The sequence below is a fragment of the Sphaerodactylus townsendi genome, linkage group LG05 (assembly GCF_021028975.2).
Source record: "Sphaerodactylus townsendi isolate TG3544 linkage group LG05, MPM_Stown_v2.3, whole genome shotgun sequence".
Lineage (NCBI taxonomy): Eukaryota > Metazoa > Chordata > Lepidosauria > Squamata > Sphaerodactylidae > Sphaerodactylus > Sphaerodactylus townsendi.
The window spans coordinates 12,342,776-12,409,372 of record NC_059429.1 but is presented as its reverse complement, the minus strand read 5'-3'; the positions used below and the strand labels follow the sequence as shown (position 1 = coordinate 12,409,372).

At 47.3% G+C, this 66,597-nt stretch overlaps 1 protein-coding gene and 1 pseudogene across 1 annotated transcript; one reads left to right on the top strand and one right to left on the bottom strand.

The window, feature by feature from the left end:
- Positions 1 to 6,654: 6,654 nt before the first annotated feature.
- Positions 6,655 to 36,420, bottom strand: TMEM59L (transmembrane protein 59 like). The gene is made up of 8 exons (XM_048497777.1): positions 36,289 to 36,420; positions 35,578 to 35,683; positions 32,605 to 32,699; positions 25,386 to 25,532; positions 23,683 to 23,791; positions 20,021 to 20,138; positions 15,820 to 15,937; positions 6,655 to 7,884 (listed from the first exon to the last, which is right to left on the bottom strand). The coding sequence occupies exons 1-8, from the start codon at positions 36,418 to 36,420 to the stop codon at positions 7,852 to 7,854; spliced, it is 858 nt and encodes a 285-aa protein (XP_048353734.1). The 3' UTR covers positions 6,655 to 7,851.
- Positions 20,648 to 20,766, top strand: LOC125434095 (annotated as a pseudogene).
- Positions 36,421 to 66,597: the final 30,177 nt, after the last annotated feature.

The following is a 66,597-nucleotide window of genomic DNA, read 5'->3' as shown; positions in this document are numbered from 1 at the left end:
CTTTCAGGTACTGCAATTCATTGATTCTCAGCCTTTCGTACCTTTTATCTCACCAGTCTCTATCCAAGAACCTGTGTGTTCCACCATTGCTGTGTTCAGATTTGTGAGTTGGGGCATTTTCTATAATGTGATGATGATGTAGAAATGACCGGGTGCAAAATTTTTTTGGGGGGGGGTCATGGTGGGGGGGCTGCCCATGGGGGGGGCATCCAACTCAGGTTTTGCCCAGGGCTCAGGTTTGCCTAGGTACGCCTCTGCCCCCTTTGCTGAGGGGGGGCTGGCGAGGGAACCTGTTACTAAAATTTTTGGATCCCACCACTGAGAAAAATCATGTCTAAATGAAGCAAAATAAAATAAGCTGGGATCTATTTGAGATCAAATGCATCTTATTCACAAAACTGCTTGGCCCCTTCCGAACATGCAGAATAATGCACTTTCAATCCACTTTCACAATTGTTTGCAAGCGGATCTTGCTGTTTGGCGCAGTAAAACCCAGCTGCAAAGTGCATTGAAAGTGGATTGAAAGTGCAATATTCTGTATGTGGGGAGGGGGGCCTCTGTTTTTCCCCAGTCTTCAAGTAGTTGTGCCTTTTGCGAGTGCAACAGAGTTCAAGGAATTCTTCTCATCCCTGGGGAACATTCTGTCAAGCGCTAGACAGTTGGAGACAGGCCAGTAGCCACAGTGGTGCAAAAAGGTGCTAGGCCCTATCAGGGGCGTAATGCCCATTGGGCAAGGTGGGCAGCTGCCCAGGGCACCACCTTGTGGGGGGCATCAAAATGCAGGGTTCGTTTTTGGGTATTTTAGTGGTTTTCCATTTTTGGCCTGCAAGGGGCGCAGTTTTTAGGCTAGCGGCACCAAAATTTCAGCGTATCATCAGGAGACTGTCCTTATGCTACCCCCCAAGTTTGGTGAGGTTTGGTGTGAAACCCATCACGAGTCTTTCAAGCGTCAATTCTCTAGGATAAAAAGGAAGGAGGTAGAAAGGTGTGAATCCTCTCGTAAATCTTCCAAATATGAATTCTCTTATGTAACTGTCTAGAACAGAATCAGCAGTTTGCAGGGCTGAAGGGCGTGTGACTCAGGATGTGTGAGCTATTTTTGCACTTTTCTCATTTTTGTAATCCTAGCTCTATTGCATTGCTTATTAGATCCTTCGAGCTGATCAGTTACATTGCTGATCAGTTACATTGCTTCGTGCGATCTATAAACCTTGAGTCTCATATGTCCCACGTCGGTCTCTGCGTTCGGCAGAGGCCAATTTACTGGAGATCCCTGCCCCCTCTATGATGCGGCTGGCCTCCACCAGGGCCAGGGCTTTTACGGCCCTGGCCCCTGCCTGGTGGAATGCTCTCCCTCAAACTGTCCGGGCCCTGCGGGACCTACATGAGTTCCGCAGGGCCTGTAAGACTGAGTTATTCCGCCGGGCTTTTGGGGAGGCCGGCTGCTGATAGGTGCCCATTAACAACTAAGATCCGCTGTTCCCCTCTTAAGGGAGCTGAGGAGTTAATGGCTGAACGCCATCTGTTTTAACTGAGTATGAATTAGGAACGCTGCTTTTAACTGTTATGAATTTTTAGTATTTTATCCTGTTATCCGCTTTTATTGTGATGTAAACCGCCCTGAGCCCTTTGGGGGAGGGCGGTATAAAAGTGGAACCAATAAATAAATAAATAAATAAATAAGTGCAAATAAATAAATAAGACAATCAATAATGATGGGCTGACCACCACTGTACTCATTTGCACCCCCCCTTTCCTGGAAATATTTTGGCTAAGGGCCAGGTTGGAGGCGGACAGCATGAGGTCAGATGCTGTGTTCCTCATTGGCTCGGCATTGTTCAAGTTATTTCACTGATTTTGTTTAAAAACCCTTCCCATTGGAAGCGTTGGGACTGAAAAGAGTTTTGTCCTGCGTTGACCTGGCAATACTTGGCAACTCAAGGCAGCTGGAAAGAGACTTCTTGCCTCTGTGGAGAGAAGAGCAGCTGCAGTCGCGAGCCCGCCTTCACGTGGAGGAACGGCTCAGGGGAAAATGACACAGGCCTCGACTGAAGTCTGCAGCTGTACTTTCTTACCGTGTCCAGAGAGGTCAGATCTTATCACCAAAACTCGCAGAGTGACCTGTTTGCAAGGCCAAGATTCAGTAACACAGAAGGCAAAAAGCTGGCCATCTTTTTCCTCAGGACCAGTCCAAACCTGAGGCAAAACTCGGTTTTCACCTAGGGTAGCTGATTTTGTGGCAGGGGTGTACTGCTATCGGGGACATGGGGTATCCCATATCCCCGGGCGCACGCCCCCCAAGTGATGAAACGGCATGTGCCTGAGCTACCCGCTCAGGGGTAAAAGGGGGGGGGTGTAAAAGCCACAGCCTGCCTCTCCCCTCCAGGGATGGGGGCGTGGTCACGAACAGGTCCTATTTCTCCCTTCCCTTCAGACCAGAAGACAGGGGCTTTTTCCAGGACTGTTTTTTGATTCCCACTTCACATTTTCACTTTAGGCACCTGGAGACTGAGGTTTAGGGGGACACGGGTTCGAATGTCTTGCATAGCCATGAACTCGGGCGATTTGTAAAATTTGTGACTCGTTTGCTTATAAAAACCATTGGTGGCATTTTCGAAACAGAGATTTCTCCCATTCAGGATTGAACAGTTCTTCAGACACGAGATATTGCAGTTCAATCAGTTAATTCAAATGCACACGCATCCCCCCCCCCCCGGATCTTGTGTAAGCTATTCAACACCTTTGTGCGCGGTGGTCTTATTTTGGCTTTGAAAAGTTAGCCTAATCTTGACTGGAAACCCTTCTCTTAAAAAGAATCTACCCAGGGTTGATGGTGGTGTGGTTTAATGCCCACCGCAGGACAGAAATTCATAAGAACATAAGAACTAGCCTGCAGGATCAGACCAGAGTCCATCTAGTCCAGCACTCTGCTACTCGCAGTGGCCCACCAGGTGCCTTCGGGAGCTCACCTGCAGGAGGTGAAAGCAATGGCCTTCTGCTGCTGCTGCTCCTGAGCACCTGGTCTGTTAAGGCATTTGCAATCTGAGATCAAGGAGGATCAAGATTGGTAGCAGCACAGATCGAGCTTCTCCCTCCATGCAAGCAATCTTGTCCAAAGCCCTTTTTAAAGAAGCCTATCCAGGAGTTGAGTGGCCAAGTCCACCACCTCCTGTGGCAGCATATTCCAAACACCAATCACACGTCACGTGAAGAAGTGTTTCCTTTTATTAGTCCTAATTCTTCCCCCCAGCATTTTCAATGGATGCCCCCTGGTTCTAGTATTGTGAGAAAGAGAGAAAAGCAGTTTCCTTTTGTATCTTGGATTTTATTCCATTTACAATTAATAAACCAACACTCCATTCTCTCTCTGACAGGTCCAGGCAGACAGAAAAGTTTTCATTAGAACAAGAGATACAGATAGATAAGATAGTTAGGCCTCTTAACTGTACAGCCCTCCGCCCCAGAAAGGCCGGGGGGGTGGGGGCGGTTAACGGAATTCCAAAGAACAAAGAATGCACAGCGTAGATTAGCTTTACTCACAGGCAATCCGCTGCCAAAGCTTTGATGGGAAGATTGACACATGAATTCCCCCCCCCACAGATACACAAAATATACTCCCCCCTCCCCCCAATCTGCCTCCCCCCGACTCTTTCCACAACAGATATGTCAGAATAATACACTTAAAAGAGAAAAGCTCGTGTAAAAAGTCACCCGAAGCAAAGCAAAGCGTCTCCCAACTCTCTTGGCCCGATATCCTTGCAAGAACATCAGCTGGAGGTCAGAGAGATCTCCCCCGTCCATTTTTTTTTTTTTGAAACACGCCTCTCCTTAACTAATGGCGGGAGGGTTGTCAGTCAAAAGAGAAAAGTTAATAAGTTAAATATATGTACAGAGGAAAAAGAGAACGAGGCAGAATGTACAAGCGATCAGAGCCGACGGGTTAGGTGTCCCGCCGGCCGAGGAGTGTCACTTGAACACAGCGCTGGCTGTGTGGAGCGGTCCGACGTGAGGATGGAAAAATCCACCAGTGCAACAATTTAAAAAGAACAAATGAGGACAAGAAAGAAGGGAACACAGGGTCAGGTGCCACAATATCAAGAGACCCCCCCTCCCCCAGAGTTGCATGTCCGCTACTTGTCAGACCTCCCTTCTCCGGACATGCACTTTGCCACAATATCCGCCTTCACAAGCTTCGCCTGGGTTCTTTTCCCAGGAAGCAGGATTATTTAACCCAGGGATGTCCAACTCTGGCGCTTCAGATGCTCATGGACTACAGTTCCCATCAGCCCCTGCTGGCAAGGCATCGGCAGGGGCTGATGGGAATTGTAGTCCATGAACATCTGAAGCGCCAGAGCTGGACACCTCGATTGAACCACAGACACCACAGCGGCAGCATCCTGTGTAGCAGAAGAGACCCAAGGCAACAATGCCTATATTTCAGGCCCTTTCTGCACGTGTCGTTTACCTCGCATTTTAGACGGCTCAGTTCCATCGTTTTCCACGTTTGTCCGCATGTCTCTTCTCCAAACAGTATTCTCCTGATAAGTTAAAATGTTTCTGTTTGTGCCGCAGAAAACAATTTGTTCACTGGGACAGCTCAGTGCCCCCCCCCCCATTTTTAATGCATGCAATGTGTTGCTGATTCGCTGATTTGATGGTACGTTTCAACGAACAATCGATCATACAATTTTTTTTTTACAAAGCAGCAAATGCCGAAGGGGAAAACGGAGCGAGGTGGGGGATGGGGGGAAATGGTGGACAGCCAAGGGGAGATAGGGCAGTCACTCAGGGAGGGTGGATAAAGGCTGGGCTTTTCGGAATGGCGGGAAAGGTTGAATGGATATGTCTGCGCTGTTGAGGGAAGGCATTCCCTGTTAAGGGAAGGAAACGTTCCAGGGGAAAACACTGACATAAAAAAGGGTTTTGAAAAAAAAAACTGAAATAAAACTTGTTTGGAAACGTTTCCATCATCAAAGGGTAGGGGGGATAAAAGTGTGGAACTCCATGGAAAAACGGTCCTATTAGCAGGCAGGATACAAGATAAAACACTTGTGTAAATAGGGCCTCAGACAGCACAGAAAGTGGCAGCGGGTTGAGGATAACCAGTTTTTAATTACTGCATGGCGCAAGCTGGATCAGAAACAAGGAGCGAGCCCGTCATAAACAAACTCCGGTTTGTTACGTCTGAGTGCAGCAGACATATCTGCAAGAGGTATCCCTGGAGTGGGATACAATACCAAATGGGACAAATCGATGTTTACAAGAGCCCATACTGGCAGGGGTTGCAGTGGGTGCCTTGGAAATATATATTTATAGCCTGTGGCTCTAAAGCTGACTGAATCGGGGCAAACTGGTTTGGTTTGTGGAGGGAGAACGCCCGCCAGAATATTTTCCGTGTGTCAGTGCCTTTGGGGGGAACTGCAACAGAATCTCTGCTCTTCTGCCTTTGAATGCTGTCCTTAGTGTTCTCCAACAACGCTGAATACACAGAACTCCACAGGTAATGGAGCACTGAGGCTCAGGTGTTAAAGTCAGGGCTGGTTCCTACAAGTATCAGAATGAAATGATGGCAATCCGAGGACAGCTCTTTGGAAGGGCCCTCCCAACGTTAAAAACTCTCTGCAAGCAAACAGAAGAGCCCCACAAGCAAAGAGAGAAGGACAACCTTTCCCCCTCCTGTGCCGGCTTTCTGCCTGCGGGGAGTCTTCACATCCGAAGCTGGAACTGACCCCATCCTTTCGGTCCCTCCAGATTCAACCTCCGAACATGGGCAAAACAGACCTTCGGCTCGACCGTCCCGAGTTCAGGTCCCTACACCGGAAACATCACAGCCTGCCACATGGAGAGGTTTGGGTCATAGCACTTTGATAGCGTTGCATTACCTTTCCAATGTTAAGGGGGGAAAAGTGGAAACGATCGATCTACCATGAAAGAGGCAAACCTGGCCATTTAACTGAGATGGTAAAACTGGTTTAAAGGTCTGTGGTATGGGTGTGTTGAAGTGCCATGAGCTCACTCAAGGAATCTTGGCAGGCTGCGATGGGCAGTGAACCCACCCAAATCCTGGCCAGAAGGGCCTATTCTCCAACTGAAAGAACCTGCAAATCAGCATCTCAGCCCGCAAGCTTTCTATTACTGCTTTGCTGACTGGATAAAGTCAGAAAGTGAGACTTCTGGATTTTAACTCAAACCCAGTAAATCCAGAGGCTCCATACTGTTAGCCAATCACAGCGCTGACAGTGAACATCTAGATCAGTGGTGGCGAACCTATGACACGGGTGCCAGAGGTGGCACTCAGAGCCCTTTCTGTGGGCGCATGCAAACAGAGTGTCCCCTCCCTCCCAAACATACACACACATCTAGGCTGGCCTGAGCCGCTGGGCTCGATTATTAGCATTAAACCTCAGACCTAGTTTTGGGGAAGCACTGTAGGTAACCCTGTTAAGCGCTGTTAAACCCCACTGATTTTCATGCGAAGAACTAAAGTGCAGTCCTTTACCTGGGAGTAAGCTTGGTTGCTGGCAATGGGGCTTGCTTCTGAGTAAACCCCTCCTAGGGTCGTGATTCACCCATTGGAAGAGTTGCACAGTTGCTTCAAAGCAAAGCCACCGACTACCGCCAAGCTTTCTCCTGAGTAATGCATCCCTCGGAGCCAACCGTTTTTTTCTAAACTAAAACCTCAGTATTCAGGTTAAATTGCCGTGCTGGCACTTTGCGATAAATAAGTGGGTTTTGGGTTGCAATTTGGGCACTCGGTCTCGAAAAGGTTCGCCATCATTGATCTAGATTCCTACCGAGGGCAGACATCCAATTGGCCCACTCTGCGCCTGAATCAACCCCAGAGTCGCCAAGAGACACAGAATTCGGTCAGAGTTCTAGAATCCCCCGAGGCCTGAGGCTATGGCCAACCAAACCAAACCAGACTCTCCCCTCTTCTGTTTTAACGTCCAGAGCTGCCTTTATGCCATCCACTGCATGTTAAATCAAGTCCACCGGTGGATCTCTAAGATCTCAGGGCCGAGAAAGGTCTTGACCCCTGGCGCTCGAGATCCTAACTGAAGATGCCAAAATGAGCTTGTGCATAAAGCAGGCCCTCCTCCATCGGGCTAGTGGGTCTGCCTCTAAACATCTGAAGCTGCCTCATACAGAGTGAGACCCGTAGTCCATCTAGGTTACTAATTCTCTAGTTGGCAGTGGCTCATCCAGGCAGAGACACACCTTTCCTAATAAGTAAGGTCTTGTCAACCAGAGAACAAACCCCTGATTGGGTATGAAGCACAAGCTTTGTCAATAAGTGGGCAGTGGTGACAGGAAAAGGGACACTTACTTCCCACCCCTCCCTCTAAAAATGAAAATATCTGGAGTCCACCTCCAGAACGGTACATCGGAGAGGGCCACAGCTAGTTCACGCAGAATGCAACTCGTGATGTTATTGTGAGAGTAAACGGCTTATGACCTCAGTCCCCCCCCCCGCCCCCAAAGGCTTGAGATGTCATTGCTGGCAAAAACGGGGGGGAGGGGGCTTTTGTGAGCGGCTTCCAAACAGATGTTCTTGCGTTCCTACCTGGGCACAAGAGCAGGTGATGGGAGCCAGGCAACCCAGGGGGAAGGAAGGGGAGAGGTGGGAACGGAGGTTCACAGGAAACAGAGGGGAGGGCAGAGCAGGGATGGGTGGAATCGGGGTGATCAGGTTGCTCCTAGAGAGCAGTCTTGTCCAGATCCACTTTGACCGGCAGCAGGCGAAGCTTCCCTGTCGCTTAATAAAGATCTACTGGAGCGAAGATGGCGTGACGGCAATGACCGAGCATGAGAGTCACAGGGCGGGAGACCCGTCGATGCTCGAGTCCAGAGTTACTTCCCCTTATCTCCGTTGATGCTCAGGGGCTGGGAAGAGAAGGACAGATTTCACCTTCATGATGAACTTTTATTAGCAGGGGAAAAGCGACATCAATGTTTCGGCCCTACGGGAGCAAGCTCCAACCAATAAGTGAGATCGAAAAAGCTCTGACCCGGATGCCCTGGGCTAGCCTGATTTTGTCAGATCTCGGAAGCGAAGTCGGATCAACCCTGGTCACACTTTGTTCCACAGAAAGATGATGGTAGACTGTATATTCCTCCACCACAGAAAAAAGCGTGCCGGACCTTCTTTGTTGCAGAATGCTCTGCCTGGGTCCTAGTGCCTGCCTAGCCCTGCTCCACCAGCCATTTGAAAGTTGAAGTAAAAACTTCAACTGGTAGACCTGGCCTCTTTATCCACTATTGTCAGCAAGCACTCTGAAGGGCAGGTCTACCCACTGGCAAGCAGAACTGGTAGACCTGGCCTCTGTATCATCACTTCCGGCTGGTGAGAAAGAGCTGGTAGACCTGGCCTCTCTATCCGGCACTTTCAGCAAGCACTCTGAAGGGCAGGTCTGCCCACTGGTAAGAAGAACTAGTAGACCTGACCTTCACAGCAGCCAGGTGTACTCATTGCTTCTTAATGGCAAATAGACCAGCCCTCTGAGTGGTGGTAGAGTTCTGCTTTGCAAGGGGGCAGACTGGGCGCCCCAGGCAAGTGTCGCTCAGGACCCACACCCTGGCTTACCCCACCCTAAATACACCAGTGCTCACCATATACCTAGACAATCAATCCTACTGTTGAACAACTCTTATTGTAGAAAGGTTTTTCCTAATATCCATCTGTTACCTTTCTGCCCATAATTTAAACTCATTATTGTGAATGCTATCCCTTGCTGCTAATACCACACATCAGAGTTTTTAAGTGTGCTACTTCCCAAGGTAACTTGACCGGTTTAAGCTGCTGTTTATTTTTAAGCCTATTTGGAATGTGAGGTTTGGATCTGGTGTTTTTCCTGACTACATAAATGTATCAAGCACCTTCTGCCAATCATTAATCAGACTCAAACTAATATTGATTGAAACAGATTAAAATAAGATTTTTGGCAAGCAAACCAAGTTACAAAGACAGGTTAATGGTTTCCCACTGACCTGTGTTTATCTTAATTTTGGTCATTAGTTTCAAGTGGTTATTCTTTAATAGCTCCATTGTAGACGCTGTGGTTGGGACCTCGAGATATTTACAGAAGGGAACAAGACAATCTTTTGATTCGGGATTTTCTAGATTGAATATCTACATATTTGATTCTTACATGTGCTTCCTGCCTGCAGATACTTCAATCCACGGATACGGGACACATTTACCCTAAGCAGATGTTTCTGAAGACCTGGATACCCTCAAGGTCTGCTTTCCCCTTCAGTAAATCTTCACCACTTATTTCTCCCTCTTCCCCTTATTTGTCAACATACCCCTCTCTTGTTCCACAATCTACCTCCTCTCTCATTGCCTTGTCTGACAGTCATCCCAATTGGGGTGCTGTGTGGTTTCCGGGCTGTATGGCAGTGTTCTAGCAGCATTCTCTCCTGACGTTTCGCCTGCATCTGTGGCTGGCATCTTCAGAGGATCTGAAGTCATCCCAATTCCTTCCCCTTTGATTATTTCCCTCTCCCACCACCCCATTTCTCTCTTTTCCCTCCCCCACTCTTACTTTATGCCTCTCTAACTTATGTCTTTCTCCAGGATGGTATAGTGGTTAAGAGTAGGTGGATTCTAATCTGGAGAACCGGGTTTGATTCACCACTCCTCCACCCGAGTGGCAGAGGCTTATCTGGTGAACCAGAAACAGAGACCACATTGCTAGTGTACAGGCTGACTTCAGGTTGATCATTTTTTGCGACCACTTCAAAAAATTAGAGTTGTTCCTGATCATCTCAGTAAATTGCTCCAGAGCCATCATGTCCCCTGCTGAACAGACAGTCCAATGGCTTGTGCCCATTTACCTATATACGGTGGGGCACTGTTTGCCCAAAAGGAGCTCTGGGCCAAATCTCACCATAAATTGGCTACGACTTAATAGTTCTTTCCATCCCCACCACCAGGGAACAATGTCCGAAATCCAAGCCTGACTTTGGGATCACCACAATGCGCCCTGCCTGGCACACTGCGGAAGCCATCCGACGATCTAGAACAGTGATAGCGAACCTTTTCGAGACCGAGTGCCCAAACTGCAACCCAAAACCCACTTATTTATCGCAAAGTGCCAACACAGCAATTTAACCTGAATACTGAGGTTTTAGTTCAGAAAAAACCGTTGGCGCTGAGGCGTAAGCTTGAGGTGGTTGTTGGTGGCTTTGCTTTGAAGCAACCGTGCAACTCTTCCAAAGAGGGAATCACAACCCTAGGAGGTTTGCTCAGAAGCAAGCCCCGTTGCCAGAACCGAGCTTACTCCCAGGTAAAGGATTGCGCTTTAGTTCTTCGCATGAGAATCTGTGGGGCTTAACAGCGCTTAACAGGGTTACCTACACTGCTTCCCCAAAACTAGGTCTTAGGTTTAATGCTAATAATCGAGCCCAGCGGGGCCGAGGGCCAGCACGCCCTAGATGTTGTGTGTGGGGGGTGGTGAACAGGGGGTGACTCTGTTTATCGTATGCCCACAGAAGAGGAGCTCTGAGGTGCCACCTCCTGGCACTTTCCGTTCCATAGAGATTACGCCATCACTGCTCTAGAATAAAATTATTTGCAAAGGTGACCCAAATGTATATGGACGGTTAAGTCCATATACTTAATATGAACATGGTGAACACAAGAAAAAAATGTAGCAGCAGTGGCGTAGGAGGTTAAGAGCTCGTGTGTCTAATCGGGAGGAACCGGGTTTGATTCCCAGCTGTGCTGCCTGAGCTGTGGAGGCTTATCTGGGGAATTCAGATTAGCCTGTGCACTCCCACACACACCAGCTGGGTGACCTTGGGCTAGTGACAGCTTCTCGGAGCTCTCTCAGCCCCACCTACCTCACAGGGTGTTTGTTGTGAGGGGGGAAGGGTAAGGAGATTGTAAGCCCCTTTGAGTCTCCTGCAGGAGAGAAAAGGGGGATATAAATCCAAACTCTTCTAAATCTCGTAAAGACCAGGAAGCCAAGTTGGAATTAATTATCTGGTTAAAACGCAATGCATGAATTTTAGGTTTTTAACAGTTAAGCTTAGCTTAACTTTTTTTCTTGGATTTTAGTTATTAATATTAATTTTATTAAACTCTCTTTTTCTTCTTCCTTTTATTCCCTCCTTATCTTCCCTATCTCTCTTCTTTATTTAGGCTTTTGTGAGATGTTACAATTTTATGTAAATTCTCTCGCTCTTATCCCTTTCTTCCCCTTCCCTTAGCTTCCTTTTCCCGAACAACAGAGCCTTAAGACCTTTGGACCAATATAGAAAATATTGTGTGCATGGCATTCTAAGTTGTTTGCTACAACTCTGTATAACGCTCCTTTTAAATCTCCAATAAAAATGTATTTTAAAAAATAGAATAAAATTATTTGCTAAAGAGGTGACAGGTGTCTGAATTTTTTTCACAGAATTGCACCAGGAGGCAGTTCCCACCTGGGACTCTATTGCTTTTGAGGTATTTCATATCTTGCTGTGACTACTCAGCAGTCATTCTTTGATCAAGAACATTCCTGTGCTCCTCAGGTGAGACAGTTCTTTTGAAGTTCTCTTGCAGATGAGATTTTAAGCTGCCGTCGTTCGGTTTTGTCAGAAGTGTCTGGCGATGGGTACATCTGAGGGCCTACTAAGGAAGGAATTATTTTTCCCCCCTTTTAATCTGGGAATAGCTCCTGTTGCGAAGATAAGCACTTTGGTGACTAATCAGCTGGGTTTTGTCCCCTCCCCCCATTCGTAATGTGCCTGAGGAAAACCAAACGAAGCAGCAGTGGCGCAGGAGGTTAAGAGCTCGTGTATCTAATCTGGAGGAACCGGGTTCAATTCCCAGCTCTGCCACCTGAGCTGTGGAGGCTTATCTGGGGAATTCTGATTAGCCTGTACACTCCCACACATGCCAGCTGGGTGACCGTGGGCTAGTCAGAGCTTCTCGGAGCTCTCTCAGCCCCACCTACCTCACAGGGTGTTTGTTGTAAGGGGGGAAGGGCAAGGAGATTGTCAGCCCCTTTGAGTCTCCTGCAGGAGAGAAAGGGGGATATAAATCCAAACTCCTCCCTCCTCCTCCTCCTCCCCCTCCTCCTCCTCCTCCTCCTCCTCCTCCTCCTCCTCCTCCTCCTCCTCCTCCTCTTCTTCTTCTTCTTCTTCTTCTTCTTCTTCTTCTTCTTCTTCTTCTTCTTCTTCTTCTTCTTCTTCTTCTTCTTCTTCTTCTTCTTCTTCTTCTTCTTCTTCTTCTTCTTCTTCTTCTCCTCTTTTCCAGCTTTAAAAGCTGCCTGTATTTTAATGGGGACTAAGTTCGAAATTGGGGGGTGGGGGGGTGGAGTTCTGTAAGTCAACACCATTCCTCTTGTGAGCGTATGGAAGTAAGCTGGCTTTTGGGGACCTTCAGTCATCCAGTCTGTGCCCAGTTATGTCGTGGAATGTCCAGCGATGCCTTGTCCAAAGGACTTGTCCAAAGTCCGCCACTCATGCGGAGGAGTGGGGAATCAAACCTGGTTCTCTGGATTAGAGTCCGCTGCTCTTAACTAATACACCACGCTGGCTCTTCCCAGTGCATTAAATGCAGACAAGGCCAAGAGGACAGTTGGTAAAGTGCGTCTCCTAAATGAAATATCTTGTACTGTTTGTTTTTAAAACGTAATAAAAGCAATTTTTAAAAACATATTCCGCCCTTTTTTATTTCTAAAAGCCTCAGAATATTCTTAGAGCAGGGGTGTCCAACTCTGGTGCTTCAGATGATCATGGACTACAATTCCCATCAGCCCCTGCTGGCATGGTCAAGCTGAAGCGCCAGAGTTGGACACCCCTGTCTTAGAGCATATGTTTTGTTAACCTTCTCGATCTAGTTTCTGGAATATAGAACATCGGGCAGCTTTTTTTTTAGAAGAAGAAAACAAGGTCTGTCCGTGCATCTCAAATTTGTACCGACATCAAAGTAATCAATGTATTGTCGAAGGCTTTCACGGCCGGAATCACTGGGGTGCTGTGTGGTTTCCGGGCTGTATGGCCGTGTTCTCGCAGCATTCCCTCCTGATGTTTCGCCTGCATCTGTGGCTGGCATCTCCTTGGAAGATGGAGAGACCTGTTGTGCAGGCCAGAAGAGCTACCAGAGGATGGGGGGTGCACATTGCACTGGGCGCATGCCTGCCCCCCTGGAAAATCACCCTCTGGCCCCCCACAGTTACCTTAGTTCAGCCCGAAAGTGCAGGCTGGGAAAGCGGCATGTTTACTTGAGGCTGAAAACGGCCAAGTGGGAACTACACTTCCCAGGAGACCTTGTGCGCACCAAGGTCTCCTGGGAAGCGTAGTTCTCACCAGGCTGTTTTCAGCCTCAAGTGAGCAGGCCACATTTTCCAGCCTGCACTTTCAGGCTGGGGGGGGTGGGGGTGGGTGGGCTCTGCAGGGGACGATGACAGGAAAGCGCAGAGTGCGCACCGGGCGCAATATGGCCCAGCTACGCCTCTGCAGGCCAGGGAGGGATTTCCTATCTGGGTTTCTTCCTCGAGTTGTAGTTTTCTGTGATGGGGGTGGGGTCGGGGGGTCCCACCCCTGGCCACCAGGTCCCAGTATGGTCTTGATGATGTATTATTAGAAGCTGGGAGGGCCCAGGGGAAACGCCACGGTGCTCCAGCCCAGTTAAACAAGGACATGGCCAAAAAAAGGCAAGAAAACAGCAGTGGGCACCATACTGGTGCTTTCCTGCGCTCTGTTGCAGCTTCCCTCTGATGAAGACTTGAGGAAAGAAAGTTGGGCCAAACTGGTGGGCAGGTCAACCTCTTATGTTCCACGAAACTGTGGGAATTTCCTGCGGTTGCGATGGCTCACAGGTGGCACCTGACCTTGTCCGCTTAAAGGACCCTGTGGCCTCCATATCTCTTCACCTCATTGACTGGGGGTCCTCCTTCCTTGGGTTCAGGGAGGTCACAGGAAGCTTCCCGCAGACCTTGGAATATATTCGGTGGGGCGAGGGTCAGATCTGGAGCCCTGGAACACGTTGCCTGAGCCATTTCTGTCTGGCCCTTTGACCATTTCTGAGTCTTCAGTGTGGGAGGGGGCTTTTATTTACTGATGTCCTTTCTTTTCTTCTAAACAGAAGAAACGAGAGCCCTTCTGGTGGTTTTATCGTCCCCCATTATAGGGGGAATAACCACAAGTGCTTTTTGGATCTTTTTCTTCAGTAACTTGAGGCGATCGTCCAACTAGCTCCTGTCTGCAGCAGCAGGGTTATCAAGACTGGAGAATACAATTGAGGAAAGCCCCTGTAAAAATTTGCATAGTCCTGCCTGGAGCAATTGGGGCATGACCTAACCATTCTAGATGACTGAAGCCCCACTGAAGCTGAATAGCTCTTTGCCCTAGACCCGGAGTATCCAACTCTGGCCCTCTAGATGCTCATGGACTACGATTCCCATCAGGCCCGCAAATTGTGGTCCATGAACATTTGGAGGGCCAGAGTTGAACGGCGCTGCCCTAGACCTTCCATTTTATTTATTTCCAAAAATATTTCACTGTAAAGCACAAAGCTCCTCGTATTTCCTCTGGAGTTCCCACAAGGTATCTTTAAATCTTTTCATTTCATTTCATTTTAACCTTTAATGGCATATAAATTATTAGTATATTTCCATTTAAAAGAGAAAACTTTTAAAACATTTAAATACGGGTGTTTAAAATGCTTTCCAAGAATTTAGCCACTGCCAAGGTGATCGATGGACTACAGTCACTTAGCAGAAAGCGAGTGGTCTGGAACTTGGAGTGCTCAAGTCTTGGAAGCAGCAGAGGGTGGGTATCTTTAAATCATGGCCCTTTGGGAAATCATTCACACAACTGTTTGGCCAATTCTCTGAACCTTTCCAAGTTTTCCATTTAGTACATAGGTGTCAAACTCACGGCCTTCCAGATGTTATGGACTGGCAGGGGATAATGGGAACTGTAGTCCATAACATCTGGAGGGCTGCGAGTTTGACACCTATGACCTAGTACAATACAATTTTTATTATTATTACTTTAATAACATATTTCTATCCCTTCTTTCCTATTGGCTGATGTTACATTTGCCTAGACATGTACAGCATCATAGGCTTGGTAGTCTTATCTTTGTATTGTTTAAGGAGCAGCAGTGGCGTAGGAGGTTAAGAGCTCATGTATTGAGTCTGGAAGAACTGGGTTTGATTCCCAGCTCTGCCGCCTGAGCTGTGGAGGCTTATCTAGGGAATTCAGATTAGCCTGTACACTCCCACACACGCCAGCTGGATGACCTTGGGCTAGTCACAGCTTCTCAGAGCTCTCTCAGCCCCACCTACCTCACAGGGTGTTTGTTGTGAGGGGGGAAGGGCAAGGAGATTGTAAGCCCCTTTGAGTCTCCTGCAGGAGAGAAAGGGGGGGATATAAATCCAAACTCTTCTTCTTCTCTTTTAAGTGGGTAACTATGTTGTTCTGCAGTTGGACAGCTAGAGTTGAGCTGAGTAGTGCTTCAGAGACTAACAAGATCTTGGGGGTATGAGCTTTTCAGAGTCAAAACTTCCTTTGTCAAACATGAAAGGAGCTTTGACTCTCAAATTTTTCTACTCTGAATATCCTGTTGATCTCTAAGGTGCCACTGGACTCAAATCTTTAGGTAGCCTTGGGACAACAAAAAACCATGATGCAGTGTAACTGGGAGCACAGAAACACTGGAGTGGATGGCAGAAATATGGATTTCAGGAATATTCCTCCAGGAAAGCAGAACCCCAAATTTGCTCCCCAATTTTTTTAAAAGGAAGGAATTCATTCATAAACTACATCTTAAATGTTTGTACTCAAAGCTTCCGGAAACACCCATTAGTTTCCCCTTACCTGGGTCTTGACGTGCTGATCTGGGGCAGTCACCAAGCTGGCACAGCTGAGCCAAAGCATCACCATGATGGAGAGGAAGAGACAGGCAGCCAGGATCCAGCGGGGCAGCCCTGAACGCCTGTAACACCCGGATGCCCCCCGCCAGAGAGAGACGACGAGATTATGGCTGGCCATGGGGATGGAGGAAACTTCAAATTGGCTGATGAAGAGGGAAAGGGAAAGGAACACGCCAGCGTAGGGGTGGGGAAGGAGGAGACGAACGTCAACCGCTGGGGTGTGGGTGCTTTACTTCACCTAAGTGGGCAAACACAAGCTTCAAAGATTCAGATTCTCTAATATCAATAGTTGCAACAAAAATACAGCTTCTTGCTTTAAAACAAACTAAGGAATTCGGCAGAAATGCTTCTCAATATACCCAGGGTGAATATAGTCACTTCCAAGTATTGGCGATCACTCTTAAAGGTACAGCTACATCGCTTGTAAGTACTTAAAATAAATGCATAAACTTTCTCTCGGGCTGCCCTAACTCCAGTGTAGTTTGATCTCAGGGTTTCTTTACGCGGCCCGATTACCGCGTAAAGGAGCAGCAGTGGCGTAGGAGGTTAAGAGCTCATGTATCTAATCTGGAGGAACCGGGTTTGATTCCCAGCTCTGCCACTTGAGTTGTGGAGGCTTATCTGGGGAATTCAGATTAGCCTGTACACTCCCACACACGCCAGCTGGGTGACCTTGGGCTAGTCCCAGCTTCTCGGAGCTCTCTCAGCCCCACCCACCTCACAGGGTGTTTGTTGTGAGGGGGGAAGGGCAAGGAGATTGTAAGCCCCTTTGAGTCTCTTGCAGGAGAGAAAGGGGGGATATAAATCCAAACTCTTCTTCTTTTATTAGAGAACCACAACATAGGCAGAGTTCTCATATTTGTAAAAATAATTAGTGCGCTAATAATATAACAATCATCAGTCACTTGCGCAAAGTCTTGCTAACAGGAAACTCTTATGTGTTATTTTTAGAAGTTTACACTCCTGCTCTCCTAAAAAACACAAACAGATTGAAACTGTATATCAATACTAAACAAAACATATTTCACATCCAAGAATCCAGTTTATAAGAGACATAACCGGGAACAGCAAAAAGGCAGCATGCTCCCACGCCCAACATCCGTCCTCAAAGGGAAGTCCTGCTCTAACAAGCTGCAGCTCCTAACAACAGGTGCCACTAATTAATCCACTTCACCTGTGGCATTTCACAAAAATGCTCAAAAATCAATGTTTGGATTTAATCCAAAAGGTTCCAAGGGACTGAGATGAAATGTATATTGTCCTTCCAACTGTAACAGTCTCTGTTCCACAGACTGATTATGCACAAGGTGTCTGCCGTGCAATAGGAGCGAATGTTTGAAGATTTCTTGTTTGAACATATTTCCTCAAACCGTGCTTTCACTTTCCATTCTCTCCAAGGCAAGTGAGACCATTTCTAGCACAATTTTAATTTTCTTCGCCACCAGAGCAGGGCAGATTTGCCAGCGAGCACAGTTTCACCCCCGACGTCTTCCTTTCCGAAAGAAAGTTTATGCATGTATTTTAAGTACTTACAGGCATGTAGCTGTACCTTTAAGAGTGATCACAAATACTTGAAACAGTGACTGCATTCACCTTGGTATACTGAGAAGGGTTTTTGCTGTATTCTTTAGTTTATATTTAAGCAAGAAGCTGTATTTTTTGTTGCCGTTACTGATATTTGAGAATCTGAACCTTTGAAATGTTTCAATATTTTTCTGATTAAAATAAGAAATAATACAATCTATTTTGTTAAGAGAGAAGCTGTGTTTGCCCACAAGTATTGATAGCCTGTGGTGCAGAGTGGTTTAGTTAGCCAATGTATAGAGCTGGGGTCTGCAACCCGCGGCTCTCCAGATATTCATGGACTACAATTCAAATCAGCCCCTGCCAGCATGGCCAATTTTTGTATGATGGTGAACCTGCAGCAGGGACCTTGAACTCTCCTGGAATTAAACCTGATTTCCAGATGACAGAAGTCAGATCCCCAAAGAAAACAACTGTTTTGGACGGTGGACTTTATGGCATTATGTCCCACTGAGGTCTTTCCTGACCCCAACCACTGCTGTATCAAGGACCCTCTCTCAAATCTCCAGGAATTTCCCAGTCCAGAGTTGGCAACCGTAATGTCAGCTGACCCATTCAACTAGTCCACCTGTCCAAATCTCCCAGATGGCTCTGTCTCCAGTGGGTAATAACCACCAACTAGCAAGCCAGGGGGTCTGCCCCAAAGCCAATTACAACCCCTTTCCCCAAAGCAGTTCTGTTCTTAAAGTTTACCAATCCCACCCACCTTTCCCCAAGTGAGCTCCCACTCCCCATTTGTACTAACACCCTCCTCTTTGCTAAAGGTGCCTGCCCCCCAGATAAGTAAATTTTACTTACAGGCCAACCATTCATCTAATGTTGAAACTTGGGGCCCTTTCTACACACAGGCTGAGCCCCATAACCTGTTGGCAGTCATCTCTTGGGGGCTGTGAAAGCACAAAACCTTTGCAAGCAGTTCTGGAAATGCAGCCTCCATGTACAAGGCTCTCCATGTACAACTCTTATAACTAAACATAAATAATCACTTAGTCCATTCAATTCTACATAAAAACGTCTCGCGCGTATAGAACGTTTTTCGTGCGTCTTCCTCAGTATGCCAGTATGTTCAATCAACTTCCAACAGTTCTTTGAGGCTTCTAATGGGTATATTGGCTCTCTGTTAAGAGAGATGTTTTTATGTAGAACCTTATGTAGAATCTACAGAATTGGAATATGGATTATATGGAACTGAAGCTTTGTTTCTGAACAAAGAATTGAATGGACTAAGTGATTATTTATGTTTAGTTATAAGAGTTGGAAGACTTATGCTGTATCTTCAAGAACTTTGTCAGAGAAATAAGGAAATGTAAATACAAATAGAAGTGTTAAGTTGTTTAATTATATGTAAGATCAATATATAAGATTGGACACAGCCAGAGTGCAACGTGTGTATTTTTGAGATATAAGTTAGCGCCACCTCAGGAGAGACTGTTTCCACAGGGGCAGTGTGTTGGATACACTTATCCATTTATTAACAGACTGCAACCAATTTCACCACCAACGTTTTCTGCTTAAACATCATCTTGTTAAAATAAATTCTATTTGTTTAACAGGTGTCAAGCTGGCCGAACTTTTGCTGAGTGACAGAAATCAGAGAACAACTGAAATAGTAGCAAACTTCTTAGCCAAAGTTATGAAACAAAATGTTCTCAAATATGAAGACATCGCTCAAACGTCTGTTAACCTTCCTTGTTCAGAATGAACTTTAGAAATGCACTTATTTAATTCTTAATTTATACTGGTTGTTGTGGGCTTTCCAGGCTGTGTGGTCGTGGTCTGGTAGATCTTGTTCCTAACGTTTCGCTTGCATCTGTGGCTGGCATCTTCAGAGGTGTATCACAGAGGGAAGGACGCTTCTACCAGACCATGGCCAGATGGACACAGTGTGTAACAGACTTCTCTCTGTGATACACCTCTGAAAATGCCAGCCACAGATGCAGGCGAAACGTTAGGAACAAGATTTACCAGACCACGGCCACACAGCCCAGAAAGCCCGCAACAACCAGTTGAGTCTGGCCGTGAAAGCCTTCTTAATTTATAGTTGGGTAAAGTTGTAAAAGAGATTTTATTTTGAAGTTAATACGAACATAAGAACTAGCCTGCTGGATCAGACCAGAGTCCATCTAGTCCAGCACTCTGCTACTCGCAGTGGCCCACCAGGTGCCTTTGGGAACACACATGCAGGAGGTGAAAACAGTGGCCTTCTGCTGCTGCTGCACCTGAGCACCTGGTCTGTTAAGGCATTTGCAATCTCAGATCAAGGAGGATCAAGATTGGTAGCCATAGATCGACTTCTCCTCCATAAATCTGTCCAAGCCCCTTTTAAAGCTATCCAGGTTAGTGGCCATCACCACCTCCTGTGGCAGCATATTCCAAACACCAATCACACGTTGCGTGAAGAAGTGTTTCCTTTTATTAGTCCTAAGTTTTATTATATTGGATGTTACTTTTTCTGAAGGCCATTAAAGGTTGTTGACTTGACTGGACCAGACTTCTCCCTGCCCCTCTTTTCCTCTGCCCAACATTTAACCAGCTACCAAACTCCCCCGACGCAGTCTTACTTGGACATGCAGCCCAGGAAGTCATGCTCTGCTGATGGTGGGGTCTCCATTGGAGGGTGCCCTTTGTTTTTGCTCTTTGGTTCCTCGATGGGAGGTTTTTCCAGTTTCTCCCGAAGGCCTGAAAAGAGGCGAGGGAAAGTTGTTTATCAAGAACTTGCACAAAAATGGGACAAACCAGGAGCTGGTACTCAATTTTAACAAACAAGGAACCTTTATTGGCATAACAACATTATATACACAGATCCACTTAACCAAGTAGAGGGAAGCTAAAATAAATGTACAGGTAGGGAAGGCTGATGTTCAGGATTTGCTCCTAAAGCGCTGTTTTATGTACAAATCCAAAAATTTGGTGACTGCATCGTTTGCATCACTACTGGAGCTGTCCAACAGAAAGGTAATCTTTTGCAAGTCAGATGCATACTCTTTTTTGAGTAGCAGAGGTGACAGGTATTTGACTCTGGGTCCTGTGTAAAGTGGACAATAAAGTAAGATATGATCTATAGAGTCTACACAGTTCCCGTTGCATATGCATAGCCTTTGGTGGTAAGGGGTTTTAGTGAATCTCCCTGTTGATACGGCTGATGGAAGGGCATTGCAACGGGCCAACATCATTGCTCTACGGAGCCTGGGCACGGTTATACCACCCTGAACACGCCTGATCTCGTCTGATCTCGGAAGCTAAGCAGGGTCGGGCCTGGTTAGTACTTGGATGGGAGACCGCCTGGGAATACCGGGTGCTGTAGGAGCTGGTACTCCATGCTGACAAGTACCAGGAAGTGGGTAAATCGGTCGCACAGATCATAGAAAAAACCCTGCAGAATCAGATCGCCTAGTCCAGCATCCTCTATGCACCAGCAGATGGCTCCAGGGAGTTCGCAAGCAGGGCACGAAGTCAATTGGCTTCCTCTGCTGCGGGCCCCTGACTTAGAACTGTGCTTAATTTCTCAACGGAAAGGTTCCACTTCACTGCAGTTGCAAACAGCTATTGATAGACCTGCCCTGACCTGGATGGCTTAGGCTGGCCTGATCTCATTAGGTTTAGGAAGCTAAGCAGGAGTGGCCCTGGTTAGTACTTGGAGGGGAGACCACAAAGGAATACCAAGGGTGCTATGCAGAGACAGGAAATAGCAACCCACCTCTGCTCGTCTCCTGCCTCGAACATGCTATGGGGTCACTGTAAGTTGGCAGCAACTTGATGGCACCTGTCTACCATTGACCAACCTCTCTCATCCTCCATAAATGTGTCTAATCACCCTTACGTTCAACTAATAAAGCAGCCATTACTCCATCATGTGGCAGTGAGTTCCCCAAGTTACTTAGTGAGTGAAGGGCTCTCTCCAGAATCTATTGCTCAGTGATTTTGTTGAATGCCCCCAAGTTCTAGTATTATAGACAAGGCAGAAAAACTTATTACTATCCACTTTCTCCATGTATGGTTTTATAAACACACATCCTATCCCCACAGTCCTATCTCAACTGAAATGCCCCAACTTCTTCAGCCTGTCCTCATAAGAAAAACACTCCCATCCTTTGATGATTTTTTTGTTCTTTTCTGCTCCTTTTTCCTGCCTATAATATTTATTGTCACAAACGGCAACCAGAAACGTAAATGGAATTTCAGATGAGGCCCCACCAAGATATACAACAAAATTATAATAATTATTATATCAAAGAAGGGCAATTTGGTGACCCAAGAAGGACATCTAGTGGTGAGAGTGAAGATGGCAGATTAGAAGAGAATTCATGACAGATCTGATGCTAGTGGATCGGACCCTATGCAAAAATTAGAAATGTTATTAACTTCTATGCAAAATGAAATGTTAGATATGAAGGACAAGATGATGGGGGAAATATGAGACATAAAAAAGGAGATTAAAGAGAGAGTTACTGACTTTAAAAGGCTTTCAAAGGAATTTATGTCACTTGAAACGAAGATGAAATCAAATCAGAAGGAGATTAATTGTCAAGTGGAGAAATTACTTTGGTTAAATTTAAAGCAAAAGTGTAATGATTTTAATGAGTGTATAATTGATCTTATATTGTGACCTGCCCTGAGCCCTGCAAGGATAGGGTGGGATATAAATTCAATAAAATAAATAAATGTGCAGTCAGAATACATGCGATGCCAGAAACGGAGGAAGAAAGACTTAGAAAAAAATTTATTCCAGTTAGCGAAGTTCATGTCACTTTTTGTTGCAGAAATAGTCTATGGTGAATAAAATTTATTGTGTAAGATCTTTAGCAGCTAAGAACAAGAATCCCCCACAGGACTGTGTCATGTATGTGACACGAAGAGCCTTCGTATGTATTACCAGAAAAAATGAAGTTTCAAGGTTGCGACCTAATCATGAAAGAGCTACCGCAAGAGACTGCTGAAATGTAAAGAGTATAGATTTCTCACAGATGCTTTGAAAAAGAAGAACATTCCATTTAGATGGATGCTGGTTGAGGGGTTGGCCTTCAGTGGAACCTACCAGAAGATCACAGATACTCAAGACACGAGGAAGTTCTTCAGTAAGAACAAAAAAAGATAATCAGACAACCTGAAAGTGCTTTCCGTTGCCTTTCCTTTCTCATTCTTTTTACAGAGAGTAACATAACACCAGGGGGTTAAATTGAGAATCAGGAGGGGTAGGAGAGAGAGAGAGAGTAAGATAGAAATTATAGATTTAAGATGAGTTTAATTATAAATGCTTAAATAATTTGAAAATTTATATATATATATATAACACAGGGGCATGCAACAGGTAGAATGAGGAATGAAATAGAGTAAGTTAGTAAAAGTGAAAGATCGTATATTTTTGGTGCTTGTTACAAGTGTTCTACATGTTATAAGAAGAAGAAGAAGAGTTTGGATTTATTATTATTATTATTATTATTATTAATTATATTTCTAAACCGCCCTCCCCCGAAGGGCTCATATTCCCCCTTTCTCTCCTGTAAGAGACTCAAAGGGGCTGACAATCTCCTTGCCCTTCCCCCCTCACAACAAACACCCTGTGAGGTGGGTGGGGCTGAGAGAGCTCCGAAAAGCTGTGACTAGCCCAAGGTCACCCAGCTGGCGTGTGTGGGAGTGTACAGGCTAATCTGAATTCCCCAGATAAGCCTCCACAACTCAAGCGGCAGAGCTGGGAATCAAACCCGGTTCCTCCAGATCAGAGTGCACCTGGTCTTAGCCACTGCTCTTAGCCACTACGCCACTGCTGCTCCCACTAATAAGATGATATTAGCGAAACTAACTTTTTTTAAAAAAGGTGGGAACAATAATAACATAAGCTGGTATAGAAGTAAATGGGGTTAGTCAGAAATATTATACATAAGGTGAAGACAAGATGGGATCTATTTAGAATTCTTTATCTCTTTATATTATTTTATTCTGATTTTTTCTTTATCAAATGTCACTGCATGGATTAATGGTTATTTTTCAGGGAATGGAGGTTGACTCTTTGTATTTCATATCTGTTTTTTCTTTTATCTCTCTATGTAGGTGGCAGGTACACCATCTTGTAGTTGTAGTCTAAAAAATAAAACATTATTATTACAAAAAGAAGGATAATGCATTTGTGTTAAAGCAAATTTTAAAATATAGGGAAAAATGTCATTCTTTTCAGAGGCAATACAATAATGGCCAAGTCCCTAACAATTCCACTTGTTTCCTTTACCTGTGTGGGGTTTCACGGTGTTGGGGTTCGAGACGGTCCAGGCTTTCTCCGACACCTCGGACTTAGGCGCTTGTACTTCTGGAACAGGGTACTCAATTTCTGGCTGTGACTGAGGACAAAAGAGAGTTGGCAATTCTCAAGAGATTGTATTGTCGAAGGCTTTCACAGTCGGATTCAACTAGTTGTCGTGGGTTTTCCTGCATCTGTGACTGGCATCTTCAGAGGTGTACATAACAGACTTCTCTCTGTGATACATCTCTGAAGATGCTGGCCACAGATGCCGGCGAAACGTTAGCAACAAGATCCACCAGACCATGACCACACAGCCCGGAAAACCCACAACAACCAGTCTCAAGTGATTATCCGTGCAATTACGTGTTGTCCAGATTGCCACCCCAGATAATGGGGAACTTAAAATTTGACAGGTGGACTGCAGAGATCTGGATTCAGACACACACACACACACCCCCCCCAGTTCTGAAAAAAAAATCTAGAATCAGCAATGTGAGTGAGTTGCTGAGCGCTCGGAAACAGCCTCCCCTCCTCCTTTTCTTTGGTTTTTTTTCTCAGTAGTATTTCTTTCCTTTCCTCATCTTTTCCCTTTTTAATCTTTTTGGTTTTTTTAAATAACAAGTGGATATGCATTACAGAAAAGGTGCCAACAGGCACCACGGCATCCACAGGCCCGAGGCCAGTGATGGCGAACCTATGGCATGGGTGCCAGAAGTGGCACTCGGAGCCCTCTCTGTGGGCATGCGCACACAGAGTTTGTCATGTGGGGGGCGGAAAATCACCCCCCCACACACACACATCTAGGCTGGCCTGGGCCACTGAGCACGACATGTGCGCACTGCGGTGAGCAGGGAGGACTCGGCTGGCGGGCCTGGTGCCCGTGCTCCGGGTGGCTGCTGCCCGAAGGGGGGGTGGCACAGAGGAGGCAGAGATGCTAGAGAGGCACAGAGCGGTGCGCGCGGGACTTGCTGGAGGCTAGAGCAGGCTGGCCCCTGCTCGAGTGGGTGGGGCAAAGGAAGAGGGAGCCAACCAGTTTTTTATAAACTAAAACCTCAGCATTCAGGTTAAATTGCCGGGTTGGCCCTTTGCGATAAATAAGCGGGGTTTGGGTTGCAATTTGGGCACTCGGTCTCAAAAAGGTTCACTGCCCATCACTGCCCTAGGCTGAGGATCCCTGGTGGAGGGTAAAAAGTGCTGATTGCCACCTAGGGACACTTCCCATTATTATTGTAAAATGCCACAACATTAATATTTCCAAACGTATTCCGCCTCTCCTTCCAAATTTTGATCAGATTTCATGTTGCCTCCAATCTTTGCCTTCCTGGGCCCATCTGATGCTTTAGGCCACAGGTGTGAAACTCGCGGCCCTCCAGATGTTATGGACTACAGTTCCCATCATCCCCTGCCAGCATAATGCTGACAGTGGATGATGGGAACTGTAGTCCATAACATCTGGAGGGCTGCAAGGTTGACACCTATGCTTTAGCCTTTTCTTTCTGTATTGTCAGAGGGGTGCCCCCAGAACTTCCACATATGTCCTACCTGGACCTTCCAAACACTGTTTTTCATGCTTTCCTTCTATGCAGGTCTGGAAGCCCAGCCTAGCCCAGCCCCTATTTTGGCCTACCCAGCTGGGATACCCTCTGACCTGCCTTTGGGATACAGTTTCCCTTTCTCTTCCTCTGACCCACCTGGAAAACCACCACTTTCCCATCATCCGACTGAAGGTAGAAAGTCCACGTCGAGGAGATGAAACTTTGGGCTGAGCTGACAATGTCGTTGCAGAAATTGGAGACCAGGTCGAAGACGGAGAAGGAAGCCGGTTTCAGATCTGGAACCTGCCCGAGGGGAAAAGAAGTGAGTGCCTGTCCGATCCTTTTAATGCCCTCCTAACATTAACAGCTACCTGACAGGCTGTCCTTAGCAAGTAACAGTAGCCCCTTAGTAAGCAGACCAAAACAAACCCACATAAATTGGGAGAGCCATACGGCCCAAACTAGCTCAACCTCATTAGGTCTTGAAAGATAAGTAGAGTCAACTTTGGTTAGTACTTGTGTGATGGACCCTACACACAGACAGGCAATAGCAAACCGGGCGCACTCTGGCCCAGCTACGCCTCTGATGCAGAGGCAGGTAATGGCAAACCACCTCAGCTAGACTCTGGTGTTGACCTGGATGGCCCAGGCTAGCCCGATTTCATCAAATCCTGGAAGCTAAGCAGGGTCAACCTTGGCTAGTACTTGGGTGGGAGGCCACCCATAGAAGTTAAGGGTTGCTACGCAGAGGCAGGCAATGGCAAACCACCTCTGCTATTCTTTAGTTTGACTTGGATGGTCTAGGCTAGCTGGATTTCATCAGATCTCAGACACTAAGCAGGGGAAGCCTTGGTTAATATTTATGTGCGAGCCACAAGGAAGTCGAGGGTTGCTATGCAGAGCAGAGGCAGAGCTACCAGGGGGCCGGGTGGTGCACGTTGCACTGGGTGTGCGCCTGGGTGTGTGTGGAAAATCCCCCCCGCAGTGCCCCCCCCCCCATTTACCTTCTTGAAATAGTGCAGGCTGGAGAAGCGGCCTGTTCTCTTCAGGCTGAAAACGGCCTGGTGGGAACTACATTTCCCAGGAGACCTTGCGAGCCCCAGGGTCTCATGGGAAGTGTAGTTCTCATTAGGCCATTTTCAGCCTGAAGGGAACAGGATGCTTCTCCAGACTGCACTATGGTAAGGGAAGGGCGGGGGGCAGAGTGCTGCAAGGGGGGGGGGGAGGGACGACACAGAGTGCATACCAGGCGCACTCTGGCCCAGCTACGCCTCTGATGCAGAGGCAGGTAATGGCAAACAGCCTCAGCTAGACTCTGGTGTTGACCTGGATGGCCCAGGCTAGCCCGATTTCATCAAATCCTGGAAGCTAAGCAGCGTCAACCTTGGTTAGTACTTGGGTGGGAGACCACCCAAAGAAGTCAAGGGTTGCTATGCAGAGGCAGGCATTGTTTGTTTCTTGCCTTTCCCGACAAAAAGGAGAAAAAAAGATACCAGGTAACAGCTTTGGTGACGTGTGCACAGATAAATACATAAAAATAAATAGTCTTGTCAAATTAAAAGTGTCTTGATACCATACATCATAACTGCTGTGGAGAGGGTCAGTACAAAGGAATTCCGATCCCCCTGATGAAACTTACGGAGTTATCCCCTCGCGGTCCCCCCGCAATCTGGAAATCCGCATAAATCTTTTTGGCCCTCTTTTCATACCAGAGAAGTCTGAATTTTATTTTATTTTTCATTTCTTTTAACTTTTTTTTTTTAAAAAAAACGGTGTATATTTATGGTGTTAAAAGATAACATATGTTGATATTATACGACGTTATACATATAAGTTATGCATTAAAGTTTTTTGGTGCCGTCTGCTGCCTTTGTGTGTTCTCTGCAGCTTCTGCAAATCTCCCCCCAAATTCCCGTTTTAACTTCTTATGCTGGCCTGCAATATATCAAAACCGTGATAAAATCCAACAGCTGTACATAATGGACAGATTATCATCTAAAATTAAAATGCTACCAGCGGACTGCTATGTACAGAATTGGCAATTGTGGTTGTGTATATCTCAAACGTTTATGACATAAATATTGTTCCAGTGACATATTTTCTTTTTTTTTAGTATAGGACTGGTGTATTTCTCAATGTTTCCTTTCCTTTCCCCCCCCGGCATGTTCTTGTTATACTCCCTTAATTTTGGTTAAAGTAAAGTTAGACTAATATTAATTGTATTATTATACATTAGAAAGAGCTAAGTTAAATAGATAGTTTTTGATAGTAAAGTACAGTAAAGTATGAGTATTTGATAGTATTTGATAGTAAAGTATGGAGTATTTAGACATAGTTATAGTCTATGTCAATACAGTAATCTCAAGACAGTAATCTCCTTTTTATTGCTGTCAGAATGTAATGTATGTACTGTAACACTGTGTTTTAATAGAGGTTTTAACTATTTAATCCTATAGAGCCATAAGGGAGTATATGTTATTATAGTTGGTATTTGTTAAGTGCTCTTTAAACTGTGCTCTACTTTCAATTTATTTGTTGTGCAGACTCATCCAGAGCCCCTTTGGGAGAGAGTGACATATAAAATAATAAATAAATAAATAAATAAATAAATAATCAATCAATCAATCAATCAATCAATCAATCAATCAATCAATCAATCGAACAGTCGAGAAATTACACTGAAGGAGAAGTTCTATAAAGGGAGGGAGCGGGGGGGGGTAATGTTGACATAACTTCGTAGACAAAAAGCTAGGATAAATATCATTTATCTATCTATATATAAAGCTAACAGTGTTTTTGTTGATGACAATATACCTCAGTAACTGCTGGGCCAATTCCTCTGAAAATTCCCAGCCACTATAGGTCAGCCAGGCAAAGAGTGTTTTTAGATGTTCACATTACCCTGAAATTTCAAGCACCTGGCCCTAGGTAAAGCAGCCCAACTTTCCTGGCTCCATGGTGAAAAGTGAAGGATCATGCAGCTGCCTGTGTGCTTAACTGGTCACCTCTTAGAATGTTCTCGAGCAGCTTAGAATGTTCACTCAGATGGCCAGATATGAGCAGTGGAAGTAGTACATAGGCAGTCACTCGAGGTGGAAGTGGAAGTATACATACACACACATACACCTGAAGGAGAGGAAGGGAGGAGAGAGGGAGGGTGTGGCATGCAAGGGAAGAGAGAGGGAGAGGAAAGGACAGAGGGGGGAGACATGCAAAGGGAAGAGAGAGGTAGAGAGAGGTGAGGGGAGGTGGCATGCAAGGGAGGAGGGAGGCAGGGTGCCCAGCATCTGATATGACTCAGCCCACCCACCTAGCCGGGAGGGAAAGGGAAGGGAGGGGAGAGGCGGAGGAGATGGCATGCAAGCGGGAAAGAGAAGTGAGGGAGGAGAAGAGAGTGAGGGGCTGCACATGCAAGGAGCACTGGAGGGAGGGGCCAGAGCACCCTAGATTCCCTGGAATACTGTGGTTGGCAGTTAAGAAAACCAGGTGCAGCATTACTCAGGAGTGCAAGCTTGAGTAGTTAAGCAACTGTGACATACTTTGAATGGCTCGTGTTAGCGACTCCCCCTCAGAGGATTTCCCTCAGAAGGCGACACCCATTGCCACTCAACCAAACTTACTCCCAGGTAAAGGATCATAACCAGCCAGCCTAGATGTGTGGTGGAGGGGTACCTTTCCATTCCCCACACCCCCAAAGCGAATGCGCGCGGGATACACACACATCAAATGACATCGCATTGACAGTATCAGGTCATGCGTGTTTGCATGACCATGTACTGCTGGTCTCTGCGATTGATTTGCTGCTACTGTTCCTTTCCCATTTCACCACACTAAGCCACAGCAACACGTGGCCAGGCCCTGCTAGTGTATTATATAATGTTTTTACTTTTTGTCTTCTTTTTAATTGCAATAGTACAATAAGTACATTCTTGTGGATTAACATCATTGTTGTAGTCTATAATTGTTAAATAATTGTTAAATAAATAAAGTTAAATAATTGTTAAATAAAGTTAAATAAAGTCCCCAAATGCCTCCCCAAAAGCTGCTCTTGAGTGACACCACGAGTGGGAAGTTGGAAGTCTGCCATGGGGTGGGCAATTTGAGGGAAATCCTGGCCCCTCCACCTGGAAATTCTCCAGTGTCCCCAAGCCAGTACTCTTTTTGCAGGGAGGATAACACAGTTCCAGCCTCTCCTCTCTATTTTTATTCACAGAAGAGGACCGCTGATATATGAACATGAAGCTGTTTCGTATTGAACCAGGTCTTTGCACTATTATTGTCAGAACTGTCTAGTCAGACTGGCAGCGGCTCTCCTGCATCTCAGGCAGCGATTTTTTCCATTATCTGGTCCCTTTACCTGGATAAGCCAGGGATGTGACTCTAAAAAATCAAACCAGAGCCCCAGAGGCGGAGCTACAAGGGGACCGGAGGGTGCAACGCTGTTACTCAGGTGCAGCATACAGGGGTAAAATTTCAGGTTTGTTTTTAGTTTTTGGCCTGCAGGGGGCACAGATTTTAGGCTAGCAGCATCAGAATTTCAGGGAGTTTTCGGGGGACTCTCCTGATGGCACCCTGCATGCGCAGTAGGTGAGGTTTGGTTCAGGGGTCCAAAGTTATGAACTCTAGGGGGGTGTCCCATCCCCCCATTGTTTCCAATGGGAGTTAATAGGAGATGGGGGGCTACACTTTTTGAGGAGTCCATAACTTTGGACCCCCCTGAATTAAACTTCACCTGAAGCTGGTTGGTATCATCAGGATGGTCTCCCTAAAATTTCCCAGAAAATTTAATAATGCTGGCCTAGAAAAATCTGGCACCCCGGCCAAGACTGCAAAACAATACTAGAAAATACAAAAAACACAAACAAACATGGGGGGGGGGGGGGGGCAAAACTCAGATTTTGCACCGGGCTCCATTTTCCCTAGCTATGCCTCTGCAGAGTCCTTTAAGATATGCTCGTATGCTTATAAGGACAAAAAAACCCTACAGTTATATTCTACTATTTCTCCTGAGAAGGGTTACAGCTTAGAACAGTGGTGGCGAACCTTTGGCACTCCAGATGTTATGGACTACAATTCCCATCAGCCCCTGCCAACATGGCCAATTGACCATGCTGGCAGGGGCTGATGTAATTGGTAGTCCATAACATCTGGAGATATAAGGTCTGCCACCACGCGGCTAAAACAGTTGGCACCTCAAACCTTTCCTCCAGGATCCTCAGATGCTGGAAGGAGCCATTAGATAGCTAAGGACTGGGATGAAGAAGCCGCCTGCCCATTGAAGTGGAGGGGATCCAGCAGCCCGTTCCGCGAGCATCCCAGTAGTTCCCGCGAGGTCCTGCAGCCCTCCTAGGGACTGTGGTGGATGCAGCCATGTCAGACTCACTGACATCCCGGCCACCATGGCCTGCAGGGAACCGGGCCCCAGCCCAATCTCCTGGAAAACCGCTGCTGATCGGATGCGGTGTGAGCTGGAGCCAGGCAGACCAGACGATTGGCATAAGGTGGCTTCAAAGGCTCTAACAGCACAATTCGGGGGGAAAGGCTAAAACTTCTGTGAAGGCAACATAACCCCGCCCCCAGCACAAGCGGCATTTAGGGTGGTGGCAGGGCAGTAACCAACAGGAGGTGAAGTGCGACTTGTCACGGATGGTGGGGCATGCTGTATGTGAAGGGGCACAATCCCCTGCACACACCTAGGGGAGGGACCAACATTAGTTGACTAATCAGTGCTGGGATTCAGCCAGTTCAGGCGAACCGGTTGTTAGCCCCTCGCTCCACCTCCCCTAGGAGAGGGAGTGACAGGGCCGCTGCTGTTGCCCAAGTGATCACATAGTCCGATCAGTGGGTCTGGCCAGGCTGCAGATCAGAAGCACCTGTCCAGGCTGGCTAATTGCGGCCTCGGTGGGGGAAGCCAGAGGCCGGTTGCTCCCTCTTCCCTGGCTAGGAGGTGCAGCCAGGTAAGTGGGCGGCGGTTGGGTGTGTGTGTGCACACGCAGAGGTGGGATCCAGCAGGTTCTCACAGGTTCCCGAGAGTAGGTTACTTATTATTTGTGTGTGCCAAGAGGAGGTTACTAATTGGTTTTGCCAGCCTGATTTTTGCCTTGAATTCGCCACTTCCTCTCCTCAGCATGCAGCGGAACTTGAAGGAGTCTAGCAGTGAGGTGCACGCAGTGCGTATGGCAGCCTGGCCAGCGTGCCATTGTTTCCAGCCAAGGACCGAAGCGCAGTGGCTGGAGTCCCTTGCCACCACAGCCGTACCGCCCAGGAATGCCCTGCACCCCGGAATGCCCAGCCCCATTGGCGCTACGCCACAGTTTGAATCCCACCACCATGGGAACCTGTTACTAAAATTTTTGGATCCCACCACTGTGCACACGGTAGGGGTGCACATGGGGAGACTAATGGTTGAGGGATGTCGCCAGAATCCCACCATTGGTTGGCTTTTCCTTCTGAGACTCCCTCTTTGGGAGGACTCACATCCACTGCTCTGTAAAGATAGACATGCCCCTGGGGAGATCTTGGTGGTTCACCCACCAGTAGTCTGGGCTTGGTCTCAAAGCTATGAGCAACCTCTGAGAGGGCTGCCACGTTAACTGAGCTGGGCAGGAGTAGAAAATTAGAGTACGTTGCTTAGAGAGAAAACTTTGGCAGAGCTTCACACCTCTGGCCACTACTGCAAAGTTTTATGGGCGGGAGTGGTGTAGCGGGCCCAGAATAGTAACACAAGCCATGTAATAACTGGAGGACTGACCCAACGACATATAACTAGCCCTTATGAATGCAGAAAAGGGCTTGAAAACATCTGGGGAACATCTGGTATACATCCAGAAAACCCCTGCATAGCCTTTAGTATCCTGACTATAAGGATTTTACGGAGCAGTCTTCAATGAGATCTTCTTTTGCCTGAGACCTTGGAGAGACCTTGCTGATCACAGGAGACAAGGTAGAGCAAAGTTGGTGAACCTATGGCACTCCAGATGTTCATGAACTACAATTCCCATCAGCCCCTGCCAGCACGGCCAATTGGCCATGTTGGTAGCCGATGGGGAAACTGATAAGTAATGAACAGCTGGGGTCTCCTCGTCCTCGCAACAGAGGGGTATTAAGTGGCGGGGACCAAGCATCCCAACTTGAGAAAAGTACAACAGTTAGGTTTTGTGCAGCTGCTGTCAGTGATGGCAAGAGCACTCCCAAACATGTCTAGAATGCAATTCCTTCAACACCAAGTCATCATAAAAAACTGCAAGGCACAGTATATGTGTGTGCTAAAACATCCCGGAATCCCGGAAACTCTCTTCTACCAGGTAAAAACTGCCTGCTGATAACAGAGTTCCCCACCTCAGTCTGAGCCCCTGGAACAGATTTTAGCGGTTACCTTTTCCGCTCGGCTCTCCATCTCTGGCAGCTGCGTCCTGCATCCAGTCATACAGCCAAACTGCTCCGCTCCTCCGGAATAAGCCTCCAGGCAGGCTGCAAATGGGAAGGGGGAATGTGTGTGTGGGGGGGGGGGGGAGGGAGGGAGGGAGACAATGAGATCTTCCAGTTTTGTTCCAGAAAATCGGGGCAAGCCTGTGCAGAGCTTCTCAGGGCGCAAAGTCAAAAACTGCTTCTTTGAAAGCAACGACAAACAAAAAACAAAGGGGTGCTGTGTGGTTTCCGGGCTGTAGGGCCGTGTTCTAGCAGCATTCTCTCCTGATGTTTCGCCTGCATCTGTGGCTGGCATCTTCAGAGGATCTGATAGTTGGAAAGGAGAGCAAGTGGAGTATATATATCTGTGAGTAAAGGTCAATAGGTGAGGGCATCTGAATAGGAGTGGCCAGGCAAGAGAGTAACAATGAAGTGTAGCATGTGACCATGGAGATAGCAAGGTCAATAGGTATGGGCATCTGAATAGAAGTAGCCTGGCCTTTGTTCCCTTTGATTGTTTATTGTCTATAGTCATCCCTGTGTCCTAATCGGCCCCAAGAGACACCAGAGATGACTATGGGCAATAAGTACGGGCTCAAGACCCAAACCAGGCTACTTCCTTAGAATCCTGACCTTGCTATCTCCACTCACATGCTACACTTCATTCGATTACTCTGCTGCCAGGCCCTCAGATGCCCTGACCTTGCTCACGGTGCTCCACTGCACTTTCAACTATCGATATTCCTGACGAAGACGTCAGGAGAATGCTAAACCATGGCCCTAATACCAGTAGTCTGGCTGTGAAAGCCTTCGACAATACAAAAACAAAGGGCCCCCCTTGGTTCTTTGGCCTCCTCCCACCCTGATTGCAGCTGCTTTCTTCATCCTCTCTGATCCTGCACCACCTCAGCAAATTGATCTGAGATTGCAAATGCCTTAGCAGACCAGATGCTCAGGAGCAGCAGCAGCAGGCCATTGCTTTCACCTCCTGCATGTGAGCTCCCAAAGGCACCTGGTGGGCCACTGTGAGCAGCAGAGTGCTGGACTAGATGGACTCTGGTCTGATCCAGCAGGCTAGTTCTTATGTTCTTAAATCAATAATTCCTCTCTCAATTCTTGCAGGTTCTGACCGGCCAATGACCTGCCAGAAGTCAGTTTCCCGTCTGCAGCGCAAAAGCCTCCATCTGACCTCCAAAACCTTCCCATCCAAAGGCCAGACCAACCAATCGCTATTGGCCATAGTTCTTTAAAAGAGAACTTCCAGGTTCAGTGGCAGTCTGCCTCTTAATGCTAGTTGGGAATAATTAGGGAGGGAAGATCACGGCCTGGAAACAGGATCTTGGGCTTCGACGGAGCTTTGGTGTGATCCAGCAGAACCTTTCACACTGAGAAATCTACGAACAGAAATGAGCCGTGACAGCAAAATGGAGCTTCTGTGGCCAGAGACAGTCTGCCCCAGGATACCAGATGCTACAGAAAAACAATACAGGAAGAGTGTTCCGTAGATGAGCTCCTTATGAGTTTCATAAGGAAAACTGACTGGCCAGTGTTGGAAAGAGGATGTAAAGCAGGGGTCTGCAACCTGCGGCTCTCCAGAAGTTCATGGACCACAATTGCCATCAGCCCCTGCCAGCATGGCCAATTGGCTATGCTGGCAGGGGCTGATGGGATTTGTAGTCTATGAACATCAGGAGAGCCGCAGGTTGCAGACCCATGAAAATAGACCTTTCTGTTCAATCCAGCAAGACAATGCTTAGATTGTGTGCTGTTTATAACATTACTTGCATGTGTGGAGTCAGACAGGCCTATTGAGAGATTATAGCTACAACTATTCTTTTAAAGGGAACCTCCATGTTCAACAGTAGTCCACGATTGAATAAAGGGTGCTGGGAAAATTCAGCCAGAGGAAGGTCGCTGTTGTCATGGCCTACCTGGCCACCACAACATGCAGAACAAAACAGCAAGTCAAATTCTTAGATGGGTCTATCAGCGTCTCTTAGAGCTAGATAGAACTCCCATGTCCAAAGGGAGTCTACCTTTGAGATACCAGAATCTGGCATAGATAGCAGAGAAAGTTTGTGTCTGTCCTGAGCGGGCTGCTGGGTGTCAGAATGCCAGACTACATGGAACTTTTACCTCCATCGTTCAGAGAGCCTTATCTTCTAAATCCAACCATGTTTTGGAACTGGGTTCAAAATCCCCACCTTGTCACAGTGCTCACTGGTTGACTGGGCGCCGGTGGCTAAGTAAGCAGTTGGCTAAGAGCAAGGTGCACTCTGATCTGGAGAACGGGTTTGATTCCCTGCTCTGCAGCTTGAGCTGTGGAGGCTTCATCTGGGGGATTCAGATTAGGTCCTGTACACTCCCAACACCAGCCAATGGGTGACCTTGGGCTAGTCACAGCTTCTTGGGCTCTCTAGCCCCACACCTTTCCTTGACAGGGTAAGGTTTGTTGCAGAAGGGGCAGAGGGAGATTGTCAGCCTTGAGTCTCCCTACAGGAAAGAAAGGGGATATAAATCCAAACTCTTCTTCTATAGCTACTGTACTTTTAGATTAACCTACATCACAGGGTTGTTGTTATGACAGCAAAACTGAAGAGGAGTCAACTGGGCAGGATGTTCTAAGTATCTTTGAGGAAAGGCAGCATAAAAATGGATGGATGGAGAGATGGGACCAGAGACCAACGTGTTGCCTCCTTATTTTATTTAAAAAGAAGGTACCTTTCCCCCCAACAATTCCAAACATACAAAGCAATTGTCATAAAACCCCCGAAAGAGTTCTGTGGTACTGGGGAAGGTGTCTGCTATATCTGTTCCTGAACTTTGCACTCTCCTTCACCATCTGTCACAGAAAGCCAAAAACGGCACCCTTGCAAGGTAGACAGGCTCCGGATCATGTAACTGTAACTGAATGGGAGCTGGGGAGAGGAGGATACCTTACCTGATTCGCACTCAGCTCTGGTTGCATTCAGCTCGGCTGCAGGATCCACAAAATGACAGATGGAAAACAGCCGGCAGCCCCGATAACAGGCATTGAGAACCGCATCCTAGGAGGAGGGAGGGAAAGGAAAAGGAGGTAGAAATTAAGACTAGGGGGCCACAGGTGCATTTCCTATACTTCAGCTCGTAAGGAGCCTGCATTAGGGATGACATCTGCCAGATCCACTGTCAGATGATAATATTGTTGCTATCAGAGAATCACAAACAGTGGAACCTCGGTTTTCATTGGTTTCGGTTTGCATCGATATTTTCAGTGAAAAATTGTCCTCGGTTTTCATCCCGATTTACCCTCGGTTTTCATCGATTTGCAGTAGGGGCAGGAGTTTGTGGAGAAAAAAATCACCGGACAAAGCTGTTGCAGGCCATGTTACCGTTAATCCTCTGTTTCATGACAACGTCTTACCCCTATATTTCCCTCAGACAAATCTTAAAGAGGCTTACTACGGTGGTCCCACAGGCTCTGAAGCTGGTCCTAGTGTGAGTGATTGTTCATCTGTTTTCAGCATTAAACACTATGTTTATTCACCTTAAAATATGTGTTTTAGGTATATTTTTAAGGTGCTCTAGGGCCAGTTAATTGGATTCACATTGATTCCTATGGAAAAGCTTGCCTCGGCAGTGTCCCCAACTTAGTCCTTATGGGCAATGTTACTTTGGTGATAGCTGCCATCACAATTTCATCCTCTCTTTCTGATGCTCCTCTGACCTCATGTATTTTTAAAGGGTACCCCTTGTCCCCTGCGTTTGTAGGATCCCGCGTAATTGCGTGTGCTCTGCCTCCCATGTTGGCTCGTTTAAGCAACCTGTATGTTAGGATTTAGAAGAAATTACGCCCACAAGATGGGGGACATCTGCTCTAGGAACTTACAAGATCGGGGACATTCCAAGATCGAGGACATCTGCTCCGGGGACAAACACGGTTCTGGCCGGTTCTACCGGGCAGCTGAAGGGCATACAAGACACTAGAAACACCTTCCCTATGACTTCCAGAAATTCGGACTGCTTGGTACACAAATCTGGGAACAAAATACCCCAACATGGGAATGCGTGTCTGTGACGAGGGGGGGGGGGGGATCTAGTCTTTAAAAACATTATCACTATACTTATTGCTGAACCCCAAACAATTCACGCTTGAGCTGTCTTTCGGATCAACATGTATCAAGTATAAATGGACTCTCCGTGCAAACAGTTTCCTTACAAAGTCCGTTACCAAGTATGGGCAGGAAAAGAGACCTTCTCTCACCTCCCAGATTTCATGAGACTATGTGTGTGTGTTAAGTACCCGTCAAGTTGCTTTCGACTCATGGCGACCCTATGAATCAACGTCTTCCAAAATGTTGTCATTAAGTCATGCTTCCTTTATAGCAGTGATGGCGAACCTTTTTGAGACTGAGTGCCCAAACTGCAACCCGAAACCCACTTATTTATCATAAGAAGTGCCAAATACCACTGACGAATTTAGCCTGTGAATACTGAGGTTTAGTATAGAAACCACAGCGGTTGGCTCTAAAGTGTGTTACTCAGGAGTAAGCTTGGTGGTTTTGCTTTGCTTTGAAGCAACTGTGCAAGGCTTCAAATGGGTGAATCACGACCCTAGGAGGGTTTACTCAGAAGCAAATCCCATTGCCAGCAACTGAGCTTACTCCCAGGTAAAAGATCATGCTTTCATTCTTCCCATGAAAATCAGTAGGATTTAACATTACTTAACAGGGTTACCTACACTGCTTCCCCAAAACTAGGTCTTAGGTTTAATGCTAATAATCTCCCTGAAATAATTACACTATTATCACATGACGATAATAGTTTATTATTATTACTATTATTACTAGTTTATTATTATTACTATTATTCCATGACAATAATAGTTTATTATTATTACACTATTATCACATGATGATAATAGCTTATTATTATTACACTATTATCACATGACGATAATAGATTATCACATGACAATTATCATATACACTATTATCACTATTATCACACCCGTGCCATAGGTTCGCCACCACTGCTTTATAGCATAGGTGTCAAACTCGCGGCCCTCCAGATGTTATGGACAACAGTTCCCATCATCCCCTGCCAGCATCATGCTGGCAGGGGATGATAGGAAACATAATCCACAACATCTGAGGGAAACACCGCAGTTTGACTATTAACACTTTTTTTTTAGGAGTCTATCCATTTCACACTGGGTCTTCCTCTTATCCTTTTGCTGCTTCCTTCAACTTTCCCTAGATTCATTGTATTTCCAGTGACTCTCGTGTTTTCTCATTATGAGACCAAAGTACAACAACCTCAGTTGAGTCGTTTTAGAGTCAGCATAGCGTAGTGGTTAAGAGTGGTGGACTAATCTGGAGAACCGGGTTTGATTCTCCACTCCTGCGGACTCTTATATGGCGAGCTGGATTTGTTTCCCCGCTCCTACACACCAAGACTGCTGGGTGACACTGAGCTAGGTACAGTTTTCTCAGAAACTCTCTCAGTCCCCCGCCAGGTGTAGGGAGAGGAAGAGAAGGAGTTTGTAAGTCACGTTGAGACTCCTCGCAGGAGATAAACTTGGGATATAAATCCAAACTCTTCTTCTTTTAGGGATAATTCAGGCTTCATTTGATCTAGAACCCATTTTTTTTTCCTGGTAGCGCATGGCATCTGTAACAGTTTCTTCCAACACAACATTTTCAAGGAATCTATTTTCTTCCTGTCAGTCTCCCAGATTTCACAATTCCATAACAGTGCTTGATAAAATAAGAACGAGCTAATTCTTAGGGCCAAACCAAAGGCATGGCTGAGGACGTCAGAATCAGTTGAGACACTAACACTACCTTGTGAATAAACCTAGCTGAGTCTGGAGCACAACAGCCCACTTAACAGCATGTTAGCAGCAGAAATGCAATCTTTTCGATGTGACAAACACCTGTCACCTGGAGGCAATCCTCCACTCATCATAGGTAACCAGCCAAATGACAACTCATTTAGTAATGTCACAATAACTTTTTCCTGCTGTCATGCTAAAGCAAATATCTATATCTATATCTATATATAGATAGATAGAGATAGATAGATATAGAGATATAGATATAGATAGATAGATAGATAGATAGATATCTATATATAGATATAGATATAGATAGATATAGATAGATATAGATATATAGATATCTATATATAGATATAGATATATAGATATAGATAGATAAAGATATAGATAGATATAGAGATAGATATAGAGATAGAGAGATAGAGAGAGAGAGAGAGAGAGAGAGATAGATAGATAGATAGATACTTCAGAGGTTCATGGACTACAAGTGGCCATGCCAGCAGGGGCTGATGGAAATTGTAGTCCATGAACATCTGAAGTACCAGAGTTGGACACCCCTGACCTAGATGGAGCACGCATATTATTCCCATTCTCCATTGGTTGTCCATTCGTTCCTGAGCTCAGTTGAAGACACTGGCTAGCTATCTGATATGAAGCCCTTCACAGCTTTGGCCCCTCATATTTAGGGGACCGCCTCTTTTGCTATTCTCTGCTGTGACAACTCCATGGCCCCTTCCGCACACGCAAAATAATGCGTTTTCAAACCACTTTCACACCTGTTTGCAAGTGGATTTTGCCATTCTGCACAGCTTCAAAGAGCACTGAAAGCAGTTTGAAAGTGCATTATTCTGCATGTGCGGAATGAGCCCATGTCAACAGGGGTTTCTGCAGGTGCCAACTGCCAAAGAGCAAAATCAACAACTACCCGTACACGTGGCGGTGTGGAAGGGCCGGCCCGAGGAGGTCAGGAAAAAAAATCTACTCTTCTGGCCTTCCGCAAATGATGAAAAACGGAACTATCCAAGAGGGCTTTTTGGCACAGCTAATAAGATAGTCCCGCGGCGTGGAGTGGTAAGTTGAGGTACCACAGTCAAAGTTCTGTTCACAACCTGTGTTTGATCCCGGCAGAAGCCGGTTTCAGGTCAGCCTTCCGTCCTTCCGAGGTTGGTAAAATGCGGACCCAGCTTGCTGGGGGCAAAGGCGGTGGCAAACCACCCTGACAACATAGTCTGCCTAGTAAACGTTGGGATGTGATGTCATCCATGGGTCAGTAATTGGTGCTTGTACAAGACAGTACAGAACAAACGATTTCACAAACTTACTTGGATAAATGACTGGGACTTGTGGTCCTTACAGGTGTTTACAGAGTCTTGTAGGTGGGATCCTATTATGTAGTTTTTGTACTGCTTCACATCTCACGTCAACATTTATGAAGAAGAAGAAGAGTTTGGATTTATATCCCCCCCTTTCTCTCCTGTAGGAGACTCCAAGGGGCTTACAATCTGCTTGCCCTTCCCCCCTCACAACAAACACCCTGTCAGGTAGGTGGGGCTGAGAGAGCTCCGAGAAGCTGTGACTAGCCCAAGGTCACCCAGCTGGCATGTGTGGGAGTGCACAGGCTAATCTGAATTCCCCAGATAAGCCTCCACAACTCAAGCGGCAGAGCTGGGAATCAAACCCAGTTCCTCCAGATCAGACTGCACCTGCTCTTAGCCACTGCTCTTAGCCACTACGCCACTGCTGCTTGTGCTAAGCTTCTGTTTCTTTCCAGTGGTTCCCGACATCTAATATCCTAATGAGTAATTTATTGCTTGTCCCGTTTTGGTAGCCATACTGACTCACTATGCGCGGAAATATAGGAACCTCAAGCCGGAAGGGACATCGAGGGTCATCTAGTCCAACCCCCTGCGCAACGCAGGAAATTCACAACTACTTCTCCCAGGGACACCCCAGCATGTCACAAGGAAGGCAGAAGCCTCAGGATCTGGGCGGGTAAGAAAGGCGAGCTCCGACTCCGGCTATAAATAGATAATAAATATCCGGGTCTTGGATCCAGCGAAGCAGTGCGGAATGGCCTATACTTGGGGAAAGAGCCCTCCCCACTTTAATGGTATCACAGCGAACGGACATATTTGCATCTTAAAAGAAACACACCCACCCCCTCTCTGGATGTCAAATCCTGGAAAAGATTGCGCACCGTTTAACAAGAGGGAGGGGGCGCCCTTTGGAGATGAATGCGTCTCCTGCTTAGCCACAGAACTCATCTTGATGTGTTGTGTGCTTAACTCATACTGCTACAAGAGGGCACCCAAACCGTTGCAGCTTTCTTGCACGCTCCCGCGCGCGCGCACCCGCATGTGCAGCTGCAAGCGTCACAATGCAAATCGGAAGTGCTGGAGTGGCTCCCGGCGTCAGGCCGATAGGAAGGCAGCGGCGGCGGCAGGGGGACAGGCACCGGCAAAGCGAGGAAGTGGAGTGCAAGGGAACATCCGGCGGGGACTTTGCATCAGGGCCAACGGGCGGAACAAGGGCCATGGTACGAACCAGGGCACAACCAGACTTTGCAAAGTGAGCTGCAAAACCGGCCGATACACAAAATGGGGTTATTTTTCTCTCGAGGCCGGGGAGATGGACGCCCGGTTCGTCCCAGCCCCTCCTGGAGGGGGAGCGGTTGGAGAAGGGGCCGCATGATGCGCAGCTGATTGCTACGGGCCGAGGCGCCGGCAGTGCAACAATGCGCAGGCGACAGCAAAGACCGGTGCCGCAGCGGGGTGGAGACGGAGTTAAGCGGGGTCGGTGGGCGGCGGAGGCGCAGTAAAGGCCAGCGGACAGCCAGGAGCAAGGCGCGTACGGGGACGGCGGGGAGGACGACGGCGGCAAGGGGAGGGAGGAGGAAGAGGGGCGGACGGGCGGCGACGTCGGGAGCGCGCCAGACTAACGACAGCGGAAGGGATGGATGGATGGATGGATGGATGGATGGATGGATGGATGGATGGATGGAACAATGGATGGAAGGATGGAGGATGGATGGATGGAAGGATGGATGAATGGATGGATAAAAGGAAATGGATGGATCCGGTGGATGGAAGGAACGATGGATGGATGGAAGGATCTGGATCGTCGGATCGTCGAAAAGGAAGGATCGTCGTCGGAAAAATTTCATCGTCGATGATCGGAAAGTCGTCGTTAAAATCGGATGGATCGGAAAAACAATCGTCGGATGGATTCGGATCGATCGAAGGATCAGATAAATCGATCGTCGTCAGGATCGGATGGATCGGTAATCGTCCGGTCGTTAAGTCGATCGGATCGGTCGTTCTGAATCGTCGTCGATCGATCGTCGAACAATCGGATGGATCGAATCGTTCGTCGAATCGTTCGGTCGATCGTCGATCGAATCGTCGATCAGTCGATCGTCGAATCGTCGTCGAATCGATCGTCGTTAAATCGTCGATCGGCGAATCGATCGAATCGTCGAATCGTCGATCGATCCGTCGATCGATCGATCGATCGTCGATCGAAGATCGTCGATCAATCGATCGAAAAACAATCGAAACAATCGTCGATATCGATCGTCAATCGATCGATCTGGCATCGATCGATCAACAATCGTCAGTATCGATCGGCATCGATCGGCGTCGTTAAATCGATCGTCATCGATCGATAATATCGTTAAATCGTCGATCGGCGTCGATCGTCGTCGATCAAAGAATCGATCAACAATCGATCAATCGTTAAAGATATCGATCGATCGGCGCGTCGTTCGGCGTCGATCGATCGATCCGAATCGATCGATCAGCTATCGATCGATCAGCGTCGATCGATCAGCGCGTCATTCGGCGTCGATCGATCGATCGATCGATCGATCGATCGATCGATCGATAGAGCGATCGATCGATCGATCAATCGATCGATCAGCGCGATCGATCGATCGATCAGCGTCGATCGATCGTCGATCGGCGTCGTCGGCGTCGATCGGCGTCGATCGATCGGCGTCGATCGATCAGCGTCGATCGTCGATCGGCGTCGATCAGCGTCGATCGATCGAATCGATCGATCGATCGATATCGATCGAATCGATCGATCGGCTCTCGATCGGCTATCGATATCGTCGTCATCGATCGATCGGCATCGATCAGCGCTATCGATCGATATCGGCTATCGATCGAATCGATCGTCATCGATCGGCATCGATCGATCAATATCGATCGAATCGTCGGCGTCGATCGATCAATCGATCGTCGATAATCAAATCGATCGATCAATCGATCGATCGTCGCGATCGATCGATCAGCGTCGATTCGAATCATCGATCGATCCGAATCGATCGATCGATCGATAATCGATCGATCGATCGATCGGCGTCGATCGATCGATCGAATCGATCGATCGATCGATCAAAGAATCGATCGATCAATCGATCAATATCGGCAATCGATCAATTCGTCGATCGATCGATCGATCGGCATCGATCGATCGATCAATCGATCAATCGACAATCGATCGAATCGTCGATCGATCGGCATCGATCGATCGATATCGATCGATCAATATCGATCGATCGATCATCGTTCAGGATTCGATAAAATCGAATCGACAAACTAATAAAATTTCGATCATAGATATCTAACAAACTCGTCGTCGATTCGGATCGAATCCTCGATTTTCTCATTGCTTTGCTGCCACTTCGGTTCTACTGCCTGAGGTCTGCTAGATTTGAGCCTAGTAGCACCTTAGACACCCAACACGCTTTTCAGAGGTTTGAAGGCAGTTTGAGGGTTAGGAGTTCCCTTAATCAGATCAGAATATGGAGAAACGGAATAGGAAGAATCTTATGGAGTCTTTATATCCCGGTCGGGAGGTAGGAGGGATGTTGTAAAGAAGGAGAGAAAAAGCTACAATGCTTGAATGTGTGCTTTACAAAATCCTGCCATCTTCTGCTTGGGATATAAGGCCTTAGAGATTTCCTTTCCAACTTCCGGCTGATGAAGCCAGCTTTAACTCTTGACAGCTTATACCCCCTGAAATCTTGTTCATCTCTAAAGTCAAATCTGGCATCTTGTGGTGGAGAAACGTCACTAGTGGGCTTGCAGGGAGAGAGAACAGAGGTGGCTATAACCAGAAGTCCAATGTATGCCCTCCCACAGTATGCAGGCTGGTGTAGCCATGAACTCAGCCTTTCAGCCAGTCTCTCTGTGCCTCCCTCACAAAGTCGTTGTGAGCGTAAAACGCAGCCATCTTCGTCGCTGTCCGCTCTAAGGAGGCATGGTGGGCTAAGCATCGAATGAATAAATAGCTCCCAAGTTGCAAGGGAACTGTAGCCATTGCTGCAAAAAAAGGAGGAAGGGATGAAAGCTGTCTGCCAGCCAAAAGTAAGGCCGGCCAGCCATTGTGTCTCTGTAAGAGTCCTTGCTCTGAATATGAATACTTCTCTGTAAGAGTCCTTGCTCTGAATATGAATACTTCCAGTGACCCTCTGCTGTAAAGAAGAAGAAGAAGGGTTTGGATTTATATCCCCCCTTTCTCTCCTTTAAGGAGACTCAAAGGGGCTTACAAACTCCTCTCTCTTCCCCTCTCACAACAAACACCCGGCAGTAGAGTTGGGAGCTGAAAGGAGGAACTCAGAAGAACTGTGACTAGCCCAAGGTCACCCAGCTGGCGTGTGTGGGAGTGCACAGGCTAATCTGAATTCCCCAGATAAGCCTCCACAGTTCAAGTGGCAGAGCGGGGAATCAAACCCAGTTCCTCCAGATTAGGGGGTTATATTGTCACAGAATTGGGTCATTCCATGATTCCTGATGTGTCTATGCATGAGGCCCTGTTCTAGGCACTCCTCTTTCCTCCAGGCTCTTTGAAGTGCAGGTAATTCTTGCCCACTAATTTTTCACACGAGAGCCAGCATGGTGTAGTAGTGGTTAAGAATGGATGATTCTAATCTGGAGGGCCGACGTTATGATTTCACAAGCTCCCTACTCACATAGAGAGAAGCCTGCTGGGTGAGCCTTGGGCTTGTCATAGTTCCCCTTAGAGAACTACTCAGCAGCTCATGTAATGGAGGCGAGTGGCAACGTAAACCACCTCTGAGAGAGTCCCCTTGCCTTAAAATCCCTCACGGGATCTACCCCGTAAAGTCATCTGTGGGGCTTCGATGGCTGGCGCCGCGCCGCGCTTATATCGCCGCGGCGCAACCGCGTTAAAATACAAAGCTTTCATGGAGTAAGAACCAAGTACAATTAATTCAAGAAAAAATACATGCCTCGTGTGTAAAAATCCGGCATCACCTCCAAGTCTAAATCACTGGCTTTCCCTTTCTCTCCTCTTCCCGTGGGGTTTGCTGCAGCCGTCAACGCCCAAGGGATTCAGCCCTGTTCAGTTAAGGTTAATGGCTTTTGCTCAGCCGGACATAAAAATTAATGAAGACATTGTTAAAAGGACGGCGGGGAAAGGCAGTTAAATTTTCATAAGGCAGGATGAATCAGCTGTAAAAGGACAGGAACCGGTCAGGTTTGAGGTTGGGGGCACAGATGTTTTTCCACCCCCAAAAACCCGCTCCACGGAGTCCAAGCAATAACCCAGTTTTAGGCACAGCAATGCCGACAAAAGCCCCGTTTCTTCCGATGGCATTTTACTTCCAAAGGAAGTATTAAGATCGGGGAATTAAGCTCAAAACATCTGAGGGATTGACATACTGGTTTAAGAAGGAAAAGAAGTTGGATCCCCCCTTCCATGACACAAAGAGGTGTGAGTGTGACTCCCCAAGAAAATGTTCACGAGGGACCGAGAAGCCTTTGAAACTCAGAAGAAGTGCCAACTTTGATGGTAGCCTTACGATGGCATCAAAAAGGGTATCATAGAGGAATTGAAACAAAACCCAACTGTGAAGGCCTCTTGCTTGTTAATAGCTGGTGAACCTCACTGCTTTTGCATAAGCATAAGCATTTTATTGTCAATTATTACTGCCTGGCGAAATGTTCCCACACAGCAGCATTCCTCGATGCACACCATTTCGAGACTCATACATGTCATCCCTCATTTTCCTTCCTCCATCCATCCCTACACAGCCCCAAACACATCCCAACCGCGAAGCAGCGGAGTTCAGCCTAGCCACAGGCTCTAGAGTAGAAGCTGTCTCCTAAACCTCTTTGTCCCTAGTTTTGATAAGACCTGTGTTGATACTTGTCTGCCGGATGAGCGACAGTTCAAAGAAGAGTGTGCTGGATGAGGCAGGGTCCCCTCAGAATATTTTTTGGAGGCTTTTTTTAGGCTTAGGGAATTATAGAGGAGTTCTTCCAAGGAGGAGAGGAGAGAGAGGGCAGCCGATAATCACTTTGTGCAGTAGTGACTCACCCTTTGGAGAGGCGCCTTCCTATCTGCCACTGTGCAACTGGAGAACCATACACAGATGCAGTAGGTTAAGACACTCTCTATAGCACTTTCCCGATGCTTGCCCATTCCTAGTTGCACCTCTCATTGTTCAAGAGTATTTTTCATTTCCTCGCTCAAACCGAGTTTCACCTTTGCAGCTCATAGCCAACACTAGAACCTACCTCTCCTGCATTTTCCAGTCTTGTTTCAAACCTTGGGGTCGTCGGCGCGTCTTGTGGCCGTGAGTTCCAGGAGCCAGTTTCAGAAATGCCTTCTTTTACTTTTCGCCAGCCACCTTGATCGGCTCGGCAGTTAGCACTGCCGGAGAGAGAGAGAATTTGCACGCTCCATTCATCATTCCCTAAACCTCTGTCACGTCCCACTTCTCCTGCTTGATACTGTTGTGTTCCTAAGCTTAAAAGCCTGCATTAGTGAGGCCTCTTAGTTTTTTTTTTTCCTGGTAGGGAGTCCCTCTTTGCTGATGGAGGTAAGTTGAAATAGAGAAATGAAATTTGGGAGACCACATGGACGGAAAATTCAAGGGTACTGGGAAGGGCAGAGCAGTGCCCATAGATCAGTGATGGCGAACCTTTTTGAGACCGAGTGCCCAAATTGCAACCCAAAACCTACTTATTTATTGCAAAGTGCCAACCGCGGCGATTTTAACCTTACCCTGAATACTGAGGTTTTTAGTTTAGAAAAAAAAACGGTTGGCTCAAGAGGCGATGCGTTACTCAGGGGAGTAAGCTTGAGGTGGTAGTTGGTGGCTTGCTTTTACGAAGCAACTGTGCATCTCTCTTCCAGCAGGGTGAGATCCCACAACCCTAGGAGGGTTTACTCAGAAGCAAGCCCCATGGCCAGCAACCGAGCTTACTCCCAGGTAAAGGATTGTGCTTTTGTTCTTTGCATGATAATAATAATAAGCCTTTATTTGGCATAACAATAATCATAACACAATAAAAAAACCTGAGATAAAAGGTATACAAATACAAGGTTTAAGATAAAAGGTATACAAATACAAAGGTTTAAGATAAATCTTTGCATGATAATCAGTGGGGTTTAACAGCGCTTAACAGGGTTACCTATGCTGCTTCCCCAAAACTTGGGTTTAGGTTTAATGCTAATAATCGAGCCCAGCGGCCCTGGCCAGCCTAGATGTGGGGGGGGGGGGGGGGACACACTCTGTTTGCGCGTGCCCACAGAGAGGGCTCTGAGTGCCACCTCTGGCACCTGTGCCATAGGTTCGCCACCACTGCCCTAGATGACCAAAGCTGAGAAGGAAAGCTGAAATAAACACTGTTCCTTTAAAGTAATCCTGAACCTTTGTTTTATTTTGCTGCTACAGATTAACGCGGCAACCCCTTTACCATCATAACCCCATTCTTCCCAGGATAGGTGGTTAAAGGGTTGACGAAGCCTCAAAGAGGACAGTCGGCTTGTGGTCTCCAGCTCAGGTAGCAACTTGCAACGCGCAATCCTAAAGGAAGTCATACATACCCTTCTAAGTCCACCGTCTTTAGTGGAGAGAAGGGTGTAAATTCTGTGTATTGCTGAAGGCTTTCGCGGCTGGATTCAACTGATTGTTGTGGGTTTTCCGGGCTGTGGGGCCATGGTCTGGCAGATGCCAGCCAGCTGCAGGCAAAACGTTAGGAACAAGACCTACCAGACCCGCCGGCCCGCACAGCCTTGGGGAGAAAACCCACAGCAACCAGAGTATAGAGATTCCTGGTTTAGCCCAGCACTGTAAAATTGTTAGCCCACAACAACCAAGTGTAAATTCTGTTTAGCCCAGCACTGTTTTTCACAAGTAGCTCTTAAGGTTTGTAATCTGATGGCGGGGAGTTTGACTCTGGCTCAAGCCTCATACTCAGTGGTGGGATCCAAAAATTTTAGTAACAGGTTCCCATGGTGGTGGGATTCAAACTGTGGCGTAAAGCCAGTAATGGGGCTGGAAGTGGCCTGACAGAAGCGTGGCGGAGGGCATTCAGTGGCGTTCCTGGGTGGGGCTGTGGCAGGGGCCTTGGCAGCTGTGATCATGGAAGGCGGGGAAACGAGAATGCTGTACGCTTGAAGGCGCCATGAGCTGCCATGCCGCCAGTGCACCTCCTGCTGAGACTGCTTCAAGGATTCCTGCTGGCGCTACTGCTGAGAGGAGGCGAATCACTAAGGCCAAAAAAAATCGCGTGGCCAAATCACCCATTAGTAACCCCCCCCCTCTCGGCTTTTACACGCAATCATTAGTAACCTACTCCTCCGGGGAACCTGTGAGAACCTGCTGGATCCCACCTCTGCTCCTTACCTTGAAAAAAAAAATATCATTTGGTCTCCTAAGCGGCTACTGGACTTCGGAATCTGGCCGGTTCGAGCTGCAGCCCAACTTGGCTACCCTCTGAAACTTCGGTGGCCAGATAGGAAAGGACACAAAGAGCCGCGCCTAAAATAGCTTCGAGAATAAAGCTGAAATCCCCTACCCCATGACCCGGGCTCTGCATCTGTTTGAGGTGTCCAGTCCAGAACGGGGTGTTTGCTTTGAACATAGGTAGCTGGGGTGATCCATGAGCTTGGGAGGGCCCACATATGACTTCCCAACTGGTTGGTACTTACGCGGGAAGAGGCGGCTTGCTGAGGACCCAAGGCAGGGAAGGGTAGAAGCCCAGCTGCTTGATGCCACGATGGCGCAAGGAGCCGTTATTAGCGATCAAACAGATGGTCATTGAAACAGCAGCCCATTTACATTCCTGGCCGATTATACCACTCTAGCCTGCTTTCATCACCTCCGAAGATGGATGAGGTACCCCCAGAATGTAAACCCATCTTGGGCCTGGTGAATAATGGGAGAGGTCAGACCAAAAAAAAAAAGGGGGGGGTCATGACATCATGGCTGGCCAATGAAAACCAACGCACCTTGTACCTTCTGTTGACACGGGTGTGACATCATCATCAGCCAATGAGGAAAAGCCGCTCAGAGCCCTCGAGTGGCCGACGCTTTCCTGGTGATGTCAGCCGAGCGCCTCTTTGAGTTAACTTTGGAAAAAGGTACGATTTCAGCATTTCTCGTTTTGGAAGCAGGAAACGGATAGGAGTTAAGCGGCTCCGGTACGGGCATCCGTCTCTCCTAAATTCCGCCCGACTTTCGACAAAACGCCAACCCTAACAACTTAGCAGCTACGTTTCCAGATCTTCAACCACCCGAAATCAACAGATGGCGTTCGTTCGGGTTTCCAAAAGTGTCGGAAAAATGAAAAACAAATTCTCTCTCCCTCTAATCACCTCATGCAATCTTTCCAGCGTGCCAACAACACATGCACATATTCCACGGGCTCTGCACAAATAGAGACAAACCGGAGATTCAGTTGTGGGTGCAGAATTTGGAGTCCTGACACATCTTTTTTTGATGGGGGGAACTTTCTAGTCCTTCTAGAACTTTCTAGGCTTCAGAATAAAAGCACGAGTGACGTCTGGTGAAATCAGCGTATTAATCTGTGTATTCTAAAGTGTTTCTCTTTGGTATCCATGTTGTTGGTGTCGAAAGGCAAAGCAAGAATTGCCTCAGTATATAAATCTAAGCATGTTGCTTCAGGGCCTAGGCTGCCAGATGATGGCGAATCTTTACCGAGACCGAGGTGCCCAAATTGGGTACGCAGCCAAAGCCCGCTTGTTTTATGCAAAGGGAGTGCCAACACGACGGCAATTTAACCTGAATACTGAGGTTTTAGTTTAGAGAAAAAAACAGTTTGCTCTGTAGCCGCGCATTAATCAGAGGTAAGCTTGGTGGAAACAGCCGTTACAGCGCTTACATGGGTGTCCATCACTTGACCATTACGGGAGGGGTTTGCACTCCAGAAGCTGAGGCTAGCCCTAGATGTTATTGGTGTGTCTGTTATTGTGTGTGTGTGTTATTCTTGAGAGGTGATTTTCGTTCTCCCTACATGGAAACCCGAACTCTGTGATCGCAGCGTGCCCACAGAAGGGCTCTAGAAGTGCACACCTCTAGCACCCAGCGCAGTGCCAATAAGGTTCACCATACACTGGCCTAGCAAAAACTGCTTTGCTTCCTGACAACAGAGAGAAACCAGAACAGAGAATATCCGCGGAGGAAAAATATGTAAGGGCGTTAACAAAGGGAGCCAGCTTTTTCTGGGGTGCCCCTTTGAAAATGGGGCAAAGATGACTGTTTTCAGAAGTGTATCCCCCAATATATTTTATACTTATCCAATGTAACTTGACCCTCTTACATCCTACAACCTATCACATCACTGGGATGGAGGACTTGTTGTTGGAGGGCAGGAATGTATTGCTTTCACAAAACCTCACTGCTTTTGGTGTTAGGAAATGTGAGACGCAAATCCAGTAATTCGAATGAAATAAACCTAGACAGGTTGCCAAATTCAGTTCACGCCCCCGCCGCACACACTTTTCAAGGCAAATTATAACAGAATACCTGACCGAGCTTTGTTTGTTTCTCACAAGCCCTCCAGTTTTCAGCCGTGTCCACCAGATGTACCCAAAGCACAAAATCCAGCAGTGACTTATTCTTAACTTATTTTACATCTGCCATGTGACCTTTTCCTCTAGGAGTATCGCCTTGGACCAACGTACTTTCAGAGGGCAGAAGTGTGGGTTTGCCATAGAAGGCGGGAGGGGTGAAGAAGGTAAAGAACCAGGTTTTTGGGAGCAGCAGCAACAGAAGGCCGTTGGTTTCACATCCTGCAGGTGACCTCCCAAAGGCACCTGGTGGGCCACTGCGAGTAGCAGAGTGCTGGACTAGACGGACTCTGGTCTGATCCAGCAGGTTCTTTCTTATGTTCTTAATTCAGGATGTCAAGGACAGTGCAGCTGCTGTGTGCCTCTCATCTGATGTGCAGACTGATAAGTGGCCACACTGTGTGGATATGACCATAGAGTCATAGAGTTGGAAGAGGCCCCAAGGGCCCTCAAGTCCAACCCCCTGCAATGCAGGAACACACAATCAAAGCACTCCTGACAGATGGCCATCCAGTCTCTCTTTAAAAACCTTCGAAGAAGGAGACTCCATCACACTCTGGGGTAGTGCATTCCACTGTCGAACAGCCCTGATGGTCAGGAAGTTTTTCCTGATGTTTAGGTGGAATCTCTTTTCCTTCACCAGTACTCCTGGTTCTAGTCCATGGAGCAGCAGAAAACTAGGAAGGGTCTTTCCTGAAATCCTTCTATAGAAGATTCTGAAGCTGGGACCTCCTGCAGACAGGACTATGGCTACCAATCTTGATCCTCCTTGATCTGAGATTGCAAAGGCCTTAGCAGACCAAAGATTAGCTCAGGAGCAGCAGCAGTGCAGAGAGCCATTGCTTTCACCTCCTGCATGTGAGCTCCCAAAGGCACCTGGTGGGCCACTGCGAGTAGCAGAGTGCTGGACTAGATGGACTCTGGTCTGATCCAGCAGGCTCTTTCTTATGTTCTTAAGGCCCCCCTATCCTGGGGGCCTTTGCAAAATGTTCTCTATTGCCCTTTGAGCAAGGAGCTGGGGTTTGGAGACAGCTCACTTAAAAAACAACCCAATGTTATTTGGGGGGATGGGACGCATTCTAGAAGCCGCCCAGAAGTTAAAGGGGCTGAAAAGTTTAATACATCACCAATTAATCCGGTAAGGGCTGTGAGGGAAAGATGTTTAGGTGGAATCTCTTTTCCTTCACCTTGAACCCGTTACTCCTGGTCCTAGTCTTCGGAGCAGCAGAAAACAAGCTTGCTCCCTCACCAACATGACATCCCCTCAAATATCTAAACATGGCTATCATCATGCCAGGCAGGTTCACATTAGCAACACTGTGCATTTATAAGCCAACACTACAGTGTCCACGTGACTCATTTTTTGACCTGGCCTATTATGGGCAATCTGGTCATTCATCAACACCTGGGCAAAGAAACATGAACAGCTTTACTTCTGGTGTCTTGTGCCAGAAATCCATCCTTCCAGCTGCTACATGCAGGCCTGGAACGCAGCCTCTGGGAATAGGTTCGCGCCGCTTCATGGAATATTGTTTTATCTGACTGATTTTTTGTCTAAACCAGTTCACTGTCAGACATTTCAATCCATTTGCAGGTTAGCCAAACTTCCCTGGACAAGCTGGCGAGGTTAGACGCAGTGCCTTGGAGGTGTGTAATAGCGATGCAGTTTAAGCTTAACCCGGAATGGCTACAGTTCACTTAAAAGAGGCTGTTTGTACTCTTTTTATTCTCCACCTCCACGCCAGTCACAAATGGTCGGAAGCTTGAGAGCAGTTTTGGTGGCACTAACACTGCATATTAGAGTTCTTATTTTTTTGGGTGTGCTGTCGCATGACAGCTGGTGACATGTGGAGGAGCCTGGTGAAGAGGTTTGCGCCTGGGCTCCTTTGGAAGGCAAAGAGTTAGAAAAGAGCGATCCCCAAGAAAATGGCAGATTTCAGGAGAAAGAAGGGAAAACCACCCTCTGGAAGTTTGGAGATCCTTCCTTCCTTCCTTCCTTCCTTCCTTCCTTCCTTCCTTCCTTCCTTCCTTCCTTCCTTCCTTCCTTCCTTCCTTCCTTCCTTCCTTCCTTCCTTCCTTCCTTCCTTCCTTCCTTCCTTCCTTCTTCGCCTCCCTCCCTCCTCCCTGGCTGCCGACGTTAGCCCGGCACACTCCCGATGCCATGCTGGCAGGGGCTGATGGGAATTGTAGTCCATAACATCTGGAGTGCCAAAGGTTCGCCACCACGGCGCTATTGAAACTGTTACCTTGAGAAGGACTTGTAACATTGATATTCTTTTGAATCCTTATAGCACAGGTGTCAAACTCACGGCCCTCCAGATGTTATGGACTACACTTCCCATCACCCCCTGGCAGGGGATGATGGGAACTGTAGTCCATAACATCTGGAGGGCCGCTAGTTTGACACCTGTGCCTTATAGTAATAGAATTATTGTGTTATTTCACATATTATATCACGGTTGTTTGTATCACATGGTATGCTATAAATAGCAGTTGGATGCAACCCGATTCTTGGTGGTTGTTATAGACTGATGTTGCACCAGTGGGAATTTATCTGACTTGCTGTATATTAAAGATCATCAGCACCCAGACCCGTAGCCATGATGGTGGGAAAGGGGGCTGGGCCCCATCAATTGTTTGTCGTGCCCCTCCAATCAGCATGAGGGTCGGTACGAAACCCGCCACGAATCTTTCAAATGTAAAATCTCTATGTAAAAAAAGGAAGGAGCTGAGGTAGAAAGGTGCAAATCCTCTAATACATCTCCCAAATGTGAATTCTCTGTGAAACTGGCTAGAACAGCATTAGCAGTTGGCAGGGCTGAAGGGTCCTAATTTTAAGAGTTCTGTGTTATTATTATTATTATTATTATTGTTATTATTAGCGTGTGTGTGAGAGAGAGATAATGATATTATTGAGAAGGCTGCCTGAAACTTTTTTTGCAGTTCTCATTTTTGTAATCCTAGCTCTATTACTTTGCTTATTAGGCCCCTCATGCTAGTCAATTACATTGCTTCGTTTATACCATGTACCACCCTGAGGCTCAAGTACAAAATTCGTCAATAAATAATAACGCATAAGTAAATAAATAATAACAGAAAATACATAACGATGGGCTGACCACCACTGTACTAATCCCCCCCCACACACAATTTTCTGGCTATGGGTCTGTCAGTTACCCTGGAGAAAATGGCTACTTTTCAGGGGGGACTATAGCATTATACCCTGTTGAGCAACTTTCCCTTCCACAAGCCCCCCACCGCCCCACTGCCTTTGAAAGTTCCAGCCCCCAAATCTCCAAGAATTCCCAATCTTGGGTGGGGGGGAGGGATGAACAGGTCGGGTTTCTTTGCCAGCTGCAGGTTGGGGAATTCCTGGCAATTTGGGGCGGAGCCAGGGCTCTGGGGAGGACAATGCGGCACAGTTCCAGAGTCCCCCCGCCCCCCAGCATCCCCTTTCTCCAGGAGGGCTGATCACTACAATTGGACAGGGAGTAGATACCGTGGGGACACGTGGGGACAAATGTCCCAGGCGTCCACCATTTGATCACATGGGGGCACAGAAAAATTTGGGTTCATTTCCAATTTTTTGTTAATTTTTAGTGTTTTTACCTTGTTGGCTGACAGGGAGCGTAGTTTTTAGGCTAGCAGCACCAAAATTTCAGGCTATCATCAGGCGACGCTCCTGATCATACCAGGCAAGTTTGGTGAAGTTTGGTACAGCGGGTCCAAAGTTATGGACCCCCAAAGGGGGTGACCCATCCCCCATTGTTTCCAATGGGAATTAATAGTAGATGGGGCTACCCTGAACCAAACTTCACTAAACCTAGGTGGTATCATCAGGATAGTCTCCTGCAGATACCACCCATGTTTAGTGAAAGTTGGTTCAGAGGGTCCAAAGCTATGGACCCCCAAAGTGGGTACCCCATCCCGCATCCAATGGGAGTTAATAATAGATAGGGCTACCCTTTTGAAGGTCCATAACTTTGGACCCCCGGAACCAAAATTCACCAAATCTGGATGGTATCAGCAGGAGATTATCCTAAAGGTAGTCCGACATTTTGGTACTGCTAGCTTACAAATTGGTCCCCTAATAGGCGCCCTCAAATTTCCCCCAGATTCTCCCTTTAAATCCACCCCCTTTGGAGTGGATTTAAAGGGAGAATCAGGGCTCCCTAGATTAAAAAACTTTGAAAGTATTGTTGAAGGCTTTCACTGCCGGATTCAACTGGCTGTTGTGGGTTTTACAGGCTGTGTGGCCGTGGTCTGGTAGATCTTGTTCCTAACGTTTCGCCTGCATCTGTGGCTGGCATCTTCAGAGGTGTATCACAGAGAGAAGTCCGCTGTAAGAGAAGTCTGGACACAGTGTATAACAGACTTCTCTCTATGATACACCTCTGAAGATGCCAGCCACAGATGCAGGCGGAATGTTAGGAACAAGATCTACCAGCCCACAGCCATGCAGCCCGGAAAACCCACAACAACCAACATTGAAAGTGATGCTGTTTGGGGGGTGGATGGGGAATCTACCCTGAAACAGCATCATTTTCAATGTTGTTTAAACTAGGGAGCCCAGATTCTCCCTTTAAGGTGGATTTAAAAGGATAATCTGGGCTCTCTAGTCTAAACAACATTAAAAGTGATGCTGTTTCAGCGTGTATTCCCCCACCCCACCTCGAAACAGCATCAGATTCAACTAGGGAGCCCAGAGTCTCTCTTTAAGGTGAATCTCGGCTCCCTAGTTTAAACAATATTGAAAGTGATGCTGTTTGGGGGTGGATCTCCCCCCCTCCCCGTAATACATTTTCAATGTTGTTTAAACAAGAGAGCCCAGAGCCTAGAGAGCCCCTTAAAGGTGGATTTAAAGGGAGAATCTGTGCTCTCCAACAACACTGAAAGTGATGCTGTTTAGGGGTAGATTTTCCCTTATATGGGGAATTTAAAAGGAGAATATGGGCTCCCTGGTTTAAACAGGATTGAAAATGATGCTGTTTCAGGGTGGATCCCCCCCGCCCCCGCATAATTTTCAATGTTGTTTAAACTAGGAAGCCCTGGGTGTGCAGATTTGTGAGTTGGGGCATGTTCTATAATGTGACGGTGACTTTGAGATGACCTGGTTCAAAAAAAATCATTCTTTTGCTGTTGTTGGGGGGGGGGGATGGCCACTCATATGGAGGTTGGGGAGGAAAACTCAGATTTTGCCCTGGGCTCCATTTTCCCTAGCTACGCCTCTGCAGTTGGAAGAGGAGCTGTAATTCCGGAGGCTGTCAAATATATTTATATGCACCTTAATGGCTCCCGGTACAGTCCCTGTATGTTTAAACAAATTCACCAAAGCTTTTAAGTGTGTGTCTAAATCATCCCACTTTGCCCAAACACTCAGGAAACATCCTCAAAAAAGTCATTAATAGCGGGCTCACAATAAAGAATCACACCAAATGGGTAAACATAACATAGGCATATAACAGGGGGCTATCATTTGCCCTCTGGAGACTGGCATCCCTAGCTAACCACCACCACCCCCGCCACAAAGTTCTGTCCCCTTGGTCTGGGCCAGGGGTCTGCAACCTGCGGCTCTCCAGATGTTCATGAACTACAATTCCCATCAGCCCCTGTCAGCATGTTGGCCATGCTGGCAGGAGCTGATGGGAATTGTAATTCATGAACATCTGGAGAGCCGCAGGTTGCAGACCTGTTGGCCATCCTGGCAGGGGCTGATGGGAATTGTTGGCCATGCTGGCAGGGGCTGATGGGAATTGTAGTTCGTGAACATCTGGAGAGTGCGAGTTGCAGACCTGTTGGCCATCCTGGCAGGGGCTGATCGGAATTGTTGGCCATGCTGGCAGGGGCTGATGGGAATTGTAGTTCGTGAACATCTGGAGAGCGCAAGTTGCAGACCTGTTGGCCATCCTGGCAGGGGCTGATGGGAATTGTTGGCCATGCTGGCAGGGGCTGATGGGAATTGTAGTTCATTAACATCTGGAGAGCCGCAAGTTGCAGACCTGTTGGCCATCCTGGCAGGGGCTGATGGGAATTGTTGGCCATGCTGGCAGGGACTGATGGGAATTGTAGTTCATGAACATCTGGAGAGCCGCAGGTTGCAGACCTGTTGGCCATCCTGGCAGGGGCTGATGGGAATTGTTGGCTATGCTGGCAGGGGCTGATGGGAATTGTAATTCATGAACACCTGGAGAGCCGCAGGTTGCAGACCTGTTGGGAATTGTTGGCCATGCTGACAGGGGCTGAAGGGAATTGTAGTTCGTGAACATCTGGAGAGCCGCAAGTTGCAGACCTGTTGGCCCTCCTGGCAGGGGCTGATGGGAATTGTTGGCCATGCTGGCAGGGACTGATGGGAATTGTAATTCATGAACATCTGGAGAACCGCAGGTTGCAGACCTGTTGGCCATGCTGGAAGGGGCTGTTGGCCATGCTGGCAGGGGCTGATGGGAACTGTTGGCCCTGCTGGCAGGGGCTGATGGGAATTGTAGTTCATGAACATCTGGAGAGCCGCAGGTTGCAGACCCCTCTGGGCTCTGAACCTCAATGAGAACTGGCAACTTGGCTGTGGGTTTTTTGTTTTTCACGCGCAGAGTGGCTGCAGGGAGCCTGGTGGGTCCAAGAGGGATCCAGTCTGAGGCCCCCCCCCCCCGCCCCCCCCCCGCCTTCATTTCCCAGGAAGGAGCAAGATCAGCTTTCCAGGACGAGATTTATGGCCCCGCTTTGGTTGCACGTGCAAAAGGGCCAGCACCCCGCCCCTCGCCCTTCCCACCTGCGCCGGTCGCGCCCCCTCCCCGCCAAAGCCCCGCTTTCCCTTTCATCTCCCCCCTCCCAACCCCGTGGGGGATACCGACCTGTCCACACGAACGCTCATTAACGTAATTTATGGCTGCGCCCCCAAAGCGTGCCGGCTGCCTAATGGGGAACACGTGAAGGTTGGGAAATCAGAGCCCGGGAAAACGCCGGGGGGAGAAAGTGGGCGGGAGGGGGGCTTCGCATGGAATTCGGCGAGGGAGGGGCGGGGGGGGGCCTCCATTGCCAAAAAAAATGCATTTATGCAATATATCTTTTTTGCAAACTTCAGAGCTCCATTTTTAAGCGCAGGGACTATTTCACATCGTTGCTGACTCCCCCCCCCCCCCCAAAAAAAAACCTTGCTGGAAAACCATGCATTTATGCAATATATATATTTTTGCAAGCTTCAGAGCTCCATTTTTAAGCGCAGGGACTATTTCACATCGTTGCTGGCTTGCCTCCCCCCCCCCCCCAAAAAAAAAAAAAAAAAAAACCTTGCTGGAAAACCATGCATTTTTTTTTTTTGCAAGCTTTGGAACTCCATTTTTAAGTGTGGGGATTATTTCCTATCCTAGCTGACCCATCACCTGCCAGTCCTTGGTTGGAATCAAACTCTTGATTTGTGTACCATTTTCTGCTACCTCGCCCTCACACCGCATTTCATATAGGCATAAACCCAGTGGTGGGATTCAGCCGGTTCGCACCACTTCGGCAGAACCGGTTGTTCAAATGGTGCTTGTAAACAACCAGTTGTTAAATTATTTGAATCCCACCACCGGGACCGGTTGTTAAATTATTTGAATCCCACCACCGCATAAACCGGTGTTGTGGCAGGTTTTCTGGGCTGTGTGGCCGTGGTCTGGTCGGTTTTTTTGCTCCTAACGTGTCGCTGGCATCTATAGATTGCTGCTGTTGTGGGTTTTCTGGTTGGGTTTTTCGGGCTGTATCCATAGATGCAGGCAAAATGTAAGGAGCACCCCCCCCCCCCCCGAAAAAATCCTGGCCCCAGCCGCACAGCCCAGAAAACCCACAACAGCCTATTGATTCCGACCATGAAAGCCTTCAACAATACATTTACCTGTGTTATTTGGGTGTCGATAAATTGACACGATGCTATCCTACGTATACCTACATACCAACTAGATTGTGTAAGAAAGCTCTAGGACACAGGTGTCAAACTCACGGCCCTCCAGATGTTATGGGTTACAGTTCCCATCATCCCCTGCCAGCATGAGCAATTAGCCATGCTGGCAGGGGCTGATGGGAATTGTAGTCCATGAACATCTGGAGAGCCACAGGTTGCAGACCCCGACTCTGGGACATGAAAGAAAGGAGCACTAGGACAAAAAAGAGAGAGAAATTACATGCCTAGATCAGTGCAGGGGAGAAAAAAAGAGAGAGAAACAACTGTAATGTATGTTGTGTGCCAGGGTAAGGTTGCCAACAGTTTAGGAAATTCTTAGGGATGTTAGAGTGTTGTGGGTTTTTCGGGTTGTATGGCCATGTTCCAGTAGTATTTTCTCCTGACGTTTCGCCTGCATCTGTGGCTGGCAGGCGAAACGTCAGGAGAAAATACTACTGGAACACGGCCATACAACCCGGAAAACCCACAGCACCCTAGTGATTCTGGCCGTGAAAGCCTTCGACAATACATCTTAGAGATTTTGTTTTGGGAGGAGGCCTGGGTATAATGTCATAGACCCCATCCTTCATTCTCTGTAGGAGAACTGACCCCTGTATTTTCGGAGAAGTGTAATTCCAGTAGATCTCCAGCTGGAGGTTCACCATATCAACAAAAAAAAAAAGGGTGTGTGTGTAACCTCTACCTGTGTGTTCTGTGGGGCAGAATTTGGAATGAGTTTGCAACAACAAATTTTAAAAACAAAATGATTTACTTTCTTAACATATAACATCAACATTTAACATCACACTTCAAGGTCCTGTTCAGGTTGCATTTTCAAGTTCTTATATTTACAGTCTACTGATACTGCCAAGTCCAATTCTTCTTTGCAAGTGGGTTGGCTCCTGAAGACTCCAAGGGCTTGATGAACAGGATTCAACATGATGAAGGTTTCCAGGAGAACTCTCACCCATTACAAAGGTTTCCAGGAGAACTCTCACCTGAAACAATAAACTCCAAAATTTACAACATAGCAAAAATAAACTACCACCTTCCCAGTAGTTCCTAACAACATTGCAGTTACCTTAACAAGGGGTTAAGGGCTTACACAAATCAAGGTCCGAATCTGGTAGCCTTGTCTCCTCCAAACCACATGAGCTCTGCAGCCTCTTGCTGCTTTGAGTCCCCACCCCTTTCTGGGTCAACCCATTCTGAGCATGGGGGTTACAGGTGCACTTAGAGAGAACCTGGAACACCTCTACACCAAATGCATACACCAGTTTCGAACAATTGAGGGTCAACTTAGAAACAATTTCAAAGTATTGATTGTTGTAGGTTTTCCAGGCTGTGTGGCCAGAGTTGCCGGTCATAGAATCATAGAATTGGAAGTAGTTCTGGTAGATCTTGTTCCTAACATTTCGCCTGCATCTGTGGCCGGCATCTTCAGAGGTGTATCACAGAGAGAAGTGTGCTACACACTCTGTGCTACACCTCTGAAGATGCCGGCCACAGGCGAAACAAGAACTACCAAACGTTAGGAACAAGATCTACCAAAGCCTTCGACAATACATCAAAGCAATTTGTTTAAATAATACCTTAGGTCAAAACACAAGCCATTTCAAAATTGCCTCCACATAAATTTGGGCAAAAATGCACAACAGAAAGGATGTGACAAACACATTTGCAGATATCTCAGCGGTAGAAAGTGATTCAAATGTGTAAATGTTTTCACACACACATCAGACGCAATACCTCCGGGTTGGGTCGGTATTTCAATCAGATCTTTTTCAAACTTCAAAACTGTAAAAAGAAAAACCATAAAATATGTATAATTAGTGCAAACCTTTTCTAACGCAAAAACGACCACTTACTCAATATAGTGGCTGATAGCTATAACAACATGTAACAAAAAGACAACAAAATGAAATACAAAAAATCCATGTCACTAGCCCCCAAAGAGGTAATCTAGTGTGCAGTGCAACTTACAAAGAAATGTTCAATGTTATCTCCAGGGTATACTGCAAATCCCCATGCTGCTCTTTGCAACAACAAAATAATAATAACAAAAGCCATGAATGAATAATCATGTTTCATCAGAAACCGTTTCCGCATGGCCACGCTCGGGGTGTGTGTTGGCGTATACGATTCCAGTAGGGGCGGGGAAGACGGCACAGTGCTGTGCCATCGCCCAAACGCCTTACCTTCCCTCCGACCTTCTGGTGCGTCGCCCAGGCCAGGGGACACCCCCCCCCGCCCTACGTGACAGCTCTGGAGTTGCAGGGTAGGGGGGGCGTGTCCCCAGGCCTGGACAACACGCCGGAAGGTCGGAGGGAAGGTAAGGCGTTCGGGAAAGGGGGGGATGGCGCCTTCCAGCTGCTTCTGTTCGCACAGCAGGGAGCGAGGTTCGGAAACAGGGGCTTCGCGCCGCTCGGGAGTTGCGAGGCCGCCACCGCTGTGATGCAGCGGCGGCGGCTGTGCGAACCCCTCCCCAGGGACGCTGTTTTTAGCGTCCCTGGGTCTCTGTATTCCGTCCGTGCGGAAACAGCCAGAGAGTCAATGATTGCAGAACTTATTTCTAAGTTGACCCAGTTGGTCTATGCTTCTGGTGCAGAAGTGTTCCAGGTTCCCACCTGGAGGTTGGCAACCGGACATCAGGGAAGGAAATCCTGCCAAATTAGTTTTTTAAAAGATGCTTTGCGTTAATTTCCAGTTAGATCTGGCATTTCAGGCCGAAGATTGTGCTGTTTCTCCATTGCTTCTTTTGGCTGAACAGCAAGAGCGAATGTCGGCCGCTGCATGGCTAGCAAAGCGGGACTTGCCTGTCATTTTGAAGTTATCCACAAAATCCAGGGGCTCTGTCCTTTCAAGGGGTTCTGGGAAAAAGCAACACGCCCCAATACTGAGGTAAATGGATTCAGCTTTGTAGCCAAACGTCAATTCGTCGATCAGCTTTTTGACCAAAATGGTGCAGCGATCGAGTATTTTTTTAAAAAGATTTCATTATTGAATATGCCGTTTCTCTTTCGGGCTCAAGGCGGCTCACGTCATACATCTAAAAAACATAACCAACTAACATTAAAACGTTCTGATCCTTTACTAATGATCAATTTTCCAATCCAATCCAATCCAAAAACCTTTATTAGGCATATATTCGAGAAAATGTCAAACATTTCCACATGCATTAAAAATCACTCACTGATACATAACCTGTAAAATAGTCTTAAAAATACAGCAACTGCTTCCGAAATTTCTACATTGGAATTGTTCAGGAGCTTAAACATTTTTATTTTATCTGAGAAGAGCGTGAATCCTGTGGGTAACAGAGCCCACAAGTCAATTCTAATGTTGTTATACTTCAAACAATACAGCAAAATATGAGAGATTGAATCCGATGTATAGGGACAGTACCGGCAGCGACGTTCGTTTTGTGGAATATTGAGAAAGCAACCTTGGAGGTAAACTGAGGGAAAAGAGTTGCACCTTGCTCTGGTTATGGCCCATCTACTCTTGTAGTCGACTAGTTGTTCCAAATATACAGCTAGGCTTGTTTTCTGGGGAAGATCAATTTTCCAATATTTCCACATCTTCTGTGTCCAGCGGGCCCTTAGCTGTCCACTTTGATCTGAGTTTCAGGGGGTGTAGCACTGGCTTGGGGGGGGGGGGCTATATTCCATGGCAGAGGTGGGATCCAGCAGGTTCTCACCAGTTCCTGAGAGTAGGTTACTAATTATTTGTGTGTTCCGAGAAGGGGTTACTAATTGGGTCCGCTTTTCCGTCTCCACGCCCTCGCCTCCTCAAGAGGCCTACTGCCTACTGAAGGTTCCATATAGCAATTGCGACTAATAATGTAACCCCCTGAACTGGGTTAATCCCTTCCAGGTACTGCAATTCATTGATTCTCAGCCTTTCGTACCTTTTATCTCACCGGTCTCTATCAAAGAACCTGTGTGTTTCACCATTGCTGTGTTCAGATTTGTGAGTTGGGGCATGTTCTATAATGTGATGATGATTTAGAAATGACCTGGTGCAAAAAACATTTTTGGGGTCGTGGTGAGGTGGCTTCCCATGGGGGGGGGGGGCATCCAACTCAGGTTTTGCCCAGGGCTCAGGTTTGCCCAGGTACGCCTCTGCCCCCTTTGCTGAGCGGGGCTGGCGAGGGAACCTGTTACTAAAATTTTTGGATCCCACCACTCCTCCTTGGGGCCAATCTACCCATTTCAAAGGCCATGTGCTTGTTGAGGACTGACACATGGACACATGGGAGCTGCCCAATATTGAGCCAGACAACCTGTCAATCACAGTCTGTACTCAAACTGGCAGCTGCTGTCCAGGGTCGAAGGTGGAGATTGTTCATATCTCTGACTCCCTGGTCCTTTTAACTGAAGATGCTGGGAATTGAACCTGGGAACTTCTGCATGCAAAGCAGGTGACTCATGGCCCCTCCTCAAAGGAGTTTGCATTTGAGGCACTCTGGGAGTTTTGTGCCTCCCGGATACACACTGATCCTTTTCTTCTCTGGACCCCAAGATGTAGAAATTCCCGCCTGGCACATTGTTTTCATGTCCTCAGACTGGCATGGCTGTTGACTCCATTGGGAATGTTCTATGTAGCTGCACAAGTGTCGTGATTTCACACAGGAGCCAACAGCAACACCACAGGTTAGTCTGAGAGTGCCAAGACAGCGGTGGGAGTGTAGCTGATGTGGATTTTCTTCCATGCTGTGGTCAAACTCGGTAAAGATCTGTTTCTCTGTGCCCCACATTTGGAGGTGAAGTCGGTGGTGACTGGAGGTAGGTGGCACCGGGCCTCTGGAACGCCCTCCCCCGTGGCGCTCACCTGGTGCTTGCTTCATCTCCTTTTAGGGGTCAGCTATTGCATTGAGAGTTCTCTACCCTAATCACCGCAGCCAAGAAAACGTGCTCCCCCCTGTATTTTTCTCTCCCATTTGAACTTGGCACACTACCTTGGCACTTGGCACACTACCTGTATTGCTTAATAAACCCTGCTCAAAGGAGAGCCATAATGCTCGCCAGGTTTAATGTTATGCCTTCTGCCTTGTTACATGGCAGATTTAATAAGCAAGAAAAGGCTAAAAGATTGTGCCCATGTAACGATGGCTCAGTTGAATCTCTGGCCCACCAATTACTACACTGTCTCAGATTCAAGGAAATCAGATCCAAGTATGTGAATCTTACTCCTTTACATTTTCCCCATCTCCCCGATTTAATTAGATTACACTACTTGTTGGACAATCCTGATCTTTCTCTCTGTATGATAGTGGCAGACTTCCTCCTGGAAATTACTAAACGCCAGTAGATTTCCTTCGACCTAACATTTATTTCCTGTATTGTATATGCTTTTTAATCCGTTTTTATTATTATTGTACTGTTGTCTATGCCAATAAAGGCACCAAACTAAGAACACAGGCTTTGGATTACTGGTTTTATCTTACTGGATCTTGATAGTCTGCTTCTGTTTTTGTGCTTTTTATTTTATTTTTTCCCCATTTTTATTTTTTCAACAAAAAACCAAAAGTCAACACTTTCACATGACCACCACGTCAATGCAAAACAAGAACATGAAAATACAAAAAAGAAAAACAACCAGATAATGACTACCTGCTTTCTCATTGTTGAATTGTAATCCATTCAAGATTCATGCATCTATTTAAAATGGAACAATTTATCAGTTACGCACGTCACCGTTTCTAATATTCTAGTCCAGTCTGCTGTTTTCCTTTAGATCTTTGTAATGTCCAGGGGCTTCAGTTGTAATATTTTGATTCTTTAATCACTTGCTGCCTCGAGCGGGACTCTGACGAAGTGACGTATTCTAAACAAATAAATTATTTACATTAAGTTAAATGAAGTGTGTCTGTCTCCCTCTATCGGTATCTTCTGCCAGCGGGTGATGAGTTCTTTTGTTTGATTTGGCAGACCCCCAGTGACTGTTATTAGCCCTCCCCCCTGTTTCTGATGTGGTTTTGTGTGTTTTTAGTGAATTATTTTATTTGATCATTTTAAACGTTGCTTCCAACAGTGTGTAACAGACTTCCCTCTGTGATACACCTCTGAAGATGCCAGCCACAGATGCAGGCGAAACGTTAGGAACAAGATCCACCAGACCACGGCCACACAGCCCGGAAAAACCACCGCAACCAGTTGAATCCAGCCGTGAAAGCCTTCGGCAATACGTTGCTGCTAACTGTTTAAATGTTTTTATATGTGCCACTTTGGGGAGCCTGATCAGGTGGAAAGGAGGCGTATGGAGGTTTAAAATGAGAAATCAATAATTTGGGTGCATTTGGGAGGCACAAAACTCGAGTCACACGCTTGATACAAAGTTCTCACATCATGCTGCGCATCAACAAACATGAGAACTCTGTAATGTGTCAATTAATCCTGGACAGAAGCCCAGCTCTGAGGGACCAGTCAGTCTGGACTCCACTGGGCCTTCTGGGGAGAATGTCTTCCCTTTATGATGAAACAGAGACAGCAATCACCCCTTTTTGCTTGCTGAAAAGCCTCGTTGAGGGCACAATGGAAGCAAAGGCGTCAACAGTCCTGAAAAGGGAGACCGAAAAGCCTTGTTGAGGGCATAATGCGAGAGAAGTATTCAACAGCCCTGTAGGGTAGGCCGGAAAGCCTCGTTGCGGGCACAATGTGAGTGAAGGATTCAAATGCCCCGTAAAGGTAGGCCAAATAGCCTCGTTGAGGGCACAATGCAAGCAAAGGAGGCAACAGCCTTGTAAAAGTAGGCTGAAAAGCCTTGTTGAGGGTGCAATTTGAGAGAAGGATTCAACAGCCCCATAAAGGTAGGCCAAAATAGCCTCGTTGAGGGCACAATGTGAGTGAAGGAGTCAACAGCCCTGTAAAGGTAGGCCGAAAAGCCTTGTTGAGGGCGCAATGCGAGAGAAGGATTCAACAGCCCTGTAGGGTAGGCTGGAAAGCCTCATTGCGGGCACAATGTGAGTGATGGATTCAACAGCCCTGTGAAGGTAGGCCAAATAGCCTCGTTGAGGGCACAATGTGAGCGAAGGAGTCAACAGCCCTGTAAAGGTAGGCCAAAAAGCCTTGTTGAGGGCACAATGCGAGAGAAGGATTCAACAGCCCTGTAGGGTAGGGTAGAAAGCCTCGTTGCGGGCACAGTGTGAGTGAAGGATTCAACAGCCCTGTAAAGGTAGGCCGAAAAGCCTTGTTGAGGGCGCAATGCGAGAGAAGGATTCAACAGCCCTGTAGGGTAGGCTGGAAAGCCTCATTGCGGGCACAATGTGAGTGATGGATTCAACAGCCCTGTGAAGGTAGGCCAAATAGCCTCGTTGAGGGCACAATGCGAGCGAAGGAGTCAACATCCCCATAAAGGTAGGCCGAAAAGCCTTGTTGAGGACGCAATGCAAGTGAAGGATTCAACAGCCCTGTAGGGTAGACCGGAAAGCCTCGTTGTGGGCACAATGTGAGTGATGGATTCAACAGCCCTGTAAAGGTAGGGCAAATAGCCTCGTTGAGGGCACAATGTGAGCAAAGGCGTCAACAGCCCTGTAAAGGTAGGCCGAAAAGCCTTGTTGAGGACGCAATGCGAGTGAAGGATTCAACAGCCCTGTAGGGTAGGCCGGAAAGCCTCGTTGCGGGCACAATGTGAGTGATGGATTCAACAGCCCCGTGAAGGTAGGCCAAATAGCCTCGTTGAGGGCACAATGTGAGTAAACGCGTCAACAGCCCTGTAACGGTAGGCTGAAAAGCCTCGTTGAGGGCACAATGCGAGCGAAGGGTTCAACAGCCCTGCTATCCCTCCCATATTGAAATTGGAGGTAAGCCAGCCCTGCTATCCCTCCCTTATTGGAATTGAAGGGGATGCCAAGAAAGAGATTGCGCAAGGTAGGTTCAGGCCAAACGAAGACGTGGCACATCTGAATCACGGGCAAAGCAAACAAAGATTTGGAAATCAGATTGGGAGAGAAAGGCAAGAAGCTCAAATGAAGCCTGAACGTTCCTCGAAGCAGAGTCAGGGTGCTGGGCTCATTAGGTCTGCCCTACGTGCTCTGACTGGCAGCCTTCCAAAATCTCAGGCCAAGGATTTACCCAGTATCCGCAACCTGAGATTCCTTACCTGGGCCTCCAGCATGCAAAACAGGTGCCCGCTTCCTGCTCCGCCAGCCACTTTTTCCTGCTTCCTCCTCGCTAAGTGGTTAGAGCCAAAAGAAAGCCAAAAAGTTCAGGTAGCCTCCGGTGAGATGCATTCCAAGGCAGGGCTGGGCTGAGCCGATCTTTCTGACGGGACGGCTCAAAGATGGAGGGATCTGGGAGAAATGCCAATGTATGTTGCTGACGGGGGTTTACGCTGGTCTGTCATTTTCCGACCGGGATCTTCCTGCTCCAGTATTC

Coding starts and splice junctions, on each gene's coding strand:
- TMEM59L (XM_048497777.1), bottom strand. CDS start 36,420: ATGGGAGGCAGAGCACACGCAATTACGCGGGATCCTACAAACGCAGGG. Junction 20,139..23,682: donor CACCGTGAAACCCCACACAG/GTAAAGGAAACA, acceptor GCCTCTTTTCAG/GCCTTCGGGAGAAACTGGAA. Junction 15,938..20,020: donor TTCCTGGGCTGCATGTCCAA/GTAAGACTGCGT, acceptor CGGGTGTTACAG/GCGTTCAGGGCTGCCCCGCT.